General features: G+C 40.6%; 1 long non-coding RNA gene across 1 annotated transcript; it reads left to right on the top strand.

The window, feature by feature from the left end:
* The first annotated feature begins 37,024 nt into the window (after positions 1 to 37,024).
* LOC143268778 (uncharacterized) lies at positions 37,025 to 61,528 on the top strand. The gene is made up of 3 exons (XR_013044909.1): positions 37,025 to 37,098; positions 37,450 to 37,543; positions 61,399 to 61,528. It is a non-coding gene; the product is annotated as an uncharacterized LOC143268778 (long non-coding RNA).
* The last annotated feature ends 10,561 nt before the right edge of the window (positions 61,529 to 72,089 follow it).

The following is a 72,089-nucleotide window of genomic DNA, read 5'->3' as shown; positions in this document are numbered from 1 at the left end:
GGCCTGGTGCTTGGTTGTGGATCTTTGCATCTGCTCCCATCAGTTACTGGATGAAGGCTCTCTTGGCCTAATCGGAGCTGGTGGAGTCCAAAAGGGGATTTATTAAGGTAGCTTATAGGTTGTAGTCCAAGCAGTCCAACAATGGCTGTCTGCTGACAGAATGGCCAAGAATCTGATAAGGGTTCAGTCCGTGAGACTGGATGTCTCGGGAGCCCCAATCAAGCGTGGGAGCCCCAGGGAGGTCTTAGAGGACTATTAGTTTTCATTCCACATAGGAATCCTGAAGAAGCAGGTTCTAACACCAGTGAAGAAATGGCTTAAAATAGATGAAATTGCTAGCAAGAGCTAGGTCAAGCAGGTAAAAAGCAAAAGTTTACTTCTTTCATATCCTTTTATATGGGCTGCCAACCAGAAGGTGTGGCCAGATTTAGGATGAGTCTTCTGGCCTCAACTAATCCATCCAAGAAAAATCCCTCACAGATATGCCCAATTGCTGGAGAGTCAGTTAATTCCAGATGCAGTTGAGTTGGCAATCAAGATTAGCCATCACATTACATAGGTACATATTTTACCTAACTAGTACAAGAACTGCTGGAAGTATCCCCATCCCAGATCTTAGATTGTGTAAGAAAACTATAACAATAAAAACAGTGTGGTATTAGCATAGAAACAATCATGTTGATCAATGAAATAAAATCAAAGCACTGGACATCATTCCACATTCCACACATCTACAGACTCCTATTTTTTTTTTTTTTAACAAAGTGGTCAAAAATACACACAGGAGAAAAGACAGAATCTTCAACAAATGGTGATTAGCTGCATATAAAAGAATAAAAATAGATCTATGTCACCCTGTACAAAACTCACTTCCAAGTGGATCAAGGACCTCAACATAAGACTATCCTGAATCTGATAGAATGGAAAGTAAAAAATAGACTGGACTCATTGGCTTGGGAATGGACTTTGAACAGGATGCCAATAGTGCAAGCATTATAACCAACAATTAATAAATGGGACCTTAGCTGGGTGGCGGTGTCACATGCCTTTAATCCCAGCTCTTGGGAGGCAGAGCCAGGCAGATCTCTGTGAGTTCGAGGCCAGCCTGGTTTACAGAGTGAGATCCAGACAGGCACCAAGACTACACAGAGAAGCCCTGTCTTGAAAAAAACTAACTAACTAACTAACTAACTAACTAGGACCTCATGAAGCTAAGAAGCTCTGGACAGTGAAAGAACCCATCATTGGAGCAATGTTATAGCCTCTAGAATGGGAAAAAAATCTCTATTAACTATACATCTGAGAGAGGGAGAATATAGAGAACTAAAAAAAACCCCGACCATTAAGAAAACAGATTACCCATTTTTAAAAACAGGGTATGGAACTAAACAGAGTTATCCACAGATATAATGCAAATGGCTTAGAAACACTTCACAAAATGTTCAGCTTCTTTAGCCACCAGGGAAATGAAAATTCAAACTAAGCTTTCATCTTGTACCTGTCAGAATGACCAAGATCAATTAGACAAATGACAGCACATGCTGGCAAGGATGTGGGGAATGAGGAACATTAATTCATTGCTGGTGGGACTGCAAGTTTGTACAGTCACTATGGAAATTAGTATGCAGGTTCCTCAAAAAAGATGAAACTAGATTTATCACAAGATCCAGGTATACCACTGTTGAGCATCTGTCCAAAGGATTCTACATCCTATTATAGGGATACTTGCTCATCCGTGTTCTTTGCTGTCAAATTCATAATAGACAGAAATTATAATCAGCCTAGTTGTTCATCAACTGATGAATGGATAATGAAAACGTGGTACATTTATACAATTTAATATTACTTGATTGTTAAAAACAAAATTATGAAATTTGAATATAAATGGGTGGCAGTGGAAACAATCATCTTGATTGAGGTAACCCAACTCAGAAATACAAAAATGTCATGCTTCCTTTAATATGAAGATGTTAATTTTTAAGCTTTAGATATGTCTGTTTCATTTAGGATGTTCACAGAGGTTAGGCAGAGGAATCAGGCATGAGGAGACGATCTTCCAAGGAAGGGGATATAGAATATAGGGCTATAAAGGGATAAGAGGAAACTGGAATAGGAGAAGGAAAAGGGGAGGTGGGGGGATGGCAGGATAAAGGACGGAATATGGGGAAGGATAACTAATTTAAAGATGTGTTGAAAAGGCATGCGGAAACCAACTATTCTAGAAATTTCCTAAAATATACAAAAGGAATTGAGTTACTACACAGTGGAGGAGATAGGTCACCAACTACCAAATGAAATCCCTAGTTCCAGGAATAGGCTATATCTTGTTGAGTCATTGGCCAAAAGGGTCATCTATTGCCCACAAACAGTACAGACTATTACCAATGCTATTGGTTATCCTCCACAATGTGATACTAAGGCCCTATTCCTGTGGGCACCACTTACAGATGTCATTGAACATGGTACCCAACTAGAACCTTCACCCCGCGATTAGTGTTCACAGGGCTGTCGGGTACGATACATGCTCCCAGGGGGAAAAGACATCAGTCTCACCCAGCTACAAAACCTGCAACAGTGACCTGTCTTCCAGATATACTGACACAATAGCGGCGCAAACGTTATGGTGATAACCAACTATGTTTTTATTGGATTTAGGGTCTACTTAGTGAGTTAGAACCCGCACTGTTAATGAGTCCAAGAACCTGAGACAAGATAGGTCATGGGCCCTAAGGGAAAACCTACTAGTATTCTGCTAAATGAACATAGCAATAAAATGACTGCCAGTGACATTTTGCTCTACCCATAGAACACTGCATCGTTTAATCCTCAACAGAGAAACTTCTTGCAGTTGATTGTAATTAACACAGAGACCCACCCACAACTGGATAATGTGCAAATAGTGAGAGGCCTTGGAGCATTTATCCTTAAATGGGATGTCTGTGTCAAAGCTTTCCCTTCAAAGCTCAGGAGTCTATGCAGAAGAGGAGGCAGAAAGATGTTAAAAGCTAAAAGTGTGTGTGTGTGAGGTGACTCCAAGGAAACAGTGTCTTTCAGACACCACAGGGCTGGTCCACATATGTACTTGCAGAGACTGTGGCAGTATGCACAAGACACACACAAATTCAAGCCAGGAAAAATTTCATCATGGAGAAGGGGAAGTGGCACAAAGTCCCATCCCTAACCAAGAAGCTGCTTGCATTTGATACCTGCTGAGAGAGGGAAAATTACTTTTCTCCAGATGTCTTAATACTGCGTATATCACACTACTGGACAAAGCATGTTCTGTTCAGGAGTAGCTGACCAACATAAAACACACTCCATGTTTTTATTATGTACTTTTTGTTATTGTTTGGTGGTTTTTGTGTTTTAGATTTTTCCTTGGTTTTCTCTTTTTGTTTGTTTGTCCTTTAGGCTTTTTATTCCCTTCAGAGAGAGGTTGGGAGGTGGGAAAGCACTGGGAGGTCTTGGGGGATCGCAAAGAATATGATGAAGATATATTGTAAGAAAAAATTTAAAAAATAACTAAAAAGTATCAAAATAAAAAATATAAATAAAAACAAGCCATAAACACACACACACACACACACACACACACACACACACACACACACACACACATCAGCTAAGGTCCTCTGCACCAAACTGTCTAATTAAAGCAAAGTAAATTGTATGTGTGTATGTATACATACATACATACATACATACATATATGTGTGTGCATATATATGTATATACATACACACACACACACACACACAAAACTCACATAAAGCATCCTGAACATCAGAAAATTCACCACTTTGCAATAACTACAGGTGGCAACTGTGCTAGCGGGGCTTCTTTCAGTACTCTAATCCTCAGGTAGGGTCATTAGAGACGTCAGGATGGAAGATGAAAATTGCCTACAGAATTTCTCTCTACTCTGTACCATTGTTTACATAAACACTGGTTTGAACATAAACACTTTCCAGGAATTTTGCAGATGTTGTGAATGAGAAGGACAAGGGTGAAATAACTTTGATAAATATTTAGAGTAAGACAGAGTCCAGTGTAATACAACATATAAAGGATGTCTGATGCAAAGTTGCTTTCTAAACAGGAATTACATCATTAGACCCACGACAAAGTATGATGTGGCCAATAACAGTATCCTTTGGGTCACATTTCCTTCCTGTGCTGTGTAGGAGTCCATAGATGACACATATAATAGGTAGTACATTCTTTTAGGTCATCTCTATTTTAATCCTGAATTTTTCTACACTTCGTTAGGGTCCACACACTTCCCACTAAAAACAGGTAGCAGGGACATCTGTATGCTGTCTTGTTCATGGATATATTGGATCGGATCATGGTTTGTTCTTCAATTATCCATTTCAACAAACGGTAACTACTGAAGGACCCTCTTCAGCTCTGACTCAATTAACAGTTTTTTTCTTCCTAAAGTAAATGGGCTCTATCCTTTGGAATGTCCTAATTCACCATGGCTCTGGCTATTGATTGGAATGCATTTCCAGAGGGTGCGCATTTGTCGGGCTAACTGGGTACAGAACACTTTCAGAGAAGATGGAGGTAAAAAGAACAATGCGTGCTCATGCTCCTTGTCCTGATTAGCTAACTCTGTTTCACGTATCTCACTGCCCTGGTCTTCATTATCTGCTGTGAAGAAGATTAGCAAAGGCAGAGCTAATGGACCTGGCTACACAACAGATTCTGTTAGCCGACTAGAACTCACTGAAATACTTCAACATACAAATTAAGTCGAAGGGTGTTTTGAGAACAAAGTGTGAGCGATGAATAGTGTTTCCTTTGGGTCTGACAATACACACAAGGTTGGTAACACCAGGTCCTTTTCCTCTAATGGAGAGAACACATTCCATTATTCAGAGAGAGGAAACCAGCCCACGCACAGCAAAAGTAATGAGCTCACTGTCCTGAGCCCAGTTATTAAGCTCCGCTCTATTCCCAAAGAGTGCTATTTTCCTTGGCACAATTAAAAGCCAACTTCTGTAATTAACAGAATCTTAACTACTTGCTACCAGCAGATACCAGTGCCTTGTTAGAAGGATGGTTCCATTTTCCTGAACAAAACCAGGAACTTTGCGGATGAGGTAAAATAATGTTTCAGAATTTGGTTATAGATCTCAAGAACCTTCTGAAGTACGGTTTCTTTCCACAAAATCAAGAACAAAAAGAGGTAACATGGTTCAATGTGAGGGGATTCACAGAGTCTTAGAAACTGGTTCATTGGCCTTTGCAGATAAATATCAAATAGTCCCTAAGGTCAAAGAGATCCTCCCTTGCTCCTCTCCCATGTCTGCCAGAGCTGCCTGTGACATCCTTCCTCACTTCCTGACATGACTCTGAGCACAACTTCTACACTGAGAAAGCCGCATGTGTACTAGCTCCTCCCATCCACAGTGAGCACCAGAGAAGTGTGCTAGGCGTCTGCCTCCATCAAGGCCACAGCACTTTTCCACTCAGGATGAAGCCATTTGCCGTATCCTGCATGTTTTCTTTCTTTCTTCCGTCCTTCCTATCTACCTTCTTTCCTTCCTTTCTTTTCTTTCTTCCTTCCTTTCTTTTCTCCTTTCCTCCCCTCCATCTATTTTTACTTTTTCTTTATTCCTCTCTCTCTTTCATTCGTTTTTGAGTCCATGCTTTTTATATTTAGCACTCACTCAGCCTGAAAACCACACAGTCCATCCCTTCTTCCTGATGAATTTCCATTGACATAAAGAATCCAGTTAGTTGTCCCATCTATCAGCAGCCTATCCTGGCATCTGTCCTCTCTCTGGATCACTTAGGTGCTCCTGCTCTGTCCATCATCTCCCCTGTACTCTCGCTTTGCTCACTAAATTTCACCATGCTCTGTGTTACCTGTTCAGAGTGCACACTAGTGATCTTATGCATTGTTAGGATTTAAGAGGGAACATGTACAAAAATCTCAACAAAATGAAGTAAAATATTGAAAAGAACCAAGGAGAGTGCATGACTTATGGTGATATTCAGTTTGTATCTTTTTTGCCTTTTTATAACTACATATGGAAATACATAAACTATTTCAACATTAGCATATGAGTTTCTTTTATATTATATAAAACATGTTATAATTTATATTATGAATAGAGGATTGATATAAATGTACTTATATTAAATCACATGTTGAATAGAACTACAAAGGAAGGTTTGAAGGGAGCATGTTGTATTGATCAACAGACAGTGTGCACCTACATTCCAACTTCTGTGCTAAGTGCCAGGGGTGCCATGCGTGGTAGATCTTGGCTTCTCTGGGTTTGCAGGGAGCTCACAGTCTAGTGATCTTCAGAAGCATCACTTCTTCCATCAGCAGCTCCTCATGAAACCCATCCAGGGGCCTCTAGAAAAAAGTAAGTGTCTGTGTCTCCCTCACAGGTGTTATTCTGACTTTTCTTTAAAATCAGGGGGGAAAAGGCAGTATTTTATTAAGTGGTAAATGCCAAGGTTTTATGTGCAATGGCTTTAGGCTGAATTTAGTGACTCTTAAGGCACATTTTCCTCACCATATGCAGCGACACTGATTTCATCCTTTTGCAGGATTGGAGACTTTGTCTCTTTGGCAGTTATGCAGGAGAAGGTGAACTTTCCTTTTGAGTATTATTAATCTTAGACTTCTGGAAGATCATGTGAGGGAGAGGGTCACACTAAGCAGTCATTGTGGGGGTGGGAGCTCCCAGCTGTGGACTCAAGGAGCATGGGGACCACAGGAATTTGATCTTGAATTCCAGCTACCTACCAGCTGCTTAGATATGCAACCACCACTCATCCCAGGATGCTGTCTCAAGAGCTCACTGGTTTCCAACTGTAGCATTATTTAGGACACTCTCCAAAGGCAAAAGAAAAGTTAGCTTTGGGAGCCAATTCTCTCCTGGATTTGCTCTTTTAGTGTAACAGGCTTCTGAGTCACTTCATAATGCCTTGAAAAAAAATTATGCCCTCCATGAAATTAAACATGTATGTTTAAATATTACTATAATATGCAGATATAAATTTAGAGACACAGAAGAAAACAAGCAAGCTCAAGACCTTTCATGGATGTGACTAGCGTTTGGTTTGATTTTTTTTTTTATCATCTTTAAGGAAACTTGATTGATGCTGGGGAATATTTTGGCTGTGACAGCTGGGACAGAGAAGCTTCAGGCACTGAGTAGTTGGAGCCAGACATGCTGCTGAGCATCCACTAAACTAAAAGAAGCCCTTCAGCAGACAAGTATCAGGCCCCAAATAGCACTGACATAGATATTAAGAAATATGGATTAGGCCTGAGATAGTAAAATAAGGGATGTGAGAGTTTTGTTTTCCATCATTACCTGGTACCTATTTTAATATTTTGTCATCTCCTCACAATCATATCCTAAACACAATGCTTGATTTAAATAAAGTTTCTGTCCTCACAGATCTTATGGCGTGCATTCAGTCCCACTGTAGATATTGATAGAGTGAGAAATAACTACATTGTAGCACAGGAGACAAAATGAAGCTATCATTAGCTGACAAGTAAGTGATCTGGACACTTTTTCCCAAGAGTTAAGAGATGGACTGGGTCATAGAAGAACTTGGTATTTTCTCTAAGATCACAGGCTCTGTTGAGTTAAAACTGATCTCTGCACAGCTTTGGGTCCCTGGAGCTTAGCACAGGGGCAGCGTGTAGCAGCTACTCAGTGTGCTCACTGATTTATTGTATGAATCCAGCACGGATTTGGATAGAGATGCCAGATACTTTCTTTGAGATTGGGAGGAACAACAGGAGTCGACATGGGAATAAAGAAATAGGGCTACTATACTCTAAGCCCCATGTGGTCAGGGGTCAGTGTTAAAATATGAGGTTAAGGTTGGGGTTGTCAGGGAAATGGAAGTTGGTGCTGGATCAGGAAATGTGGATTTGCCTTATAGATACTGGGAGCACAGGCAGTGATTCCACCTCTTTCCTTCCTTGCTTGTTTGAATCTGGAGGGTGTCAATGATTGCCCTGTTTGGGGGGCAGATGACAAATGAAATCATAAGTGTGCATCTGTGTGTGTGGGAGGGGGAAGTATTGTATGTGCTGAGCCCTCCCCTTATTACTAGCTTGATTCCTTGGTCCTCTGCTTGAACTGCTACTTTCTTTGTTATTGTGGACAGTGCTCCCTGCTCTATATGAGGTGGTAACTCCTGACTCACGGGTAGAGGAGAACTGCCCACCCAGCATGTGCTCAGTCACTTCCTGCAGGATGTCTCCAGTATTCCTGGCAGTCTGAAGGAAATTCCCACACAATATGGCTGCCACTGGAAAATGAGGCTTTGCTGCCTCATTAACTGGGATACTGCCTACCTCAGTGTTAACAGCAGCCTTAATAGGGCTACTGGTTTCTTCCTGGAAAGTGATAGGGCAAGGGGCAGAGAAGAGGGTTGGATGAATAGTCACTGCCCTCCCTGGTCCCCCTCTTCCCCATGGTTTGGACTCTGTAAATGGGAAGAACAAGTAGCCCCAGAACGAACATCCTAAGTACCCTTCCGGGTCCAAGGCCTCCCTACGAAGTTCCTAGAGCAGGTAAAGAAGATAGTTTGTCCTGCTCAGCACAGAGATTTGTTTCCAGGTCTGAGAAGCTCTGGAGATCATTTTGCAAGCCTCTCCCCTATTCTCCTTTGGTAACTGGGCCTTGTAGTGCAGTAAAAAGAAGACTCCACAGGTACCCAGGATGCCAGGAGATGACTAGGGGGATTCTAAATCTGTATAACTGCTTTCTCCAAATGCCTGGCTTTCACCTGGCAGCAAGGACACCTGGATACCCAGGCAGCAAGCAGCCAGGAAAGGGCACGGAGTGGAAAGACTTTGATGAACTGCTTTCATTAACAGTAACATTAATGTTGAGGATGCTCAAAAGTATTACTATTATGCTTAATACATGATATTAATTCAGTAGTATCTTGCCCCATATTCTCTTTCAATGACTCTTACTGTTGTGATTAGGCTTTAAATCAAATCTGTTTAAGGGTGAACATTGCATGATTGGCGTTCTATTTTATAATGGAGGAAATAGAGCTGTCAGTGGGGCTCATTTGTGACTTGAAAAAAAAATCACTGAGTTTTCCATTATGAGTTTGCATTGTCTGAACTCTGCAGGACACTTACCTACCACATAAAATTTCCAAGGTTGAACACACTTTTTAAGCACAAAACTGGTGATTTCATAGGCCCAGTTGAAAATGAGCAGTAAAGGAGTTTATTTCGTCTGCCATTTTAAAAGGATGGTAGTCATGGGTATTATTGCATTTAGCTAATATAGGCATACTTATCTCTGTCTCCATCATAGACTAGGTTTGTTTTTTAACTCTGGAAGGGAACTCATCTACTTTGAAGTCTTATTGTGGTCAGTATTTGTCTTCTTAACCTCTTGGGCACCCACACCAAGAGTCTTAGTCTCAAAGCAATTCCTAAGGCAGACAGGGAGGAAACTGATACATTTAGACTCTGCACATGTGGGCTCTACAATGAATTCAGGTTCCAGGAGCCTGAAGTTCATGTTCTAAGGATGAGCCCTGGACACCCCAGGCCAATCAGCCTGCCCACACATGTCTCAGCCCATACAGCTAGCTTCTGAGCCATGCATTCTGGCCTTATACTGTTTGGTTGCTGGAAGTTCTGTTGCTTTCTTCCCCAAATGCAGCTGTCACATGAGCTGCCTTTTCACTGCTTTATCCTCCAGGAGACTGGATTTGTTCCCCCAAAGCTCAGCCATAGTCTGGTGCCATGTTTTACAATAGATGGGCCATCCTAACTCTTGGTATTTTCTTCTCTATCCTTGAGCATTTCATCAAATATTACTAACCTTGATCACATATGAGTTTGATGTGCTTTTTGGAAAATGACCTTTTAATCTAGAGATCTTTCCCCCTTCTTAGCTTTTCCCCCAAAGCCCAGTATGACTTACAGCATAGTGTGTCTTTTGCTGGTAGACCATCCTGGCCACTCAGGTAGGATGATGACCACTGGAAGCGGGACTTTGGATCCTCATTCCACTTATCGTTTGGGAAGGAATCCCATGCTGTGGTTAGTGATTAAGAAATGAGAACAAATCAGGGATGGAAGAAAGCCAGACATCATCCTAGCACCCAAGTGAAAACATGCAATGTATGTAGTGGGGACCACAGAATGGAGCGATGGAGGGGAAGGACAGCTGTTTGCTTCTGGGTATCACTAGGGACAATCCCACGGCAAGCCTGGTTGCGGCTATAGAGGAAGAAGCTACGAACTCTGTCCTGCATCAACAGCCTTCACCTGAAGTTCATAGAGAAGACATGGGAGATTTGCAGTCAGCAAGCAGGCTCCTACAGACTGAGATATTTACAGTTAGGACTTGCCATGTGCTTAAAACTGTGTTCTACAGAAGAATGATTTCTTTTTTGCCTTTGAGATCCTGTGAATGATGGTTTTGGTACTCATTCCTCATTTTTTTTTATTTGCTATATATATTGCAAGGTAAACAATAACATCATTTTGCATCAGGCCACCATGAGGGGAAAAGAAGAACACACTTGGCACTGTAAATATAAGCAATAAATACTGTTTTTTTAGCTCTCTCAGGTGACTCTGAGCAGGGACACAGGGTCATCTGACTTAGGGAACATCTGACCCTAAGCTACACCCTGGTTTGTTCACCAACAAGCTGTGTGGTCAGATGGATGACCCAAGGTTGATTCTATGGTGCTCATTAGTGAATGTGGGGCACATCTGACAGCCTGGGTCCTGTTTAGCATTCATCATAGAGCCACTGTGCTTTGTACCCATTATCATACATGTTTAGATATCATTCTCTTTAGGGATAGGCACATGCATTCTATTAGAAAAACATGTTTCACTTTGAAATTTTCAAGTCTCTCGAACATAGCAAATATTAAAATATAATAATCTCTGGGTACTCTCACACCAAATTAACAAGAACTAATGCTTTCCATTATTTGTTTCAGATTTTTGTTTTGTTTTATTTTATTCCCATGACACAGGGTCTCATGTAGCTCAGGCTGGCCTCAAACTTACTAGGTAGTCCAAGATGACCTTCAAGTCCGGTTTCCCTCTCTCAAGCACTGTGAGTACAGATGTACACCAAAGCACCTCACTTCAGGTTTTTAAAAAGCTGAGACATTTGAATTTTCCTATCTCTTCCCTTAGATGAACATTCTTCCTTGCAGCTGCCAGGATCTCACTGTGAGCAAATATCTACAGATGTCTCTGTGAAGTATATGCTACCTCCCATATTCTTTGATATTAATAAATCATATCAAACTATTTATAATGGCCTGTGGCTTGCCTCCTCTCTTATAGTTCTAATTTTGATGTGTATCCACACTGACATTTCAGTGCCCATGTTGTAATTCTCATTGGTTCATTTTAACTATCTCAGAGGAATTCCATAGTTTGGGGAATCCTAGAATTTACTTAGTGATTTATGCTTGGCTATTTCTGTGTAAGTGATTTGCATTTTTAATTGTAACAAATGTGTCCAGGAACATTTGGTGCATGTCTTCTTGTGCACCTGTGCTAGGCTCCTTCCATCCTTTCTAGAGGTGGAATCTTTAGGATTAAGTGGGAATGTCTTCAGATTCACAGTACACTGACAAATTGTTCTGCAGATCACTAGTGGATATTCCCAGGAAGACATTCCAACTTCCCATCTTCCCGAATTTGTATCAAACTTCTTAAAACACTTGGAAATTGCTCCAGATATGGTAGGCGTGGAACACCCTTCCAGATGTAGTGCATGTTTAACTGCCCCTTCTTATATTTTTGTCACTAGGCATTTTCTCTTGGAGAGGATAAGTTTTGTCTGTGTCAGCGTCCAGCAGGAGACAGATGGTATGACACTCAAGTGTGAATAATTTTAGTATGTGTGTGTGTGTGTGTGTGTGTGTGTGTGTGTGTGTGTGTGGCTTTTTTGCCATGTTGAAAGCACGTCATTCTTTTTATGCATAAAGATCATGTTTTCTGTTCTAGCTTGCTATGAAGGTTTGTAGTCTTCATTTGTTGAAGGGGAGGAGGTTGGTTCAGAACTGCAGTTGTTGCTGTTTTTTCCCTGTGGGGTGTGTGTGTGTGTGTGTGTGTGTGTGTGTGTGTTTGTATACTTCTGTGTGCTTGCAACTACACATGCATAAGTATGCACATATTCAGTGGTCAATGTCAAGTGTCTTGTTCTAGCACTTTCCAAGTAATTTACTAAAACAAGGTCTCTCACTAGGCCTGGACCTCACCAGCTCAGCTAGACTTAGCTAACCAGTGAGCTGCCTGTTTCTGCTCTCCCCAAGTTGGAATATAAGCCCATGCCACCATGCCCAGACAGCTTTTACCCAGGTGCTAGAAAAGTGCACCCAGGTCCATCATGCTCACACATCAAACATTTTGTTGACCGAGTTGTCTACCCGTCTGAGGCCTGTGTTCTCTTTTGTTTGCTTGGTCCTTTGGTCCTGGCTGTGTGACTGCAAGGGAGTCTGGGGCAGCAGTCACACTTGGTTTGAATTTCTCTCTCTCAAAAGGCTTCCATTTTAACTTCCAAGAGAAAAGCTCCAGTTTGACTACTCTCACTTGGAAAAATACTGCAGCTCTTTAGATGGGAACAATGTAGGTAGTTGATTTGATACAGAATATGACTTTTGATTCATTTGGTTCATTTAAGATAATGTACCTTGAAATCCACTTCTTTCCCTTCCTCCCCTTGGTTTCAAGTTCAGAGAACTGCTTCTCTCTCTCTCTCTCTCTCTCTCTCTCTCTCTCTCTCTCTCTCTCTCATCTCTCTGTCTCTCTCTCTTTCTCTCTCTCACTCACTCTCGCTCTTCTCTAGTGATAGAACCTAAGGTCTAGGCCTTGCCCATGCTAGTCAAGTGCTCTACCCCTGAGTTCCATCCCCAGAACCATCTGTTAACATTCGCCACTTTCTTCCATTGTGTTCTTAGATAATTTATGTAACTTTATGAGTTCAGTGCCTTTCTTATCTGTGAGGGAGTAATAATACATGAACATATATAATATATTACATATGCTATATACCACATAATACAAGTGTTCATCTATGCATAGATATGGACACATAGACATGTAATTAATGAACATGACCAACCTAGGTACAGATCATGATCAATGAATGTCAACTCTTGGTTCTTGCTAAGATGGGAGAACCTGTTATACATTAGAGTAAGAAACAAGAGATAAGTGAAACTCAGGTCTTAGGGAGACATTCAGTCTAGGATGTATAACAATACGCTCTGATTTCAATTACAAAACCCTTATAGATAAAACGGGGGCCTGAAGGAAGAAAGTTGGGAGAAGCTGACAAAAGTCTTGAAAAGAAGATGTCTATGAAATGGAAAATGACTAGGTATCTCTCTCCCAGGGAGACTGGGAGGGAGATCTCCAGGCAGAGAGCACTGTGAGCCAAGTGAGAAGAGTTCAATGGTCCATCAGACTTAGAAGCCAGCTAGGTTCATAGGATACAAGCAGGAAGAAGGATGGAGGAGAAAATGTGAGATCAGATCTAGAAGGGGAGAGCATAGGCCTCTCAACGCTGGTATACTGAGAATGGTTTTTGAATGAAGTCCACGGGACACAAAAAGCTACTGAAGGCTTCAGAGCAGTAGAGTAGTGTGGTTTCTGCATTTTAAGAAAAGCTATTCTGGCCTTCTTTAGCAGGTTGGATGGGTGGGTGTTCATGGGTTTTTAAGAATGTGAACTCTGGGGCTGGAGCAATGGCTTGATGCTTAAGAGTACTGGCTACTCTTCCAGAGGACCCGGGTTCAATTCCCAGCACCCACACTGTGGCTCCCAGTATCTGTAACTCTAGTTCCAGGGGATCTAATTCAATCTTCTGGCCTCCTCAGGCATAAGACATGCATGTAGTGCTGCAGACAGACATGCAAAGAAAGCGCACGCGTGCGCGCACACACAGACACACACACACACACACACACACACACACAGACACACACACATACACACGCACGCACTCACCAAGTGCCCTGTCTGAAAAAATGGTTGGAATACTTATTTCTCACTTCTTAGTTTTGTGGACTTCCCTGGTTTATTTAACCCTTCTAAGCCTCAATGTTCCTCTCTGAAAAATGGGTCTGGTTATGCACTTTCTCCCATGGGGTTCTCAGGGCATTAAATGTGATCATTCACACAAAGCCCAGTATACGACAAGCAAAATTACAAATGAAAACTCGGAGAACTTTCTGAGTTTGAAAGTGTTGGTACCCATCCAGCTCATGCCAGAAAAGAGCTCACTGTTTCAAATTGCTTTGGTCGCCTGGGTCAGCGGCAATGCTAACAAAGCCTGGCTGGATGACTGAATTACTTCTGCTAAAGAGAGCACAAGGAAAATGCGTTGGAAGACAGAAATAAACAATACCAAATCAATAAAGAGTTGGCGACCTTCTTGTATGATGAAAGAGAATATGCATGACAAAGATTTCAGAATACTTCCAATACAGATACCAACCAGGCATAATGTTAGTGGAAGGACATAGTTAAGGGATTGAACGCAGTTCATCCATCATAGAATGACTCAATGGTGGACATCCTGTAATTTATTTTTATGACTTCCATTCAACGGAAATGTTCCATGCTGGATAAAATGCTCCATCTTGAATGGGTAAATGCACACTCGTGTATGGACTCCCTGTGAGTTCTCACCTGGGCCTCGCTGTACAGGGGGAATCCCACAGAGAAGGCCAGAAAGCAAAAGGAAGAAAATGGTGTCAAAATGAAGACTCTTGTTCCAGGGACTTCTCTAGTGTTTGGTTTCCACCAAATCCAACAGACGTGGATGAGGTTCACAAATCCCTAGGCAACATATTAACCCAAGAGGTAAGTTGGACACCCTTTCTGAGGAATCGGACAGTAAAGTGAGTGATATTTGCTCTCATGGTTCTGGTGAGAAGAGTGGCTGGTCCTGGGCATGCCCTGCAGCTCCGTGGCTTCTGTACATCCTGGGCTGGCTGCTCTCCTGCCTCAGGGAGAACTTGAGGGACAGGACCACACATGTGCATCTGTCTGGCAAGTGGCATCTCTTTCATCCTGGTCCTCAGATTGGACAGTTTGTCAGCTGGAGTGGACTGCTGGTAGAGTGTGCTTTTCTGGCACCTTGAACAAGGGTTGCTTTTGTTTTCTAAAATTAAATAAATGAAAGAAAAATGTGGTTGCATAAGAAGAAAGACCTCTGGGTGGATTGGCCGCATTACAGTGGACAAGTCATTTCGTCCCTTTAGGTTTAGGTGGTCACGCCAAGGAAGTGATCAGATGAGGACACCATTAACCCCCTTTCCTGTTCCAATACTTTGGCTTTCTAAGACTGTTATTTGTCAGTGCTCATGGATGCTTAATAAGAAGTCAAATTCAACATTCACTTTCTCAGATGGCCTGCTTCACACGCATAAAAGGAAGTAAGGAACAGAAAAGTGAAGTCTAGCAACTCCACTGAAATGCCACCTTTAACTTGTAGAGGAGTGTGATCAGACAATGCAAAGAAAATATAGTCTATGTAAAGATTGCCGAGACCATGGATTCCCACTGAATAGGAGGTGGGGGGCCACTCTGCCTGGAAGGTTAAGTCTGGCCCATTGCCTGTTCGGGAACTGGAGTTTTATTGGAACACAGCCCCACTCACTCATTTACATTTTGTCTATAGCAACAGAACTGAATGGTTGCAGTGAGACTGTGTGGCCCTGAGAGCATAAAATATTTACAGAAAGTTTGCCAACCTCTGCCGTATAAACTCAAAATGGGTTCCCTTAATTAGCATTCATCTGGCTCCATTCTCCTTGCGAGTCTGGGAAGAGTTTGGAAGCATCTTGCTCCTTGCAGGCTCAGGAGAGATGTGGGGTTGACCCTAGTTTTCAATGAATGCAGCGACTCGGTCTGCATCCTGATTTACACTGTCTTGTTGGTAGCTGTGGAATTTTAAATGACTTGGCCTAAAAGACCCCTCTTTTCTGGCATGGCAGCAGGGGTGAGCATTTGCTTTAGAGAGGTTTGGAGACCCTGAACCTTCTTCTGTAGAGGCTGCCAGCTCTGAAGCCACTGATGGAAGCACCACGAGTACTGCCATGAGCCAGGCACGATCATTTCCTCACTATATCGATTTCCCCAAAAACACAGATCTCAGCTCATGAGGTCTCTGCTTAAGATGCCCAGTGACCCCTTCCTGTGGACAGAGAAAAACCTACGCTTGTGAACACAGTAACTAGTTTCTGAGTCTCTTTCTTCTCTTCTTTCCAGTCTTCAATTTTATTTCGTTCTTACTTTCATGGACTTGCTTACCGACTTGAAAACGCATCCTCTCTGGTTGACCCTAAATTCTGTGAGAACCAGCTCACAGTGAAGTTCGTATTCATACCCACCTCTTAGCTTTTCCTCCAATGACAGTATTAAAGATGTCATACACAGGTAGGTCCAATTCATACCTACCCTGCCAATTTTCGCAACTGCCGTTGCCGGCAGGATCGTAGTGGACAATGTCTTCAACCAACATTCATGGAGCAAGTGAATTAATCAGTAAATGATGCTTTTTAATAAAATACGATGTATAAAAAAATAAAAAAATTACAACAAAAGTTGTATTCAGATTAAAGGATACTGATGTTTGTTTTGTCTACAAAAGAGAGGCTCTATTTCTAGATTCAGCATGATGGGACCCCGAGGAAGCTACTAAGCCTTTCCCCAACCCGGTTTCTATATGTAATTTTAAAATTAAAGAAACCAGTTTCCAAGATAATTATATTCACTTCAGCTTTGATGTTCTTGTTTGTTTCTGATTTTTGGTCTTATTTTGATGTCTCTATGAAGCACACAAGCTAGGTACTTCAAAGGACTTCATCCTTCGTAGGAAAATGTGGATGGAAAACATGGGCTTGGAGGAAAGAGGTGGAAAGAAGGTGGTTCTTAATTAGATCTTTACAGATGTCACAGGCAAAATGTTGGAAAAATATGCTGGCTTGTGGGTATTTTTGAGACAAAAGAGCTAGAATTCTGAGCAAGCATGAGAGCTGTGGGAAAACACTATTTTCCTCACCAAGCCATCTTCTCTTTGAAGTGCATGAGACCTTCCTCTCCAACATATGTACAACCTCAGAGTTCACGACGTGATGGGTGTACTTAAACACCTGTGCTTTAAGGGACTCCCCCAAACCCCTCAGAACCATCTCTCTTCCTTTCTCCCTCTCCTCTTCCTTTATTTATTCTTTATTGAGGTGATACCTATAGCCTAAAATATTCTTTTGTCAGTGACCCATCACAGATCCAAGTAATATGCATCTAATTTGGTGCAAGTTCAAAGTTTATTAGCGCAAATGAATTATTATGTCCTTGACTTACTAGAAAGGCTTTTTAGCTGCCTGGAAAGTTACTTATGATTCCATACACGTTCGAGACCCCCCCAAAATCCAGAGATCTATCTATGCTGTCTTTCCCTGTCTGTTTATGTTCAAGGCCTGAGGTCACTGCCCTCAGGGGACTGTGGGGAGGAGGCATTTTGCTTCCATGCCTGTGAAGTTCTGACAGATTTTATTTCAGAAGCAGTCAGGGCTCTGAAGGAGACTCTTGGCATGCAGCCGCATGAGTTCAGATTCCATATTGCCTTTGTGCTTAGTATTCAAGGGAAAGACTTGTCACAGTTCAAATTTTTTATCAAAGAAATTTCAGTAGCATTTCCTGCTTAGAGACTGTAGCCAGATCCGGAGAGGAGCTGCCTCCCTTGCCCTTCAATGAAACTCCCCCATCAGGAGAGGTTTGAATAGATGGGGAGTTAAAAGCTTTACTTCCTAGAGCAATTGTGGGCTTCTAGAGAAATGGCTAGAAATCATGTTTCCTTTGATGTTTCTAGTTCTCCCTATTAATTGATGTCATCCATTAATGTGACATTCAGGCTCATAGTTTCACACTCTGTCCCATTCAGTCCTATGGCTTTTGACAAATAGGCAGCATCATCCATAGGCCATCACAGTATCATTCAGAGGAGTCTCATTACCGATGACTCCCCTAAGATCTCTCTCTCTCTCTCTCTCTCTCTCTCTCTCTCTCTCTCTCTCTCTCTCTCTCTCTCTCTCTCTCTCTGCCTCAGGAGCCTGGCAACCCCTGGGCATTTTAGTGGTTTTGCAGAGTTCCTTTTCTCAAATGATGTATAATTGGAAACATACAGTTGATAGCCTACAATGGGACTTTTTCGTTTAGTAGGATGTGTTTAAGTTTTCTCTAGGTTTAGTATGGCTTAATAGCTCATTTCTTTTGATACCTGAATAATATCCCATTACATGGATGTAATAGCTAACCTAGTAGATGGGTAGAGATACTTTGTTATTATCTTAATCTATAGTTCTATAATCTTGACGATACTGAGTATTTTTTCATGTACTTATTTGTTATCTGTATTATTATTACTATTATTATTATTATTATTAGTAATAGCAATGCATTAGCTTTCTATCCCTGTAACATTTGAATATATTTAAAATATTTAAAATAACTTAAAAGGAGGGAAGTTTTTGACTCAGCTCACTGTTTCAGGCGGCTCTCTTGGCCCTGTGCTTTGGGCCTTTGCTGTCATAGTGAGTGCATCATGGTGGAAGAGCTGTTGTACTCATAGCACTTAGAAGGCAAAGACAAGGCAAAGGGGGCAGGAAGGGATGCAGTCCTAATGTCCCTTTCAAGGCACACCCCCGATGACAACTTTTCCCATTAGTCCCCACTATTAAAGGTTTCACCACCTCCCAGTACTGCCAGAGTTAGGGGAAGCCATTAATACTTGTACCTTTCAAGAACACTCCAGATCTAGACAAGAACAGGAGATCCTTTCAAACAAATTTTTGATTGAATTGTCTAATTTTTGCCTGTTTTTAAACAGGGCTATTTGTTTACTTATTGCTGGGGGTTAATAGTCCTTTGTATATTTTGGGTCAGTTGGTTTTAAAGAACTCCCTGTTACAGACAGAGTCATAGGGATTACAGAATGTCCTAAAGGTACCTTGCTTCATTGGGCTCATCAGCTAGTTGGGAATCAAGTGATCAGTTACCATAAATGTGCCTGTGCTAGTGTGTAGGATACAATATTGGTACCCCTTGAGATCTGTTCTAGGTAGCATGGAGTAGCATGGGACTCTTATTTTGTTATGTTTGTGAGTTTATAATGTTTGCTCCTATTGGCAATCCAGGAGTTGCATTCTTCATTATTAAGGAGGTACACTCCTTGTAAAGCCACTTGTTTTTATTTTATTGTCTTTTAGTGTGTGTGGGGGGGGAACCCCTTTGGTAAAAGAAAATAAGACTAGCGATGTTCATTTTGCTGATCTTCCCTGGGATGGGGTTGATGTGAAATATCTTCCAGGCTATGGGTGATTTTAGTGAAGTTAGGAGGTAGGAAATCCTGAGACAGGGAGACGTTTCCTGCTTCCACACTTACCAGGGAGATTAGGTAACTAGTGGAAACTAGATGGTGCCCATCACGCTATGCTCCATAGAACGATGAACAGTCATTGACTGCGCTTGCTTAGTACTTCTCAGTTCACAGCGTTACCTCGTTCATCTTCACAGTAGCTCCTGGAGGGAGCAATGGCTGTTGTGCTGTGGACTGTGCAGTCTTAGTAAGGCCACTGATCTCAACTTAGGCTGAGGGGTTTGATATTCAGCTCCATATTGCAGAGTGGAGATGTCCACATCAGGGTCTGGGCTTCTCCAGCAGGATCTCTACCTTCAAGTGATACTGTGTCAAATAGAGAGTGTCTGCCCCCCACCCCAAGTCAGGTCCAGATGGTGCTTCACAATCACCGCTGCTAAACCTCGCTGCTTGTTTAGTTTGTCAGTCATATTTATTCATTCTACTGTTTTTTTGATAAAAGAAATTTATTTTCTTTTATCTAATTTTAATATATTTAATGAGAGAAATGTTCATGGTATAGTGAAATCAAATACATAAATAAATGGATAAAATAGAATGACTAGAATGAATTTAATTTCATATATAGACATATGATGTATGTAAAAAAACGATAGGAAGATTATGAAACAAAACATTAGCGTATATGTAGGTGATGAGATATAGATGATGGTTTTTTTGTTTTGTTTTTTGGTTTTGCAAGACAGGGTTTCTCTGTGTAGCTTTGGTGCCTTTCCTGGAACTCACTCTGTAGTCCAGGCTGGCCTCGAACTCACAGAAATCTGCCTGCCTCTGCCTCCTGAATGCTGGGATTAAAGGCATGCACCACCACCACCCGGTTTAGATGATGGTTTTAAATGATAATTTTTATACATTTTATTCTACTTTCTTTATTTTTTACATAAATACGTGTTACTTTGTATTAGGATAAAGAAAGTAATAGTAAATGTCATTAAGAGGGTTATGACAAACTTCTTGTTTATTGTCTCCAAATTCTCTTAGGCTTCAGCTCACCTGGAAGTATTTTCATCATCCCTTCTCCAGGATATGAGGCTGCCATGAGCACATGTCGTGGGGCATTTAGAGCAGAGACACATTAGTCAGGACCCCTCAAGTCCCGCCCCCACACTTCCACGGAGTAACACCGCAACCAGCGTGCTATGCAGGATGGTACTCAGTGCTCCAGAAGCAGCACATACGTAGAGGAGCAAAATCTCCTGTTCCTGTCTGGGCAGCAGGAGCAGGCCATAGCTGGAGGGTCAGGGCTGAGCAGAGTTAGAAAGAAACGTAAGTGCAAGGCAGGAAAAAGATTTTGAAGAAAAGACGCTGTTTGGCTTGTGTTTTGGAAAGGTCTTCATCACATGAGGGATTCCCAGTAGAGCTGGTTATAATTCCCTTTGGATAGGATGCAGTAGGCCAATGAAAAAGAGATAATCAGTTTACAGAAACAGTGATTATATATGTGTGTACATATATTTCCATGAGCGTATATATTTTATATATATATATATAAAACATACATCTCTCTCTATATATATATAATATATGTATGTATGTATAACAACAATGAACTGAAACTGCAGAATATATATATATGCTGCAGTTTCTTAAAGGCATTACTGCAGGTTATCTGAGCCTAAGTATTTTAATTTGAAGCTATTATGACATCTTATCATTGGAGATTTATTATTGTGTGTTGGAATTTTGGATATCCAAAGTTCTTCTTGAATCTATTATACAAACTCTTTGTTTTTCTTTTGATGAATGCTTCTCTGGTACAGCAAAATAAAATTTCCTCTAAGTTTTACATGTTAATTATTCTTTAGTCATCTAGGGAAGTTATTGTTTCGTAATTTCATCTGCTTGTGTTTTAAAATCATACCACCTTTCAGAGCTACTTGCTCCATAGATATATATGACTAATGTATATATTTGGGGGGTATGGGGGAGTGAGGGAGAGGAGAAAGTAAGTGTAAGGTAAGTAAGCAGATTTCTAATTCCAAGTAATGAGTATTTAGTGGCATGCTTTTATCTTTCTTGGTGGAAGAACTCACAGGCTTTGTATCAGGTCTCTCTAAATTGCACTAAGATTCACAGGAGGTCTCCAATCCTGAGACAGCTCTTCCAGGCTCTGGATGGCCGGTGAGGGGCCACCCAGTTGCCAACCGTGCTGAAGCACCCTGAGGCTTGATCAGATGTACACATTGCCCCTTATTTCAGTTATCCTTAGAGTCTGAGAGTCAGGGCTCCTCCCGTTGTCTGGAGCTCTGTGACCCTTTGTCTAATTACTAGCCGCATGAGTTTTAAGAACTTTTATTGAAGGAAAGCATGACTCACGGTGTTTACTGCTCTGTGTCCTGCTGGGGTTCTGTCGCCTGACTGTCCTAGTTTGCCTGAGAGTAGCTGGATTCTAATGCTTTTTCTGTCCCTCATCCATAAATAGAAACTATGTTTATTTTTGCCATAGAATATACATAAATTTCAGTTCTAGGAAAAGAGGAAGAACATTCTAATAGCCAGAAGACAGGTTCAGAATTGAACCCATGTTTGAGGATTTGTTTCAATTTGTTAGAGCCCTCCTTTCCCCAACAAATGAAAGCATCTATTGATTCCCGGGGAGGAGGAAAGGAGAAATACTAACATTTTCACTGACTTCCATTCCAGTCCCCTGAATAGAAGCCACAGATAGCACACAGGCAAATGGAAACTATTGTTTGCTTTTTCTTCTAGAGAAATTCTAGAGTAGAGCCACTGAGCAGAAGTGCGTAGCTGTATCTTGAAGTCACTGCTGGAAAGTATGTGGGTTCCAAGACAAATGAGTGGATGCAGCCCTGTGGTGATCACTGGCACACTGACCTTGCATTTGTGGCTGCATCTCTGTTCAGCCCTGTCTTCCACATGCTTGAATTGCTGGTACAGCTTGCTGCATTTTGGGCAACATTCATAGTTTCTCCTTGGAAGACTTGGTGGAGGTAGCTGGCATTTTTATAACCATAAATTCAAATCTTATTTCTTCAAGGAAGATTTTTTTTCATCCTTTGAGCAAAAAAACTTAATTGTAATTGTTGAAAGGCGTTGCTAGAAGGGACCCAGATCTTACAGATTCATTTTGTAATGCAAAGAAGACTTATGCTATCCTTGTGTGAATTTATCTAGTTCCTTTCCAAGAGTGCTATATTTTGCAAAGAGCAATGTTTGGGGAGAGATAAAGTTGAATGCTTAAAAAAAGATGCTCTTCCTACAATCTCCAAAAAGTAACCTTTTATTTCACAAGCCATTTGGAACTCACTGCAGACTGTCTACAAAGAATCTGGGTTACATTTTTGGGGTTTGGAGGGTTCTTTATCCCCCAAGTAGAGAAGAAGTGATCTCAGAGTGATTCTTCCACCCAGGCCAACAAGGAATGATTTATTAGCCTGTTGTTGGCAGCTTGGAGGCCCAGGTTTGTGTATTTTGTGTTGTTTTCTCACCCCATGAGAGCTAGTTCTGGTCCCTGTGTGTGTGTTTGAAGTCTGCACAGGAAGCTGGGCTTAGAAGAGCCTCATTTCTAGATGGATTCCAAGGCTCCGGGAGCAAGGGCCAAGCTCTGGGCCAAGAACAATGTGGAATGTTAGCCATCGTGTGGAAACTTGGGCAGGAGAGAAGGACATTGAGCTGGGTCTGCGGCAAGGAAGCCGGTGGCTTGGTGGCTGGGAGGGGTCTGGGAAAGGACACTGTGACAGGGCTATCATCTAGGATTTCCTTAGCTAGCTGTATTTGTCTGACCTCCAAGGTGCCTGGCCACGGTCCAGTGTGGTAAGAACATGGCTGTGAGAACCTGGACCACAGTCACTATGGAAAATGCAGTTGCCTCATTGTGGAAAGATTTTACAATCTGCAATTTGCTATATGCCAGCCATCCTTCCACTGACAGCCTTGAAAAAAATGTAAAAATAAATTTGGAGTTTATGCATAATAAAAACTTTATGTGCCATAGGAATTGTTCCACTGGGACTGCCCTCGGATCCTTGCCTGAACCACATCTTCTGGAGGGCTTGTGTTTGGTGATGTGTTGATTTAATTTTCCAATTCATGCCAAATTAAATAAATACCCACATTTTTGATCTGGTAACATCGAGGGAATGGCCAAAAGGGATTTGTGATCAAAGGTTGCACTCCTCCAGGGACTAACAGTCGAGTGATGTACATTAACATATTTCAGCCTCAGACCAGTTGGCCCAAACCAGCCAGGCATATGCCTGATGTGGACACATGCAGTGAAACATTAAACAAACAGTTCTAATTATGCCCATCTAGTCATGCATTGGCCTCCAGTGCATATACTTTCATTTGAAGTGGGTCAGCGGAACTTGGAATGTTCCATCTGCAACATTCTGGTTTGTTAGAATCATGCTGACCAAAATTAATTGAGTCTGGTTCACTCAGTAAGAAACCAGATCACTTTAATATTTATACAACTTTTAACCTCTTCTGGACAAACCACACCAAAACAATTCAAACCAAATGGGATGTGTACAGTGCTGGAAAAACAACCTCTTCGTATTGATGGATGTGTAGGCCCAAACTTTGTCAATCATGTCTTTTGCAGAGAGTTAGGAGTTGTGCTGTTTTGTTTGGGTGGGTGTTGTTTGTTGTTTTGTTGGTTGCGATAACATCATGTTTACTTTCTGTTAGCATCTAGACCTTTGATGCAGGGTTAGATAATTTCACTAGCATAATTGCCATCTCCCATATAATCAACTTGCAGGTATCTTCCCATCTTTGACACTGCTGGCATCGTGTTTGTGTAAGCTGACATACACCCTTGCTATGATGGATTGTAGAAGCATCTTCAGCTCTCATACCACTAGGGCATCACTGCTAAGTGAGCTGGCAATACAAGCCAGGCTTTTAACAAAGGCAGAAGGTACCACATTTCAAGCAGAAGTCTGCTGCTGCTGCTGCTGCTGCTGCTGCTGCCTTACAAGTGGGGACCAGGTCTTTGGGTGCTGCATATCGGGGGAAAACTATCAAGTGCAGTAAGAGTGATCTTTGCATTTCAAAGTTGAAGAATTTCAGTCCTAAACAGAATTATCTCTTCCCATTAACTCTAGCAGGAAATGGAGACACTGGAAAATTCAAAAATGTATCAAGTCAGGTCACGGGGTGTGTACTTACATCATGGATCCTAACTCAACGCCCTCGCTTGTATCTTAACTTCTAAAAGTCACAAATAATAACAATTCTAGTTTAACTGTTTCTCTCCCTTGTGTAAGGTATTTCATTAAAGATGTCCAATGCCCATAGTAGTATGCAGACAGAAAACCACGGCCTGATTTGTTTGCAATGTACATGCTTTCATGGCTAAGGATATCTTAATGCCTTTACTTAATTCACCCAATTATATAGTGGGAAGGTTCATTTACCTGGTTAGAGACCAAACTCTGCTCTTTGGACATTTCTGTACTTTCAGAGTTTATAGAGCCAACATTTCCCTTTTTCTGGTAAGAGGAAATATCTCTTATTGTAAATCTTTGTCCACATACATCTATACACACACACACACACACACACACACACACACACACACACACACACACACACACACACAACACACACACACATACACAGCAATTGCATGTATCCAAAGTTTCCAGTTAACTTTGTCATAAGTACCATTTTATATTCCTGTTCCTAAGAAATTCCAGCATTACAACCTAGATTCCTGGGGTGCCTGAAGCTGAGAGAGTACAGTGTGGGAAACAGATACTGAGCTCCACAGGAAGACCAAAACATAAATATTATTTCCATGGGAGCCATCTATTTAGCCTGGGACTGAAATGGTTTCACAAGACTCCCAAATAAATGGATTTGAAATCAGCACTCAAATACGTGGCAACAAACACAAATATCTTCTTTGGCAATTACCCCAGGAAGATGTGGGTCCAGCTTCTGCTACTGCCGCATCCTGTAAAATCACATTCCCTTACTTACATGATCAGTTTGTGTAGGCCTATCTGTGCTATCCTGTGGTACAGGTTTATATGTACAGTGTAACAGTATATCCTGTACCACAGGCTATCCCAGAAACTTCCGATCACTTACAAAGATTTAGAAAACAATATATCCATTTCTATGCCCTATCATCAAACTTAAGCAGTCAGCAATAACTTGGATGGATCTTGACAAAGGACATTTTAGAGTATATACAAGTTGTGTCACTGGACTTTCCCATTCTCTAGTTGCCCCAGGGAAGAGCCCTGAACCCCAGTTGGTTATCCAGCATAAAATGGTCAGTCCTGGCATCATGTATACACAAGTAACATTTATGGACTGAGCAGGTTGTATTTATGTGGTTAGGATTATATGTGTTATAATATCCATATGTACATATGCACATGTACATGTATATATGTAATAACAAAGGAAAAGGGGCCATGAATTTGAAAGAGGGCAAAGGGATACACAGAAGAGGTTGGAAGAAGGAAAGGGGAGGGTGATGAATTTATAATTTCAAAACTATTAAAAATATTATTATAATAAAAAAGAAGCTGTGTCACTCACGTGTCCTCAGTCTAAGATTCAATTTAATAACACAATGTACATGGGGTGGATTCTTGAGGAAACTGGATGGGAGTGGGTGACTTCATAGTGTGAGACAGGAGGTGACCCACGTAGGGAGAAGAGTCATGTATTCATTTTTATACATTTCAACTAAGTGTTGCTGATCGCCTGCCCGGTTTTGATAGGCTAACCAGGCAAATGTCTACTAGCACATTCTAGCCTTTGGGAAATTGAGAATTTGGTAAATGAAAAGCAGCCCGGCCCCAGCTAACAGTTGACTTCCTCCTTACAGGAACAGAATACATCGAATTGAAAACTACAGATCTGGTTTTGGTCCGATGGGAAATGCAAAAGCAGAATGTCAAAACCAAAAGCAAAGCAATGACCACAAAGTATGGCCTGTACCACAGTGACCTGCAAGTGGCCCCCGAGAACCCTCCAGCCCAGCAGGTAAGAGGGAAGTTGCAATGGCCCCAAGCACCTCAGGAGAAGGGTAGATAGGTTATGGAAGTGCTGCTGGGTGCAGCCTTGACATGAGCAGCCTGAGTGGACTAGACTCAAGTGCCTCAAATACCAACGACCAGGGGAAACTTAAGTCTTGGTTGTTGCCACACACAGAGTTAAGAAGCGAAGACGAAGGTTTGGTTTTGCTTTGATTTTTTTTTCCTTCCAACCCACTAAAGAGTATTCTTCTGACACATCCACTAAAGTTGAAATGCTTATTTGTTATGTGTGTTTTAAGTAAGCAAATCCGATTCTTTTTTTTTTTTTTTTTGAGTATTCACCAAATGACGTTTCCTGTCTGTTGAATAAATGAAGGATGTATAATGCCAACAACAAACACTGCTCAGGAAGCAGGCTTTTCTTGTGGGGTCAGATGGATAGTGAGATGCACAGGAAAAAATAATAGAGGAAAGGAGGAAGAAAGCACTGGGAAGTTTAGGTGTGATGGGCAAGTAAATAAAGTCCCAGCAGCATGACATAGAGGTCAAAACCATGAATTTGGTGCCCTAGGTGCCTGGGTTCAAGTTCTGTCCCTACCACGTATTATCTGTGTCTTAACCAAACCAGTGTGTGTGTATGTGTGTGTGTGTGTGTGTGTGTGTGTGTATGTGTATGTGTGTGAGTGTGTGTGTGTGTGTGTGTGTGCGTGCATGTGCATATGTGTGGATGTGCATACACATGCATGTATATGTATATGTGGTAAGAGTAGGAAGTGTTGAACCTGTGGCTTCACATGAACCTATGGCTTCACATACCTAGGCTATCACCTAACTTCTGATCTATTTTTCCTAGCCATAATTATTATTATTATTTTACTATTATTATTATTATTATTATTATTTTACTATTATTATTGTTATTATTGTTATTATTATTATTTATTTTGAGACAGGTTCTCACTATGTTGCCCAGGCTAGCTTTGAACTTGTTTTGTAGCCCAGGCTGATTGTGAACTTTCACTCTTCCTTCTTCAGTCTTCCTGGGTAGCTGAGCGTGTAGGCCTGAACCACCAGGCCAGCCGACAAGTGACTCCGGTGTGCTTCGGCTTTCTCATCTACAGACAAGCCATAAAACATTTCCTGGCCTATAGTAGGTTTCCTGAAAGGATTCTTTGAGCTCCAGAGGAGGGTACCTGTCATCTAGCCAGAGCTTAGTGCGTGCTGTCTATTAGTGTACTTTCTCTCCACAATTCCTGCTGCAAACCTTCCTCTCATTGCCAAGGTCAGACTGGTCCCTTGCATGATTATAATGACAAGTCTGCACATAAAATTTTATCATGCCTTCCTTAAAAGGCCCTGGTTAACTGATCAGATAAGGTCTGTGGCCTTGAGTTTCTTCCATCCTTAATTTTCATGTCAAGATAAATTCCAGGGAGGGAGGGAGAGAGGAAAGAAGGGAGAGAGAGAGAGAGAGAACCAGATTTTCTGAAATTTAGGAAGCAAAACTAGGGCAGAAATAGAAACCCCAAGTATGGACATATTCAAACCAGAATTACATAGGAGCTTAGCAAGAAAGAATATTATGTCCTATTGTGGTTTATCCACAAGTTAAAGTGCTGGCCCAACCAACCCAGATGATTCTAAGCGTCTTCTCAGCTCATAAGTTCCTGGGTTTTAGAGAAGTCCAGAGGCAGACAGCTTCAGTTCCTGAGGTACTGATCTGCTTTCTGTGTCAGGGAGATGCTGGAGCAGGATTATGTTGTGTTCTAGAGGATGCCACAGTGACCAGTTGCCATAGTTCCTGAGGTGTGACTCTATTCTATGTCCAGCAAAGACTTTTCATTACATAAAGATCTTGATCCATCTTTTGCTTACTTATCTTTTTTTTTCCACTTTGGTGGTTAGGAGAATATCTATAAACCAAACAGGCCTAAGATGAGTTGATCAAATGACTCCGTGGAAACATCCAGACTCAGCTGCTGGCTGACCTCTTCCCTGCCTCTCTTCCATCTCCACCTGGGACTTTGGGAAGGTGGCAGTAGAGTGTTTCAGGATGTCTTTGCTGGTAATCCCTGTGTCTTAATTTCTTTTCTTGCTGCTGTGATGAAATATTCTGATAAAGCAACTTGAGGGTGGAAGCGTATATTTGGATTACAGTTCTAGGTTACAGTCCATTGTGGTAGGGAAGTCACAGACTAGGAACTTGAAAGAGCTGGTCATCTTACACCCATAGTCAAGAGCAGACAGAAGTGAATGAATGCATGCCTGGTAGTACCCAGATCACCTTCCCCACTTTATGTACTCCAGGTTCTCCTGCCAGAGGAATGGCGACAATTAAGATGTATCTTTCACCGGGCGGTGGTGGTGTACGCCTTTAATCCCAGTGGAGGCACAGGCAGGTGGATCTCTGTGAGTTCAAGGCCAGCCTGGTCTAGAGATCGAGATCCAGGACAGGCACCAAAACTACACAGAGAAACCCTGTCTTGAAAAAAACAAAACAAACAAATAAACAAAAAAAGATGTATCTTTCTACACCAACTACTGGGATCAAGATAATCCTCCATGCCCAGAATTCTGTCTCCCATATGATTCTACATTGTGCCAAGTTGACATTCAACACTAACCATCATATCCTCTAAGAAGAACTGGCCTGACATCTTGTTATTGTTCACAATGTGTTGCCCTGCCCCAGCACTTAAATATATGTGCATATTTCCAAATTGCCCCGCCACAGTGCTCCTTACAGCAGAGAGAGATCAGTGAATTCTCTGGACATTTCAAAAGGATGGATCCACGGTGAGATGCTCAATGCAAGCAAACCTCAAAACCAAAAAAAAAAAAAAAAAGCAAAAGTAAAGCATCTTAGAAAAGTATTGTAAAAATGTATGCACAATTTGTAGTCTACTTCAAATCACACACACACACACACACACACACACACACACACACACACACACACACATGCACCTGTACACACATCCTACAGTGTATGAGGGCTGAGAGATGATGGCTCACTGGTTCAGAGCCCTTGCTGCCCTTGCAGAGAATCTGGATTTGCTTCCCATCCCTCACATGGGGGCTCACAACCACCTGCAATGCCAATTCCAGGGTATTTGATACCCTCTTCTAACTTTTGTGGCCATTAGGCATGCATGTAGGCAATCTCATGCACATAAAATAAATAGGTCTAAAAAAATTAAAGTATAAGTAGCATGAATAATCTCCCTCTTGAATCTTGGAGGGAAATTTTGTCTTGAGACAATGAATGATTTTCACCATAGAGCTCCCCGTGGCTTCTTTGGGACATCTCGAAATATCCCCATTGAATAGACTGTGCATCAATGTCTGGTATGTAGACACTCACAGTGTCAGTTCTTGCCTCAAGTGTTATTAGCTTTATAAGTGTATTTTTTTTTGACAGCTGTGCTTAGAGATGGGTCTACTGAAGACCTGTACCTTTTCATCAACTGGGAAGACCAAGTTTTGATCCATTTTTTACCTGAGATGCTGTTTAGCTACTATTGTTTGTGACTTCCTTGATACGATATAAATTCTATAGTGGAAGCCTAGGGCTGTTGGCTATTGATTTCTTTCTTTGGTTTCTTCATTTATTCACTCACTCCGTTTACTTATTCAGTCAAGAAAAACCAAAGTCTCTGTCTCATAAGACCACGTGATAGGCTTCATCAGAAATAAAAATATAGAACCAAGTTCTCATTACTTGAGCATGCATCCCACAAATTCTTGTAGATAGCAAGGTTACAGAGGAAAACAAGTCAGCCTTACAGAAAGGTGGAAAAATCAACATTTGTAAAGTGAATCCATTACAGTGCACACCTGTAATCTAGCACTCAGGAAGCCAAGGCAGGAGGCTTGTGAATTGAGTCCACTGTTGTGGAATATTAGTTGAAGATGTGTTACATTCATTTATGCTGTGGAATATTTGTTTAGTGATGCAAAAGTGTGTTGTTTTCTTTTATGTTGCATTTGTTTAACTCTGTGGAGCTGCACTACTTTGCCTGTCTAAAACACCTGATTGGTCTAAGAAAGAGTTGAACAGCCAATAGAAAGGCAGGAGAAAGGATAGGTGGGGCTGGAAGGCAGAGAGAATAAATAGGAGGAATCTGGGAAGAGAAGATAAAGGAGTGAGAAAAGGAGGAGAGGAGGACATCATGGGCCAGCCACCCAGCTACACAACAAGCTATGGAGTAAGAAGTAAAGGTAGGAATATAGAATTGAGAAAGATAAAAGAGCAGAGGCAAAAGGTAGATGGGATAATTTAAGTCAAGAAAAGCTGTCTAGAAACAAGCCAAGCTGAGGCTGGGCATTCATAAGTAAGAATAAGCCTCCATGTGATTATATGGGAGCTGGGCAGCGGGCCCCCCAAAAACTAAGAGTAAAGAGTTTAAGAAACAAACAAACAAACAAACAAAAAAACCCAGCCCACCATGAGTTAAATAGTGAAGTTCTGTCTCACAAACAAACAAACAAACAAACAAACAACCTCCCACGTCTGATCCACTTTAACATTTCTCTTTGCATTTTAAGAACTGATTGATACTCTAAGTAGCTAAAGGTATATTAGGAAAGCAAGACTAGAAAACAGACTCTAAACTGACGTTTTACAGCCTTGATGAAAGTGGTGTTGGAGATCCATTCAATCAGATGAGAAGCAAGTGGGCTGTACACAGTAAAAGGCTGAAGATGATTGCTGACAAAAGTGGTGATTGCTGGAATTTCTCAGGAGAAAGCAACCCTCTGGGCAAAGCTTGCAAACCCAGAAGTGCCCCGTGGAAACAATCTTCTCTGAGGATCTGGAGGGGTCCACTGTGAAGTCAACTAATTGTATTGTGCTGCGATACAATCTTGCTCAATATGCTATGCACAGAACTCCAGGGATTTTGTAAATTCATTGTCCCATGGTTTAGCATAGAGATGGAATAATAAAGAATAGGAAATGTAAGATAAGGAATTTTTTTAAAAATTATTTTTAGCTTTTACTTTCAGAGCTATTTGAAGTCCAAGTTTTCATTTCTCACTGCTGTTTCCTATGTCAAATTTGGTTTCTATTAAAATAGACTTAGTTTAAGCTGTCTTTTTCTATTTTTCTGGTATTAATTAACTTTGCATGATGAGAGGGTCTATATACTCATAGGTCACATACATAAAATACTTCAAATGAGGCTATATTTAAAAGAACTTTGATGCTTGCAAACACATGTGTAGACCTTGTCTCATTTAATTTCTACACTCCATGGCTAATTTGTTTTCTCCATGTTGAGGTAGATAATATTTAAAATGTAGTAATTTGCCTTTTAAATTTTTTTAAATGTTGAAATAATATAGACATTTCATGTTCCCCAGACATTCTGATCTACGGACTGGTCGACTATGGGAAGCAAACCTTTTATCTCTAATGAAACATTGGGACTTGTCTATAGGGTCGATTTCTTAGGGCACACTGTGGACTTACAGGGCCTCTGCCTCAGGTTCGGTTGCACAGCTCAGGCCGGAGCACATGGCTGGAGTCTCTTTGTCTTTCTTTCTCCTGGTGGGTAGTCAGCTCTCTCTCTGGATTCCCATCTCAGACTGCCACCATACTAGGTACCTGTTCTGCCTTTCTCTTTTCCTCCAGTAAGCCACAAGACATGTGGCAAAGTATAGGTTTATAGAAATGGGTTAATTTTAGATGTAAAAGCTAGCTAGCAAGAAGCCTGAGCCATTAGACCCTATAGTTTAAAAATAATATAAGCCTCTGTGTGTTTATTTGGGTCTGAGTAGCTGTGGACCATGGGGCTGCAGGAGCTGGGTGGGAACAGAGGAAAACTTACAGCTATAGCATAGTATAGCTAAGATTTAGCCAAACCTGTCCTTTTTGTGTGATCAATTGATCTGTATTCTGAACCACAGAATTATGACACTGAACACACAGTTAAAACAATCTGAAGTCACAGATCTGTGGATCATGTTGCTGAATAGTGTAGCCCTGATTTTTACACATAAGGGACCAGCCCCTTCCCAACCCCAGAGCCAGGAAGCAGCTAGGCTGATGCTGAGATATTGGATCTCACTCTGTGTCAGTGTTCTCAGAACTACTGGGACCCCTTCAAGTTCTTCAAGAAGCCCCTGCAGACTACAGAGCAGCAGCTGGCCTATGGTTCTAAGGACTAGAGAGCAGAACACACACAAGCTTCCTTGAAACGCATATAATGTAAAAGATTTTAGAAGACTGGGCTAGTGCTATGTCCTAGGGAAGTTAGATACAAGGTCCTAGGGATAGGTATCAGAAGATGGGCATGGTTTGGAAGGGGATGCTATTTCCAGGAAAGGGAGCAGGTAAGAGAGAGCCCTGAAAGCCAGGCTAAGCTGACCTTTATTTGTTAAGCTTGGCACAAGTAGGGAGCACGTTTGTAAGACAGTGAAAGCAACCTGATGTCTCTACATAATAGGAATGGTTGTAAGAGGCAAAGTGTGCACAGAAACCAGTGAGAATGGAGTAAAAATAAAGAGTCTGAGAGCCAGAGGGGTCTCAGGGGTCCTCTAGGTCAGTGTTTTTTTCCAGTGTATAAATTCTCCTTTCCTCGGTTGGGTAAATGATAAAGACCAAAAAAATGGAACGCCCAAATAAGGCTGGTGGAGTGAACGGTAAGAAAGCAAGGCTGCATATGGTACCAGGCAGTGTCTTTGCCAAGGTGAGGAGGGCCAGCTAAAGTCACGAGTCCGATCCTGTCTATCCTGACTTCTTGGTCTTTTAGTTATTTCCTTTAGATTATAATGTAATAACATCATTTCTCCTTCCCTTTCTTCTCTCCCAACTCTCTCATACACCATTGTTTGTGTATATACATATATATTGCTAAATACCTAAATACTACCAGCTCAGTCTATACAACGTTACTTGAATGTGTGCTTTTGAGCTGACCATTTGGTATTAGATAACTAATTGATGTGCTCTTCCCCGGAGAAAACTATTTCTCTCACTCTCAGTGTTTCTTTATGGAGGGTTGAGGCCTCATGGGCTCTCCCTGTCCACCTTAGCATTTATATTGGTGTCGTCCTTGTTCAGCTCACATTTAGGTAGTCACATTCATGAGACTTTATAGGTGTACCTCTTGACAGCCCTAGGATACACAATGTCCCAGCAAACTCCCTGTTCCTCTGGCTTTTCCATGATTTCTGACTCTTTTTCTGCAATGACCCCAGAGCCTTAGGTGTGGCTCCTCTTCCATGAGGCCTTGGAATCAGGAGTTGTATTGTAGATGTGTCAGTTGGGACTAGACTCCACAACTCTGCTTGCAATTGGCTGTGGTTTTCTGTAATGGTCTCTGCCTGTTGCAAAGAGAGGTCTCCTTGATGAGGACCACGCTTACCTGTGGGTGTAAGGACACATATTTAGAATGTAGTTAGGGATTGTGCTGACTTCTTATCCTGCTGCCCTTCTAGACCCTTTGGTGGTTCTCTAGAATTTCCTTTCCTATTCCTATCATTGAGTCAAATCAGTTCCTTGAGGATGGGTTTCCTTGGCACCTCCACAGGTGTCCTGAATCTACCTTGAACTACTCACTGATCAAGTGTATCCTGGATTTAAGAATCTCATTTGTTAAATATTTTCAGTTCAGTTGGACTCAGGCTTCTCTCAATCATTGTGCATTTGGATTCAGGGCATGGGCTACTAGAGATCCGTAGCTGACACTTCTAGAAATGGGTGGGACAGTGTACTGGCTTATAAAATGCTCAGGATATTCTGCAGTTGTATTCAAGGAATTACAGGGGCTTCTATCTACACCAACTTCTGTCACCTGACTTCAATTACCTTTCATAACCTTTCTTTCTCTTTCCTTTTATTTTATTTTACAATACCATTCAGTTCTACATAATAGCCACAGATTCCCTTGTTCTCCCCCCTCCTGCCCCCCTCCCCTTCCCCCAGTCCACCCCCCTTTCCCACCTCCTCCAGGGCAAAACCTCCCCCCGAGGACTGAGATCAACCTGGTAGATTCAGTCCAGGCAGGTCCAGTCCCCTCCTCCCAGACTGAGCCAAGCGTCCCTGCATAAGCCCCAGGTTTCAAACAGCCAACTCATGCAATGAGCCCAGGACCTGGTACCATTGCCTAGATGCCTCCCAAACTGATCAAGCCAATCAACTGTCTCACCTATTCAGAAGGCCTGATCCAGTTGGGGCCCCTCAGCCTTTGGTTCATAGTTCATCTTTCTTTCTTTCTTTCTTTCTTTCTTTCTTTCTTTCTTTCTTTCTTTCTTTCTTTCTTTCTTTCTTTCTTTCTTTCTTTCTTTCTTTCTTTCTTTCTTTCTTCCTCCTCCTTTTTTAAAATCAGAGCCATTATAGAAAAGATACATTAGATATTTGTTTTTGTTAATCTCTGTCTTTACTTCAAAAATTTATCACTACATTTCTAGACTTCTTTCTAATATAATATATAGTAATATATATATATATGAGAATACACACACACACACACACACACATATATATATATATATACATATATATATATGTATATATATATATATATATATAGAGAGAGAGAGAGAGAGAGAGAGAGAGAATGCTTGCACTGCCTTTGAATCCAGCAAAATTTCTCAATAAAAACTTTTTTTTTCTCCAGTGTTATCCCCCCCCCCCACCGCCTCCTTGGAGAGGTAGCTGTTAGAGGCAGACAGGCTGGGCAGAGGCTGTTTCTATTGCCTTTGACATTGCCCTTCCATTTGAACAGTTATGCAAGCAGGAGGCAGGGGGAATACATGCGTTTTCCATTCTTGAGGCCCTTTGATCACTTTTGCTCTTACGTAACTCCCCAACAGCTGGAGCTGTAAACTTGAAAATTGGCAGGACCATAGTTCATATTGCGAAAGGAAACTCAACCCAAATTTGAGAGAAACAGCTAGATATTTTTAGTGATTCCAGTATCTGGAGTCATAATCAATTAATGAGTGTGGGGTGGTGGGGTAGCAGTCAAATCATCTTGACTGGTACTGTTGTACCAGGGTCAGGCTTGGGAGAATAGGTACTTTCTTCTCTCTCTGTCTTTTTTTTTTCTAACACCAAACTCCAGCTTACAGCAACCCTTCCGTCCACAGAGGACCAGAGGAACACTCACTGTAACATTTGGGGCCACCAGGAGTAAATCCACATCAACTGCTGATCTGTACTCTGATTGCCTCGTGGTCCTGTCTTCCTTGGAGGATCCATCTTTTTCTCAACATCGTTTGTTGTTCCTTTGTCTTCTCTGCTTTCTTCTCAAACATATCCCTCTCCTTCCTGGCTCTTGGCTCTTCTGCTCTCTTGCTACCACTTCTACTTTTTCCCTTTTGTTCTCTCCTCCTTTTCTTTTTAGTTTTGGACTTGTTTCTTTTTTGTTTGATTGTCTTAGCTTCTGAGTCTCGCTACATAGACCAAGCTGGCTTCAAACTTGTGACTCGTCTGTCCCAGTCTCTTGAATCCTTGGATTGAAAGCTCGAAGGTCCAAATCTGGCTTTGGATATGAACATTTGTCCATTGAAATAGAAATGAGTCTGTTTATTGCTCACAGTACTGCATCATAATGAAAAAAGAGAAAACTCAAACCCCATCCCTCAAAGCTGTAATCACTCCTACATACAGTCAGTGTAGAAGCAGGTTTATGAGGAAATGATTAAACTTGCAAGTTGCTCAAATAAAGTTAAAGAAAGACAAAATTGTGTTTTCCACAGTGAAGCAATCTGAGGGCATCACTGATACAGGCTAGTCATTCAAACATTCAGGGTTCTACGCTCATAGGAAAGTCGGGCAATTCATTTCCTTCTGTTAACCTTTCTTTCCCATCAAAGAACTGGGATGTAGCCTTAAAAGGGACTCTGATTCTCTATCTCCAGGAGTGGCAGGCCATTGGTAGAAGGGATAGCTTGATGATGTAACCAACTGCTTTCAGCTTGGATCTGAAGCCCAGTTCCCCACTGGAGGGAACTCATGCCTCATTCTGTAAACCTGGTGAAGAGCCCATATGCCTTAGGTAAGGCAACTACTTTTATTGTTTCAGTACCTGGTCATGTTGTCAAAATGCCTTCCAAAGACTCATTTTTACACTCATAATTTAGTGTTATGCCCAACCTTCATCAGATAAGCTTTTGGCTGTAGCAGGGGCAGTTCATGCAGAAAGCCATTAACTGGCCAGCATGTTGAAAATAAGTGATAGTAGAGTGTTCTCCTCTAAATGGAGCAGCTGTATTGTCCCCTTCAAGGCCATGTCTTAGTTACTGTTTTATTGTTATAAAGAGACATTATGACCAAGGCAACTCTTATAAAAGAAGGCATTTAACTGGAAACTTGTTTACACTTGCAGAGATTTAGCCGATTATCATCAGGGCAAGGAGTATGCCAGCATGCAGGAAGGTGCTGGAGTAGTAGTTGAGAGCTTTACACCTTGAACTGTAGGCAGAGAGAGAGAGAGAGAGAGAGAGAGAGAGAGAGAGAGAGAGAGAGAGAGAGAACGAGAACACTTAGGCCTGGTGTGGGCTTTTGAAACTTCAAAGCCCACCCACCCCCAGTGACAACACATTTCCTCCAACAAGGATATACCTCCTAATCCTTCTAATCCTTTCAAAAAATTCCGTTCCAGGGTGTCTAAGCATTCGAACACCGAATGGCAACTACCTATTGAATGGTAACAAGTCTATGGTGACCACAACAGGTAATGTCATGGAAAAGGGAACAGAAAGAATACAAGAGTGTGAGGATGAGAAGATGTGTAGCAAAAAAGATACCTTCTGGGCATGGCAAAACCACTGTACTCATGATCTCACTGCAGCTGTGGTTATCTTCATGTAGTATGGGGTTTTAAACTTGTACTTTTTGAGAGATGTTGATGTAATGGAAAGGAGCAAATTAAGGGACTTATTTGTGTCAAAATTATATACACATATATGCCCATGAATAATTTATTCTCATGGTCATATATTGTTTTTTTTTTTTTTTTTTTTTTTTTTTGTTCTTTAAGCACTGAAGACTTGATGGTGTTGTGTCTCTTTTTTCTTCCCTATAGACATGTTGCTGGATCTGGCCCACTGAATTGGCTCATAGGTCAAGGAAGAAACTCTTTATGAGGTTAAACAGCTAGTGCTCAACTATGATTAGACGTAAGTAGTAAAGATGTGACCATGGTGATCAAGATGAACTTAGTACTTACCATTCGGCACAGATTTCAGAGCTGATGATTGACATTGGTAGCCAATGGTCTAGATGTGAGTGCAAGACATCTGCTAACCATTGTCCCCTAGATTTAGAGTCTCCTGTACACCCTAGTTAGGATTCCACCAGAAATGACTTTCAATGTCAGAAAAATTGCTGGCGTTGTTAGTTTTTTTATGACCAGGCAACTCTTTTTCAACAGAAGGTTCCTTTTCTTCTTTTATTTTTTTGAGCTAAAAGAATGAGTTTTAGCCAAGCATGGTAGCTCATACCTTTAATCCCAGCACTCAGGAGGCAGAGGCAGGTGGATCTCTGTGAGTTCCAGATCAGCCTGGTCTACAGGGCAAGTTTCAGAACAGCTAGGGCTACACAGAGAAACCCTGTCTTAGCCCCCCTCCCCCCAAAGAATGAGTTTGTATGGAAAAATAAATGCCTAGCTCTTCTTACCTACTGGAAAGTTCATGCTCATAGTAATCTGTGCCAATCATGACTTACTTGAAGTAATCTTTCTGTTTGGGAGGTTTTCTTTGTATTACCCTCAGCTGAAAAAATAATCCAGGAAAGGACTTGATGTGAAGTGAGATATTTTAAGTTTTTCCATGCCTTATCTTTATTTTCCTTCGAACCTCCTCCTCCCCAGTGATGATCATGATGATAGTAGCTTAGTTGGCTAGACTGCATGCTTTGTCTTCAGAAATCCTTTCCTCGCATGCTCTTGTCCTCACTTGACAGACATGTAAAATAAGGTGCTGACAAGCTTAGTACTATGCCTGTGATCTTACAGCTAATAAAAGGTGCAGACAGATTTGTACACAGGCATTCTGACCTTGAAACAAGCTTATGACTTGCTGTAATGCTGTCCCACTGTTGAAGATAATAAGAATTGATATTTTGTTACAAAATGTATGGAAGTCATGCTGTGTGTTATAGGCACTGAGGACATTGAAGCAAACATGATCACTGTCAGCATGGAACCTAGACTATGGAAATAGACAGCAACACAATAATTAAAAGGCAATTTATATAATTAGAATTGTTATGCATGATGAGCACCTATAAGATGATACCTATATACTCCCTAACTAAGTGGCATTTAAGGTGACATTATAAATAGTATGAGAGAGTAAAATGATGGCAGGTTTGGCCTAAAGGGTCGAAGGGAGTGAATATTCTCAAAGATGAGATTTCCATTATTTCAACTACATTGAGTCCATTAAAAGCATGGTTTCTGCCAATAATATTTCCTTAGAAGTGTAGATAAAATCTGTACTTGCTTTTATGTGGTCATAACTAGACCCAATTCTACTTAGGGAACCAGCTTCATAGTCATAAGATTTAGAACCAGATGTCTTTTGATGATCAAAGTACATAAGGTAAGAAATGCCAGGGAAGGAAGAGGCACTCCGAGGAAGCCAGAAGGGATTCCTCCAATGTGGAAGGACAAAGTCTTTGAAGATACTGAGCTGCACAAAGGCAAAGGGATGTCATATCAGAACCACTGCTTCCCTCCCTTCCCTGGACTGGCATTACAAGATGTGATGTTTCTATTTCATGGGATCCATAGGAATCCAATTTTGTATGACACATAAAATCAAGTAACTACACTTTGAGGAATAAATAAGTTAGTGAATTGGATAGGGAATGCAGAAACAAGTAAGTGTAAGAATTCATTATAAGAGTAACGTTTCATATTAACAAGGAAAGCACCAACAGGTGATCAGCAATTTGCCAAATTAATAGATTCTTCATTCCTTACAGCAAAATAAGTTTCAGATGGAAGAAGAATTGAAGAAGAAGAATAATTTTATCTTCTAAAATTCTGGAAGGCTACACGGGCAAGTGATTGTATAGTTCTTGGTTGGGAAAGCAAGTGCCAGGACCAGTTTATGTGTTTCTCTAGGCTTGCTTGACTGGCCTGTTCCACAGTCCTTGTATCAACCATGGGCTCCAACGTCCCAGCTGACTTTGTGGACAAGCAGCTTGTTGATGTCTATTCTATCTCTATCCTTCTGTCCCTCCCTCGATTAAATGTCTGTCTACCAAGAAATGTGTGTGAGTGTATGCAAAACCATAGTTAAAATGGGACTCTATAAAAATGTAAAATTTCTTTATAATGTGTGTGTGTGTGTGTGTGTGTGTGTGTGTGTGTGTGTGTGTGCATTCTGGGACTTGTAAAGGGAAGCTCTGAAGCATGATTCTCCCCCAATTAATATCAGTGGTTCCATCTCTTATACACAAGTTCTTAATCTACTCCCAGAGCTCTGAATGCCCACCGTGAAAATGGTAAACATTGTGTCTTAACTTACCCCAACCTCTAACACTTTCAACTAAAACTTAGCATTTTTTGAATGGTGAATGTTGACAACAAAAGACATCAGTATTAGTGTTTATCCATGGTGCTATCTCATGATTATTGCTGATATAATTTACCTTAAGTACTAACTCTAAATTTGTGAGACTTGTAGATGGCCACACCACCCTGAATGCATCCAACTGTGCCTAAATTTATGAGATTCTTGTTAGTCTAATTAGTTGGTGTTTTTTTTAAAGGAAAGAATATTTGGGTCTAGAGAGATGGCTCATCTATTAAAATCACCTGCTGCTTTTTCAGAGAACCCAGTTTTGGTTCCCAGCATCCACAAAGAGGCTCACAACTGTCTGAAACTCCAGGTCCAGAGGACCTAACGCCATCTTCTGGTTTCCATAGTCTCCTGCATTTTGGTGGTTCACATACATACACTTAAATGCACACACATACATAAAATAAAATAATAAATGCTTTTATAGGAATATTTGTCTCACATTTATATTAAAATATTTTGTGTAAATAAATATATGATAAATATAAAATATATTATAGTATATTTTAATACAATTGGATTCTTCTATACTCATTTCTGCTGTGTATGTTTTACAATTTATCTGGAAGTTTGTCTGTGGGTTCAAGGCTTCTATATTATAAAAAGCATTGAGAACACTGTCCAAAGGTTCTGCATGCAGGAAAGACAACTGTAAGAAAAACACACTACATGTACCTCATCCTCAAAGCTCCAGTCTCGCTTGGTGATTGTAGAAGGTTTTGATCAGCACGTACAACCCAGATCTTTTCCCCTTCTAGTCTTAAGGAGGCGAAGGAGATGCCAGGTATGGACTCCTCCATGATTGGCAGTCTTCCTTGAGATTGGCAAGTCCTCATCTCATTACCGCTCCTCATCAGTGGGTGCAGGTATGGCTGAGTGTGTGTACGTATGCGTGTGTGTGTGTGTGTGTGTGTGTGTGTGTGTGTGTGTGTGTATTTAAGTCAGAGGGAAACTTGTGGCAGTTGGTTTACTTCTCCCTCGAAGTAGGTCCTGAGGATTTACCACAGGTTGTCAGACTTGGAGGCAAGCACCCTTATACTATGAACAACCTTTCTGTCTCATGATGTGAGTACTTGATACTTTGATTTTCTTCTGTTAACAGAGTATGCAAGTTTGCCTAATTTTATGAGGCTTTAGAGGGCTCATTTATTCCATCAGGACCAGTACTTAGTCATGAGCCCAGTACACTAAAAATATTTCAAGTCTGTAAGAGAATTAGGCAGAATAGCTAATACATAGGGACAACTGTTAGCCTTACTAAAAGTCAAGACAATAAAAATGAAAGCCAGGTTTTGGGGAGGCCTATGAATTTGATAAGGTTTAAAAATAGTATCAAATTCTGTTTGATAGGGATGCAGGAGGTTAGGCAATCACGTCTGATTGTTTTTATTGATATTTATTAAATATGTTATTTATGGATATCCTCTGCCCTGATCATTTCACATCTAAGAACTTACCTTAAAATGTTCATCACTAATCTCAGTGGATATATGCACTAGATATGTTCATTATTCCTGCATTTACAGTAGAATAAGATCTGTAAGCAGTGTATACTATTTATATGTAATGGCTGCAAGGTAGTTGACCAAGATAATCTGTGTTATTTTTCCCTATGTATTATCAGCCATTCCAAGAAAATGATCAAGGAGTAGATACACCTCTTCACTTTCAGGAAGCTACATGTACATCAGGAAATGGAAATGGTACTCGAGAACTGTCCTCCCTGGAAAGTGAGTTCATACAGATAGTCAAGCCAGTGAGGAGACAGTGGAGGTACAAGCAGCGGACCAGGGGAGACCCCCAGACAGAAGACAGGGCTCTGTGAGACCCAGCTTCTGTCCTGTACACTGCTGTTGGATGGAAAGGAATGGAGGCATGGAGTGATGCTCAGTCTGAGACTCCATGACACCAACCTTGACCTACTAGTGAGCACCCTGGTTACCGGAATTCAGTCAAGCTGAATGGATTTGCATCTCCAAAGTATGTAGATTAGATTAAAGACCAGAGGCATTTCTCTGAATATATAATAATTCATCGAGGGAGAGGAGTAGTGGAGGAGATGAGATCTTCAATTTTGTTTGTTCTTGAATTTCTGCTTAGTCTGGCAGACAATGAAGATGAGGACTTAATTTGGTTTAAGTAAGTACCCAAATGTGAAGACTGTGAACATGTGAACGTGTGTCAAACCTGGTACCATATGTTTCCTACTAACTAAACCTCTTCTTCGACAGCTTTGCTGTGAGAGGTGAGAAGACTGTCTGCCCTGCTCAACAGCTGGGACTAGAAAGACAGGTGACCAAAGGTGAACTGGGGTGACGCTGTGCAAATTTGAAGGAAATGGGAGTCTGCAGGGTGGTTCTTCAGAAGGAGACCCAATGTTCAAAGAACAGATTAAAACACACTGTGGACAGAGAAAACAGGAAATTCAAAAAACCCGTTTGTCTACTTTTCTCTCATGAGGCAGAAATTGGGGCACAGCCTGTTCCAACCCAGTCCTTAGGTAGGACGCTCAGGCTGCCAAGCATTCTGATTGGGTGCCGCAGTGGGGCCTTGGAACTGCAAACAGCTTCAGGATTTAAAGCCAATGGATCCAGAAGGGTTGTCAGACAGCATCAATTTAAACAAGTGGAGAGCCAAGGCGTACTTCAAGTCGAGAGCAGACACACAATTCTCTGGTGTAGGGACCCAGGACCACAAGGCACAAAACCTGTGTGGCTTCTTCGGTTGTGAAACTAGTTTCTCAAACAGGAGTCTGTGTGAATGCAAGTGATTTATTCTTGTTCATTAAGATGGCTCATATGCTTCCAAGTCTAGAACTGGATGTCACAGAACAGGGAAATAGAGTCCCACCCTGAAGAGTAACTTTAGGTTGGGGAGGAAGCCATCCATGGGTGTATGAAGTTCTGAGCAAATGTGTATTGTTGACATTGTTGACTGGGCATAGCCATGTCAAGAATTCCAAAACCACAGACCCATAGGGAAGTGTCAAAGCCTTCCCCAGCCTAGGCTCAGACGGATGGCAAAGCCTGTGGTCTGAGGGGATATGTTGATACTGTGTGCAGAAAATGTTCACTGTAGTTTTCTCTCTCCTGATATTTGAACAGCCTGAAGATGTTTCTTACTGTGATTAGCTAAACCTATGTCCTTGATGCAGCTACATACCGTAAACCCTGCCTTCTTGTCTACCTGCATTCAATAACCCTACATCTCTGCTCAACTGTATAGAATAAATACCTTGAGCTTCCAGGGTTCTGCTGTCTCTTCGCCAGAAAGTCCAGTCCATGTGACCTATTTCTGGGTGTCTATGTGTTTGCCTTTTCTTCACTCTCTTGCACCCCCAAGTCAGGTCCACATCCTCAGAGCTGTGCAAGGGCCTGGCAGTAACCAACACTGTGCCTTAATTTCTTGGTTGGGGAAAAGGGGGGCAGGGTCAGTGATTATGTTTTTGCCTGCCTCCTCTTCCAACCTCTGCTGAACTCTAAGTCCCACACAAAGGTATTCAGAGTGTCAAAGTGGAACTTCATGGACTTTGGGTGCCATGGTAACCACTGTGCATGTCTTGTTAGAGTTTTCTTCATGTTTCCTGAGCATCTAATGCCTACCCAATGAGGAGGAACCTAACAATTAGTGAGGTTAGGTAATTTTTGTAATATATCAAAGGTAGTAGATATCCTAGCTGATGAATCCACACACCTGACTTCTCATCAAACCTGTTAGTCACTAAAGTATGCCCCATGTTAGGTCTCTTGAAGATGCTTCAGTGAAGTGTTACTCTAATTATTCTTTATCAGTAAAATCCCAGAAGTTAGATATTGGGGCAAGAGCCTGAAAGATCAGAGAAGCAGAGAGGCCACCAGTCCCCTCTACCTGCTCCATTCCTTCCTCAAGACCAAGAGCCAGCTCCCTTTCTGCTCCACCTTACTACTTCCTGTCCTATCTGTCCTCAGTCTTCCAAAACCTCTGTGGTTAATTTTGGCTAACTCTACCCTCTGACTCCAAACAAGCTTTATTTGTCAGAACACAGTAAAAAAAAAAAATCATACAACACTTCAGGCTTGTGGGGTTTGGGTGTTTATATATTTTAATGCATCCTCCAACACAGTCCATTGCTTCCTGGGTAATATATAGACCCAGAGTAAATTGGTGTAATATTAATCTATGCCCCTGACTTTGCCATCCGAGGACTTCTGAGAAGCTGTAAGTGTGCTCAAGTCTTAAGCACCTAATTGTTTATGTTGACATCAAGGTTTAGAAGCCCAGAGGGCCCCAGGTAGCCACCTCATCTCCAAGCAGTCCACAGTTAGGCCATTTGATGTGTCCTCTGTGAACTCCATTGGCAAAACTGCTCCTGGAAGGTTTTGTTAGAAAGTGACAGAAATGCTGTCGTTTGTTCCATGACTCGTTTCCCATGAGCATCTTTGTCTCTTTTACCCCAAGTGAAAGCTCGGTAGGATAACATTAAACCCTTACTCTGGCTATAACTTTTCTCAGACATGTATGGTTTAATATGAATCAAAGAACTGTGAACTCCTTTTCCCTTCCACAAAACATTCTTAGTGTTCTGATGACGTCGGTTCCATAGTATTCCATGATCAGCTTTACTGACCCCATGAGTCATCTGATGGGATGGAATTGGTAGAGGAATAGTTAACACAGATAAATAGTCTATTCAAGATGTTCAGTAATTTTCCTTAACTTAACAAAACACCCAACATTTCTTTTAAAACTTCATTTCATTGATTTATTTATTGGGTGTGTGTGATTACATATGTATTACATATTACATATGTGCGATGGCATGTGTTATGGAGGTCAGAGAACAACTTTCAGGAATCAGTTCTTTCCTGTGGTTCTTGGGAATTGAACTCAGGTCATCAGGATTGACAGCAAGCATCCTTACCTACTGAGCCATTTCACCAGCCTATTCCTAAACCTTCCCCCTTCCTTCCTTCCTTCCTTCCTTCCTTCCTTCCTTCCTTCCTTCCTTCCTTCCTTCCTTCCTTCCTTCCTTCCTTCCTCCCTCCCTCCCTCCCTCCCTCCCTCCCTCCCTCCCTCCTTCCCTCCCTCCCTCCCTCCTTCCCTCCCTTCCTTGTTTCTTTCTTTTTCTTTTTTGACACAGTTTCTCTCTACATATCCCTTGCCATCTTGGAATTCACTATGGAAAGCAGACTGGCCTCAGAGATCCACCTGCCTCTGCCTCCCACGTGCTGGAATTAAAGGCATGTGCCACTGCTCCCAGCTCCCTATCCTTAACTCTTTTAATTAAAACTTTATTTGGCCTATACAAAGGCAAAAAGCAAAAATATTTCAGACATGAGTTATTGCCTACTAAGAGGATATCTAGGTCACAGATAAGACAGACACTTATTCTGAAAAAAATCTCCATGATCATTTCTTGTGTTTCTTCAAGTCTGCACATGTATTTGAACTTTGAGTCCAGAAGATTCTATAGCAATCATATGGAAAATCTATGTTAGGTCTTTAGCAGGAAGGAGGCATGTCATGATGTGTGCTGCCAATTGTGTCATACCTCAGGCATATTGTGTGACATCTGTACCTTAAGTTTATCAACTCTGTGGCCTACTTGGCAGTAAATAATGTGGCCTTTGCTGACGTACTCAGAAGTGAACAGGACAAACCATAGGCATCTGGCACCCAACTGTTTGCTTTGTAGTTCAATTATGCCAACAGCTTTTAAAAAAATATGTGCCACTGGCAGACTGGGGCAGAGGACTCTTTGGCTTTACCACTCCAAAAATATTCCCAGTGATGATAATAACTGATTCTAGATCTATCATGCTCATTGGTACTACATGTTCTTTGAGTAATTTTTTTTTTTTTTTTTTTTTTTGGTTTTTCGAGACAGGGTTTCTCTGTGTAGCTTTGCGCCTTTCCTGGAGCTCACTTGGTAGCCCAGGCTGACCTCGAACTCACAGAGATCCGCCTGGCTCTGCCTCCCGAGTGCTGGGATTAAAGGCGTTCTTTGAGTAATTTACATGTTCTAATTTAGTTAATTCTCATGTCAACTTTACTAGTACTTATTTTAATTTTCTGAGAAATAAGCCCTTCTTGGGTCAAATGACCAGTGAATGATAGAAATGAGAATCAAAGTCATCTATATGACCCCAAAGACCACTTTAAAAAAATCCACTGCATTCTAGAATCTTCTGTGGTGAACTCACTCATGTGGACCATTGCTTCCAATCTCTGTAAACTTTCTTCTCTAGGCTGTACCTAACAGAAAAAAGAAATTACAGCATTTAGAAGCAGTTGAGTTATAGTCCCCCACACATTTTCATTTGTTATATTTGAACCACTTAAAAAAAAAAAAAAAAGAAATAGGCTCTAACTGGGCTGAAAAGGTTTATATTGCATGAGAAGGATTTCAGAGCTCCAGGACAGGGACTGAAAGGCTCATCACATGTCATGTTCCAGAGGCGTGCCTGCTAATCTGGGCATGTTGGAGCCTGAACATCATAGTGCAAGGTGCTATCACTTTCCTAAAAGGAATCTTCACTCATGTCCATTTCTGTAAGTGCTACAAGGCTCTGTCCAGCCAACTGTGCAGGCTTCCAGCCCCCAGAGACCAAGGCAACTCCTCCTAAGTGGACAGGGTGAGAGAAGGCCAAGGACATGATTAGACACTGGAAGTCTGTGTGAGAGCTGAGATTGCCACATAATTATGAATGGAATCTGCACAATGTGGACTTCCTCACGTTCCTTCCTGGTAGCATTTGGTGACATCTGACCGAGCAGAGGTCTTCAATAAATGTTTATGCTTGTAATAAAGACTTGCATAACATCATGCCACATATGGAATGTTCCCACAATAAAAAGAGACATAATATAAATAATATATTGGATATAGTGTCTGGTATGAGAGATTTATAACTTATATTTTATAAATTATTTATAACTTATTTATAGAAATTTATAACTTATTTATAGCAATAGCTTGTAAAATGTTAAGACTAGCAAGAATATCAGAGGTTTAGATACCTTCAGCCCTTCAGCCCCCTCATTTTTATGCCAATAAAATAGGTTTTAAGAATATAATGACTTCCCCAAAGGACACACACACACACACACACACACACACACACACACACACACACTTGTTTAATATGAACATGATATAAGCTTAGATCTTAAAAAGTATATTGGCCAGAGAGGTGCTTGTTTGTAGTAAGTTCTTTTTTTTTTTTTTTTTTTTTTTTTTTTTTTTTTTTTTTTTTTTTTTCCAAATGGGTAGTCCACTGGCTCAGGTCTTCTACAGGTCTGAGGATATATCTATCAGGAAAAGTGCACTATGTGAACCTATGGCCACCCTCTACAGAAAGGCCATTTCTACTATGTGTGGAAGAAAGAAGTTATTAATGAGCATCAATTTCATCATTCTTGATGCTGTTCTTAAGAATGCTTTTTGACAGCATAAGAGTGTATTCAAATACTTTTGAGGTAATACCCTTATTTGTAAAACACTTTTGGCATGTCTTCTCAAGAAAACATACATGCAAATTTTATAATAGACTACTCTGGCATTTACATATGAGCAATGCATGAAATAGAAAATATGCTAACATAAAAATAAAATATTTGAGCACATGGGTTCTTAGATACTTTTCTATTGCTGTGAAGAGGCACAATAACCATGGCAACTCATAACAAACATTAACCGGGGCTTGCTTACAGTTTCAGAGGGGAATCCATGACTGTGATTTCTCCTCTGTTCTCATGAAGCATTTACATTCAATGTGTGTTTCCAGTCTCCTCATTGGATGCTAAAGTTACCTGTTACATGTTCTTGCTTCAACCTCCCTTCCTCACCTCCCTCCTTCAATTCTTTCTATATGCACAATGTACACACACACACACACACACACACACACACACACACACACACACGTGTGCATGCACACACGACACAACTGTCCTATGAATGAATGAGACTCCCCTCCTCCCAGGACCTGCGCTGGTTTTACACTTTATCATCCCTGTCCTTCTCAGCATCCTCAGTGAGCACAAAGCCTAAGCTCAGGTTCCGCTGCACTTGACCCTTCATTGTAACTAGACAGAGCCTGGGGGGACACAGTGGAATGCATGCCAGCCTGGCAATCAGGTGACTTGGCCGTTGATGCCAGCCCTTCTATCAACTAACGATTCAACTCAATAAATCATGCTCCCTTGCATTAGGATTTTCTTCTGTTTTTCAATACTAGGGCTGGAGCTTAACATTTTTACATTTTCTTCCCATTCCCAACACTGAGGTGTTTGTTTGTTTCTCTTTCCCCAGAGTAGAGGTCATTTTTTTCTCTTTATAGTAATGTCATGTATTTGACACATGACTCATAAAAAATGGCCTCATTATTATCTAAAATGATCTTGTGGTTCTCAGTTTCTAGCAAGGATGTGTACAGTCAGTGCTGCAGGGTTGCTAGGAGAAAAGGTACATTGAACAAATGAGGAGAGACAGGATACCTGTGTCCAGAGCTGGTAGCCAGCCTGCCTGCCCGGCCTTGGGCCAGCTCCTGCCCACACCACTCACTTATTGATTTCACCTCTGGGGCCTCAGCCTCTTTATTATGCAGCCAGTCATTTGGGGGTAATAATTACTCACATTGCAGTTCCCCTCAAACAGAACGATTTTCTAGTTTCCCAAAGCTTTGCTCACCCATGTGTCTCCCACTGGACGTGCCTCTCAGCCACCAGAAGCTGCGCAATCATGACGGCTCTGTGTCACCTGAGGAGGTCATGGGACCTGCCTGGGAGATACCAGCACTGTTCCAGCCAGTGTTTTTGGGGAAGTTCCAAAGTGACAGGACATTCAAGGAAGCAATCGAGAACCAGGCACGGCTCCAGGGGGAAGGGACAGGGACAAAACACAGCTGCTCATTTAGTCCTTGGGCAGTAAAGACTGAAACACGCTGTTCCTGTTCCAGCGGCTAAAAGGAAGGTGACAAGAAACCTGAGAACAGGGAACTTAATTAGCATCCGAGCTTCCCGGGACACATAGGATGTTCTCAGCGCTTATTACACAGCTTAACACTGGCAGCCCCGGTCTTCCATGCTTCCTTGTGTCTGACCAAGAGATGACGCGGAAAAGCGGGGTCCTTGTTCTGCCAGAAAACTCACACTTGCTTCTGGGTTCACCCAGTGGAAGATGAAAGCACCGAGCTTGAATATTAAACACAAAACGTCTCCAAGAACGTACAGTGCGTTGTCCTGGGACTTGCCGTATTTTATGTAAAATGTGTCCGTCTCACAAATAAGCTCCTATCGTCCACTGAGTCCTGGAATCAGTGTGAACATTCCTCGCCCCCTCTCCCCGCTCTGCGCCCCTCATAGGTGAGGCTGTCTCCTAAGTACTAGGGAAAGCAAGATCAAATAATCGTAGTTACGTTACGGCTTTGAGGGTTTTTACACTGAAATCAGGAAGATGAAAAGATAGATCATTCTGATGTGCTGAGAAACAGAGCTCCTCCTATGGCCCAGCTACTTATTTCCCCCAAAGCACCTAGGCCAGTTTGAATGGATTTTATTTGTGCTGCCAACTCTGCTCTGTTTCTCCCATTAAATTAGCAACTCTCCACAGGCAGGGATCCTGTCCAGGACTTCTATTCTTACATACCTCACACCTAGTCCAGTGACGGGCAGGAGATAGTGAGTAGTACGTAGTATATGGTAAGTGGATGAAGAAATGTCTTGTGAAATCCATTTGCTGACTAAAGAAAACTGCCAACTATGAGTATTGGAATGGATAGTGATAACTAGAAAAATTTTGAAAACTAGAGTCACTGTGAACTAAAATCTGGAATTCAAAGTTATAGGAAGAGTCATATTACTCAATTATATGGAGTGATAGAGGGTCTATCATAGATGATATTATGTGCATTTTCTGGATAATAACTGCTTCATTTCTTTTCTTCCTCAAGATAAAAGTGTGAACCAGAATCATCCAATAGATAAGAGGGGCAAACCATAACACGACTGAATATTTTGCGGTAAGCCTGGCACCTGTTTCCCTGACCAGCTGGCCAGACATTTCAGGGCAGTGGGCTGAGCATTCTAAGAGAGAAGGAAGGCGCTATAACTTTTTGCTTTGCTCTGGAAAGCCTCAAGGGAATGGTACCCATTCATAGTAGCACATGGATTGTTTTTGGAAGCCTTTCTGCCTCCTGTCCCATCCATGGAGTTAAAGTTGCTAAGTGGGAACCTAATAATGAGCAGGCTATTCTGCTGGAGGGATGCCGAGCCTCCGTGGCCTGTGCTCACGGCCCCTCTGTGAGCAGGTGCAATCGCCTAGAAAGCTTTGTGGTTCAGGGTGTGACGGGTGAAGACAAGTCGGGCTGCCAACAACTGTGTCCTTTGGTATCTCTTCTGATTACCACCTACGGAAAGCAAGACAGAGCAGAGCTTCTCACCCACCCCAAGTGCGGACAGCTTGTAATGGGGAAGCATGACTAACCACTGGGCACAACTGCTGAGGCCAGCATTCAAGGAGGAAGTTCATGCTCTTCCCTAACAGTTTCTCGGGGCAGAGGGAGGCTGGGAATGCAGTAACTCAAGAAGCATGGGGAGCACATTGGTACTCACAACTGAGGTCTGACGTTTCAGTTTTGACCCTGGCACAGCTGGCAAGTGCCAAGGTAGGAAAGAAGGTAAAAGATGGAAAATCATGACCAGGAACTCAAGCCAGAGATCAGGATTTATACTTCTGGTTGGCCAAAGAATTAGAATAAACACGGATGCTCATAGTAAGCTTAGGTATGTTGTAATATAACTACAAGATAAAAGTAAAACAGGACACTTAAAAAGTCAGGAAATAGTCTTCTAATAAAACAACAAAATTATTATCAGACCTCAAGAGAACCAATACAAACCATAGTTGTATAATGCTGCTTAAGGGATGGAAGACAGTAATTGCCATTCTGAACTCTTTGTGGAGATAAAGAAATGCCCAAAATGGGGGTAAATATGGTATAGAGTTGGAGGATAAAGAAATACTATTTTATTTACATATAGTATGATTATATATGCAAAGAATCTGAAATAATCAACAAAAATTATTAAAACTAGTAAATGATTGCAACAGAGTTCTAGGATATATAATAATGTAAAAAAATCACTTCCCTATAGCACAGCAATAAATGAGAGGAATTATTAATCAGCAAAGATACATATTAGCGTTTACACTCTTCTCTCCAAGTTAAATACTCAATTACAAGTTTAACAAAATGCGTATAAAATTCTAATGAAAGAAATGAAGAACTAGATAAATGGAAAGGTATTACATGTCCATGGATAGCAAGACTCAGCAATGTAGAGTCTCAATCAGCAAGTTATTTTGTGGATATCAACAAACTAATTATGAAATCTATATGAGGGGGAAAAAGACCTAAGGATGCCAACTCAGTATTGAAGAGCAAAGTTCGAAGAATCATTCTACTCAACTTTAAGACAGAGTAGAAAGCTATAGCAATTGAAATGGTATTGGCAAGAGAACAAATAGACCAATGGGATGGAATAAAGAACACAGAAACAGACACATAATACAGTCGATTGATCTTTGGCAAATCAACAAAAGCAATAAACTTGGGAAGGGAGATTTGTCGATACAAGTTGGTGGAAAAACTGAATGTCCACATGCAAAATGACTAGCCAGCTAATCCACTTTATGTTTTGAATGTGAAATGCCTCCATGGTCTTCTGTGTTTCAGCACTTGGTCCTCAGCTGGTGGAACTGTTTGGAAGGCTGTGGAACCTTTAGGAGATGGAACTTTGCTGGAGGAAGTGGGTCATGGAGGGCAGGTCTTGGGATATTATAGCCCAGGCTCACTCCATGTTCACTAGCCACTTCCTGACTGTGGATACAATACGGGCAGCTGCCCCATATTCCTGCCACCACATCTGCTCTACTATAACGTATTATGTATCCCCTCCTACTATAAGCCAGAACAAACCCTGCCTCTCTGTGAGGTACATTTTGTCAGATAGTTTCTCACAGCAACGAGAAAGATAATTAATTTAGAAAATTTGTAGCAAAAAAGTGGGGCCATGATGTGACCATGTAGTTCTTATGCTCTCAGAACTGATATTCAGGGAGGTGATGGAAGAGCTTGGAACTTTGGGATAGAAAAGCCCTACAGTGCTGTAAGCAGAGCTCAATGGATGATTCTGGTGGGCACTTATAAGGGGTAAGAGAGATGAAGACTGTCGTTTCCCAGTTCATGAGGTTTCAGAGAGGAACAAGGACTCTATTAGGAGCTGGGTTAGGAATCACTTGTGTGTGTGTGTGTGTGTGTGTGTGTGTGTGTGTGTGTGTGTGTGTGTAGCAAAGTCTATCTTCCTTTGGTCATTGTCCTGAGAACTTGCACTGAGGTTGAATTTCAAAGTAACGGGCTAATGTATTTGGTGGAGGAAATGTCAAGGCAGGACAGCAGGCAGGCATGGGACTGCTCTCACTCACACCCACAGTTAACAAAGAACAAGCAAGGTAGTTAGATGTAGAGCAAGCGCAACTTGACAAAGGAAGAAGCACAGGTGAGTTTGAACTTGCGGAACAGGCACTAGAAACTTGAGTATAAAAAGAGCAACCCGATTTAGAAACACCCTACTCTGCTTGGAACAATAGGGAAGGTGCTTTGTGGACCAGAACTTGCCTATCAAAGGCTCTAACTAATGAAAATGCAGCAGAAAGAATTCCTTGATCAAAAATAACTTCCTAGGAATCCGATCTTTGTAGATTGAGCCAGCATAGTATACAGAGACCATGACTGATATGGTCTAAGGTGAACGTTTTTTTTTTTTTTTTTCTGACCTGGCCACAGAACGTGATAGCACTCTCCACATGGTACTAGCTTTGCAGGCATGGGAGATGTATGATAGAGGAGGTCATGGAAATTTGCTCCTTAGTTCCAGAAAATAATGTGTGGTAGCGTCAAATCCCTCAAAGACCACCATGAGAAGCTGTGAAGGTGCGATCCAAGTTGCTATAGAGACTCAAGGCCAGAAACATGAGATATTCATTGAATATTGTGGGCATGGAGTGGAGCAGAGTCAAGAGTATATATATGTAAATATATATATATGTATGTATGTATATATGTGTATACATATACACAGCAGGTAGCAGAACCCAAGCCAGTTTTAGCCCAGATAATTCCATCATGACATCATGAGTCCCAAATGCTGGACACGGAGCTGCAGGAAGTAGGTCTTTTTCCCCCTGTTGAATTTTGGTCTTTTAGATCCTTTTCTTGTTGTTTGTCCATTAACCCATTTTCAAATGATAGTGTTTACTCTGTGCCATTATATACTGGAACTATGTAAGGTTTTTTTTTTAAATGTTATAGGGGCTCATAGAAGATTCTAACACACAAAATAACCAAAATCCTAAAACAATAAAGATTTCTATAAAAACATTGGCATAACTGATTTTAAAGGAAAAATAAAACTATAAAACAGTTGCAAATGAAATCCTTAATACCTCTGGTCATTTGAAAAATGTAAACATTAGTTTAAAATTGTCTGAATATGGCTTAAGCAGATTGTCAAGTGACTTTAGCAGAAAGATCTATCAAACATTTATATAAAAGGTAATTCTAATTTTCCCCTTTCATTACCGGGACTTGGTGCCAGAACCTTGCGCATGGGAGAGAAGCAATCTGCTAAGAGAATCTGCATAATTCATTGTACTTTCTTCTGAGTGTGCTTACATGACTCAGTTTTTACTTGTATATGATGAGTGATTATAATAAATGGTACCAATTTCAAGCCTCAATCTTTGATCCTTCCCTTGTGGTTTGCAACACAATCTTTCCTGCCCCTAGTAACATGACAGATAGATGTAGGAAAGAGTCAAGGCCTCAGAAAACAGCACAAAAGTAAACATATGGATTGTTGCCAGAAGACAAAGAAAATCAGATTAGGCTTTGCTGGAGCCGAGAAACTTTTTATTAAAACGAACTGATATGTTTTCAAGTTTCAATGTTGCAGAAGTTAGCATTATTTATTCTAGCTTGCACAACACCCAAATCCCACAAATATAAGAGCAGAAAACTAGATGCCAATCTCACCAAAGACCATAAATGTAAAAAGCAGCAATAAAAATAATACATTATTTCAGGCCTTACTTCACATACTAGCTCAACTGTACTGAGTTTATATAGACATTTAAGTATAGTTATCTAACCCTACATGGTGTGTTCAAAATATATTGTGACACTTTTGATGGTGAGTACACAAAAAAGGACCGAAAACTTAGAAGTAAAAGAGTGAATGAAACCTCAATAAAACTCCTGAATATAAGATACAAGCAAATTATACATTTCTTCTTCAACAGACTAGTTAGTGAATATAATTAAAATATATATCAACATAACCAATGATGACTATCATTACACACTAATGATAATATATTAATATAACATTTGGTAGGTATTATTGTTATGCAAAATTACTTCTATCCTTGTTTATTGAAATGATGTGCTTACTTTCTCACACCACCCATGTGGAGCATGGCCATATGATTCTACCAGTTTTCCGTGAGTTTCCAACAATCTTCTAATTCTCCAGTTCCAGGAACATAGCATACCTCAGGTAGGAATTTCTCCTTTAACTTGGATCCCGAAATAACGAAACACACAGAAAAAGCTAAACTTAGCCCCAAGTAGAGCCGAAGCTAACCTCAAAACCCAGAATGAGAAATAAATGTTCCTGTTGCAAATCATGGAACTACCAGGGTGTGTTAGCATTTTTGCCACAACTGCCGATTAACACATGACTTTGTAAAGCAAAACATAAAAGTCTTTCAAGGACATAGCATTAGAGTCATGAAATTTATTCTAGATTCATTGAGAGACATTATTTCATTTTGCTTGGGTTACATCCATGCCAATTACTGTATCTGGGATAAAAAAAAAACAAAAACAAAAACAAATGGGTTGGGTAAGGGATTCCCTCAGCACTGGGAGTGGGCTGCATTTGGTAATGTTGATGTTGCTTGATTGCCTCCTATTCAGCACCACAGAAGTAGAAGAAAACTGCCAAAAGACAGGAGAAAATATGTGAGATTAGAAATCATGCAGTGTAGCGATAACCCCAAGCACTACAATCAGTTATATAATTCCATTTTTTGTTAATTTATTTGTGCCTCTAATAATTCAAAATATTCATAACTCAAATTATTCATTTTTATAATCTGTTTGCCTGTCATTTTCTGGGATGTCATTAACTTTTCTTGATTTCTGTTTCAGCATTTGGTTCGGTTTCACATAGAAGGACATATTTATAAAGGGAATGGGTCAGAAGTCCTGCTTCCCCAGTCACCCTAGAAGTTTGACTGTGGCATTCTTTTTTTTTTTTTTCCTGAGACAGTGTTTCTCTGTGTAGCTTTGCACCTTTCCTGGATCTCACTCTGTAGACCAGGCTGGCCTCGAACTCACAGAGATCCACCTGCCTCTGCCTCCCGAGTGCTGGATTAAAGGCGTGCGCCACCACTGCCCGGCTTGACTATGGCATTCTACAGAGTTAACCAAGGCCTCCCTATCTGCAATCTGGAAGAGTTGTTGAAACCGATGACTTCCAACATTCACAAAGAGACTAGGAAAAGACTTCTTGCTCATTTAATAAGTCCTAGTGAGAACACTCTAGGTTTCCTAGAGGGTTTGAACATGGTTTGCATATTTTGAACTTCCTTCTGATGCCAAGAGAGAATGAGGGTTTTCTCATCAGCTTGGCATGTGGGCAAGAATGGGGAAAGGGGAAAGGGCTTTGAAGTCATAAGCAACTCTTATCTTACCTTTCATGCCCCGCCTCGGTGACAGTTCTATCTCCACCCCCAAATGCAACTGCTACCTTGTCTCTTTCAGAAACCATTTCCTGGCCAGCCTTTACAGTTGTTTGCCATCAAGCAAGTTCGCATCCCTAGGTATCATAATATTTTAAGCATGTCTGTTAGAAAATGTTGACATTGTCTTTTTGAAAATGTGTTTTAAAATCTATACCTTATGCTATTCTCTGCTTCCTTTTTTTTCTTCATGCTTTCCTTTGAGAAACTAGGATGTTGGACACATAAAGTTTTCCACACTCACAATTTTGAGGATTGTCTGTGCATGGTTCCACGTAACAGGTTTTTCTTCTATATTTCCTGCAAATCAGTAACAGACCCCGAGACTTGCTCAGACTCAGTGCCTGTTTCTTTGGCAACACTCAAAGGTACTTTAAAGGCGTGATGCTGGTATGTTGAAGGTGTGATGATGATATGTTAAAGGTATGATGATGGTATGTTGAAGGTGTGATGCTGGTATGTCAAAGCTGTGATGTGGGAGTCAGTAAACAGCACAGAGCTTCACTGATGCCAGAAGTGGTGGTATGATGAACAAAAAATCAAACTTCTTTACTACTGCCCCAAGGCCTCAGTTACCTCTTGGTCTCTTTGCCATCTCTTGCACTGAAATTGAGGTTATAGAGGTCTTTAATTTCTTTCTCAGCCCATTTATCATATGTATATAGGGGGTTACTTATTTTTTTCACTTATTCTTATATCCTGCCACATTCCTGAAGGTGTTTATAAGCTGTAGGAGTTCCCTGGTATAATTTTTGGGGTCATTTATGTATACTATCATATCATCTACAAATAGGGAAAGTTTGACTTCTTCCTTTCCAGTTTGTATCCCCTTGATATCCTTTTGCTGTCTTATTGCTCTAGTTAGAACTTTGAGTACTATAGTACTATATTGAATAGATATGGAGAGAGTGGACAGCCTTGTCTTGTTCCTGATTTTAGTGGAATCACTTTGAGTTTCACACCATTTAGTTTGATGTTGGCTGTTATGGATATCCTGATGTTTCTCATTCTCTACTGTATCAGCCATTGTATTTTAGAGTTCTTGATAGAGTTTGTTGCAAGGTCAGCCAGAAAATACTGATTTTACTACATAGTTGCTCTCTGTTTATGTGGATATTCAAAGCCATCACACAGAGCTGGATGACTTTTAGATCTGCCCCCAAATACTGCTTTGCTTTAATTTTTTAAGATTTACTTTTATTTTATATGTAAAAATATTTTGCCAACATGTATGTTTGTGTACCACATGCATGCCTGGTGCTCAGAGAAGCAGAAGAGGCCACTGGTTCCTCTGAAAGCAGAGCTACAAATGATGGTAAGCTTTCATGTGGGTGCTGGGAATCAAACCTGGGTTCTCTGCAAGAGTAACAAGTTCCCTTAACCCCTGAGCCAACTTTCTAGCTTTAAGATACTGGTTTTCATGACCTGAAAAAGCCTAAAACCATCTGTTATTGGAAAATACATCTCTGTGTCCTGTTGTCCTACTATATTTATTGAATAACTAATGTTTTTCTCAGTGAGTGCTGATAGGAAAAAGATGGGATAGATAACAATTTGCAGAGACCTTCAGGATTTATCACAAGCACACTCTCTTTAGTTGTGGTCAGGGAAGCAATTTTGTCTTATTTTGCTTTTAATAACTTGTCAAAGTGAGGACAAAGTAACAGGAAACACACCTGGTTGGGTGATGATGAGCCATTTACAATCCTCCACATGCTTAGAAAACACAAGACACACTGATTATGTGATTGTGTTAGAAGAGGCTCGGAGACCTTGAAACCTCATACAATTTCTTTTTTATTTCATTTCCTTTGTCTTTGCTTGCTTGTCTTTTAGATAAAAGACAATGAAGCCACAAAATACAAACATAAACAACTAAACCCTCAATAAGATATAATTTAGCAGTCTTCCCAACTTGGCAGGCCAAATGAAAGGCTTTCAAATAAACAGATTTTGCCAAAAATATTGCTTTTGCTTGTCAATAGCATCCCATGGGTCAGGGTCAAGGGGTATGGAAAAAATAAGAACTGAGATTCTCAGAGCATCCTATAATCCACAGTATCATTTGCCAGTGTTTGCTTTCAGACACAAGGAATGCTGAATGATGAGTTTTCTATTCCTGCTACAACAAAGCACCATGAACTGGGTCGCTCAGTGTAACACAGCTATTCTCTGCTGGTTCTTGAAGCTAGACATCCAAAGCCAAGGTGTCAGTGGGGTAAGTTCCTTCTGGAGACCCTAAGGAAGACTACTCTACGCCTTGTTCCTAGCTTGGATGGTTGCCAGCAGTACTTGACATCTTATTGTTTAGCAGCAGCAGCACCCCAACTTCTGACTCACTTTCCCTGGGTCCTCCTTCCTCTTCTCTTTCAAAGACACCAGGCATTGAACTGAAGATCCAACTATATCGCCATGACCTCAACTCATTCCATCTGTAGTGAACGTTTTCCCAAATAGATCGAAATATGGGGTTCCAGGTGGCCATGAACTTTGGGGACACTAGTGAGCACACTATAATCTTGAACTACAATGAAAATTGTAATCTTTGCAGAAGTCCATCAGTGGTGGCTACTTAGAAAAATATCATAACAAACTGAGCAGTGCGTAATCTTATAATTGGATTGTAAGCCTAGCCTTTAACAGCTGAGCTACCCTCCAGTCCAATAGTACATAATCTTTTTAGTATTCTGCCCTTGCTTTAGTTTACTTTCAGTTCTTGCATTTGAGGGTTTCATTGGTTTAGCCTCCTTTCTATATATTTCTATTCCCCTCAATGAACAATAACAACAATAAAATCTTTTAATCAGATTCTGAAAAATACAGTAATGAGTATTTAGAGACTCCTGTTCTCATAACTCGACCATTTAACACTATTTTGCTGCCTTCCAACTTAGAGGGAACAACTGCCAGTGGTAACATCTCTTATGGCACCAAGAAAAATGTTGAAGTTGGCAAATCCCAAGCACTGAAGGAAAAAAAAAATCAATGTTGCCCATTTGGGAAATGAATTTTATGTAAAAATATTCTCACCCAGGAATGTTTCAGGGGATTCTGTATTGGTGTCTTCCTCTTATAGAAGATTTCATTGTTATTAGAAATTCATTCATTCATATTTCTTTTCCCAAAGCCAAAGATGCTGGAAACTATTATTTTAATTTATTGTTCCTCTTCATGCTACCTGACAGCACACTCAAGAAACACTGACAAAAATACATCTGAGAACTGGTCATCCAACCTCTTCAATGAAATTGCTACCCGTCGTAATTCCACTTTACTTTCAACTCCTCCACTCATGGCTGTTTTCTTTTCTGGATTGCTGGAGCTCACTTTTAAACACTGGCAGGAAGCATCCAGGAAGTCGGAAGACCCAACACTTTGGAAAAGTAGGAGAGTCTGCTTGTATGTGCACAAGAGTAAGTCCAAGAGACAGGGAGAGCCTTCGGGTGTTGATCTGAGAGCCTTCACAGATTGCGTTAAATACTCAGCTCTTCTCAGATTTTCCAGTTTTCCAGACTTTGGTATGCTCACAAATCTTTAAGGGTGTATGCTTCTGTTTGAGCCAGAATTGGGCTCAGTTGAATATAAGGGAATAAATGGTACTTTCAATACAACAGAATCTTGTGTCCCTGCAGGGAGGGAGCCCAGGGCTGGCATATTGCCAATATGATAGACCTCAGTTCTTCCTTCTAAAAACATGTTCTACATTCCCCGCAACTGCCTTACCCTCTTCAGCGCATCTTCTCAGACAGCAGTGTGAAAGAAGAACATGTCTTCTTTCTTAAAGGTCACTTTCTGAGGGCACCACTCAGCATAAACTCTCCCTTCATTGGTGGAAGTTGGTACCATGGTCACATCCTGTGCCTTGGACATATATAGTCCCAGCTGAGTAGGAACATAAGCAGTTAAGAACGTGCATGATAAAATAGAAAGTGCTTAATTAAACTTGACTTTCAGATCTCTATTTTCTCATAAGTGTACAACACATGGGACCCAGGCATAATAGATGTTTTCATGACTTCTGAAAAATTCAAATCAAAGTAGATATCCTACTTATGTTTGGGAAATGATTCCTTTTTCTATGGGTCAAATTTAACTTACCCATTTTGCATTTTTATTTGATGAATCTAGTACTCTTAGAAATCAGGGTTTTACTACTAAAGGAAGAGGCAAATAGTTTTACTTTTCAACACCCCACTTAGAGTCTTAGTGAGCTAGTGTCTACATTGTGTTGACCTGTGGGCGTGTCTATCAGGGATTGTCTTTATTGATGTGGGAAGACCAAGCCTACTGTGGTTGGCACAGTAGGTGGTGAACTGGATAAAAATGGAGAACTTGAGCTGAGCACAAGCAAGTGGACATTGATGCATTTATTTCTCCTTGCTCTTGACGGTAGATGTGATACGGCTAGGCTGCTTCTGGCTCTTGCCATTGTGACTTCTCCACAATGATAGACTGTAACCTGGATGTAAGAGAAACTAACCTTTTTACCCCTATGCTACTTTTTGTCAGCATGAATCATCATAGCATCCAAAATGAACCTGGCACATTGGAGTAAGTCAATACTGGTTTCTGGTACAGCTGTTTGAACAGAGCCAAAGCAACTCATTTCTACCCAGTTGCATGAGAAAGCTAATGAACACTGAGCTCTAGGGGTTGTATCTCAGAAGTAAAACACTTTCCTAGGGAGCATTAGGCCTTGGATTTGAGGCAAATATGAAAACTGAGAATAGCAACACCTTCTGAGATCACCTCTGCTGAAGAATCTGTACTAATGAATCTACAAATAAAGTCTACATTTTGGAGCATTGCAGGAAGTAGTTAACCTCTCAAATCAATAAAGCTATATATTACTTTGCAGTTTTCTGCATACAGACTGGGTAGACCCACCCTTTGTAAAACTGTTTTACAATGCTGTGGGGAGAAAGACACAAATTTTTACATCGTAGTTTTTTCCTTGAAATTGACACAAAATGTGACCATGTTTCTTTTAGAATGATCTCTCTTTAACCTGCCACCAATTTTTCATGTCATTCCATGTTTGCCAACTGTTTAACTCTTCAATTTCCTTCAGGGTATGAGGGGAGCCCCTAGGAACACTGTTTTTATTTTTGCCACAGACAAAGATTCTCAACATGGAAGCTCCTTAATGGCAGATCACAAAGTCACCTCAGCGAGGCTAGCCTTCACCCCTGAATGGGCCGTCTGACCTTCAGGGTGGTCTGGCTCATAGCAGAGGAAGAACACTCTACTTTGGTATTTACATTTAATTTGATAGAAAGCAGTGAAACATATTTCAAATAGAGAGCTCAAATATCTACATGTATGCATCAGCCCATCCTGGTGACTTCTGGCAGCCACAGATGCACGGAAACACACCTTGCTAATCAGACTTAGTTTTTGAATCCCACCCTTTTTGTCCACAGGATATTTGTTCCTCTGACTTCAGCAAGAGATTTTATGGCAAATTTACAAATGATAACTTTTTTTTTCAAAAAAAAATGCGGAGCAAAATAGAATGAGTGGTGTGTTTGGGATTGTTGCTTTTCTTATCTCTTTGGATTCTGAAACTACTGAATGATTCATATTTCATTTCCAGGCTCTGATACGATTCCTCTGGTTGCCTCAGAATCATGATAAGAAAAGAAAATCTGCGGAGTACAAAGTGAGAAGCAACATATTTGTGGCTCAAGCTGGGCGAGTGGAAAGGAGCAGAACCACTCAGTGGATCAAATGGGATCCTGCAAAGTAAGGCTTAGTGACTGAATGATGGCCAAGTTTATATTAAAAGCCTATTTCCATTTACAAAATGATTCTCTTTGTATGGTTCAAGGATTAATGTGCTGGGCATCTTCCCAGCTTCAAGTATTTATTTAAAAAGGCTTTCCATGTCAAGGAAATCCAGGTTCTGGGGTGATAAATTTAATGAGGAGATGTATGACTGAAGTTCTGCCTAATTTCAGGTGTTGAACATCCTCCAACCATTTTTACTGGAATAGGAGAGATTCATCAAATGCCATGACTCAATTCCATTTGTGTTATTGCCTCCAATCAAATGAAAATGCCCTGGATGCTGAGGAAGGTGTAGCTACCTCACAGTACTAACACTCAGCATATGGCCACACAAGGCTAAACTTGAGGATGAAAGTAGAGGAAATCAGACAGTTGCCCGGAAACTTCCCAGTATTGGCAACAAATTTGAATGAGAGCTTGAATTTTTTCACTTTTCATCTGCTCTGTGTATAACCACACAGAGAGAGCTGAGATTGTCTTGGTGGGAGCCGTGTCTTGGCAACAGCCAGCGTGTTAAGCTCTCTGAGACCATGGCTGGCAATGCTGTGGATGCCGCTATTACTATGAATGTACTGCTAGACATTCCTGCTCAGGTGCTCCTGAGAATGCTCCCCTGCCTTTGCTGGCAGCCATTGAGTTGCAGTACGAGGCTTGATCTTTGATCATCTCCAACACTCTGTTCTTAGAGTCAAGCCTGCTGGAGCGTTGGCACTCTATCCCTGGTAAACAACAAGAAGAAGGTGTCTAATAATACAGAGAGGAAATTTAACTACAACAGTTCTTACACTTAGAAAAAGTGGTGCAAATCTAAGCCAAGAAAGCATTTTTTAAAATTCGTCTCTCTCTCTCTCTCTCTCTCTCTCTCTCTCTCTCTCTCTCTCTCTCTCTCTCTCTCTCTCATATATATATATATATATAAAATTTCAAGTAAATGCAATCGGTGTTCCTTCACAAATCTCTTGACCTCAACCTCAAGTGCCAGTGGAGAAGAATTTTCATAGAGGTGCACAAAACAGTAAACAGCTAAGTAATGGATCAATGCAAGAGGAATTTCTTCAGAGTTTCGTGTTGAAGAAACTGAGGAAGGACCCACAGTGCTTTACCATTTCTCCCTCTCTCTTTCTGCATCCTGTACGTGTCCCAGCAACCAGGCCCTTTTCTCTGTTTCCTTCACCCCCAACTTCCAATTTCACACCGCTCTTCTTTACGAGATGTTTTTTCCTTCATCTGCTCCTGTGTAGGCTTCTGTTAATTTTTTGTTATATACTTATACCCAGCTTCTCTTTAAGTGAGAATTATCTGTTTCCATCAGTGAAGACGTAAAGAAAGGAAGTGGGACTATAATTTGCAGCTGTATTTATTTCCAGATTAATTAATTTTGTTTCAGAAGAGTAGTGCATTTAGTCAGTTACTTAAGAAGAATCAGACTTGGATGCGTCAAGAGAATGAGGTCCAATAATGTGTGTAGTATTCATAAGCAAGTACTTTCTTGTTTGTTTTGGTTGTGTGCATACATGTTCATGTGCATGTGTGGGGGCATGCATATACGGAGATGAGAGGTGGACATGGGTGTCTTCCTCAGTCTCTTTCCACTTTTTTTTTTTTTTTTTTTTGAATAAGGTCTCTTACTGAACCTGGAGCTTGCTGATTTAGGTAGGTGGCTGGCCAGTGAGCCCTTGGGATCCACCTTTCTGCCCTTTCCCTTCTCCAGTGTACAAGTTCGGATGTATGCCATGGGCACTGGAGGTCCACACTCCGGTTCTCATGTTTGCATGCAAGCATATCACCAACTTAGCCGTCTCCCCAGTCCGAACACAATTGCTTTCAAAGCCATTTCAGTGGTTTTGCAGTAAGACTCGGTCTTAGAGCCACATGACTTGTCTGCCCTAGCACAGTAGTGAGGCATATAATAAGATCATAAACATTTTACACTACGGACTTGGCAGACCTGGGAAAAGGCATTTGAAGGGACCTGACATCCTTGAACATTAACTATTTTCAAGAGAAAGCTAGTCTTGTCCTTGTTTAAAAGACAGCACTTTCTCATGGAGGGTGGGCTCACAGTCTAGATTTGGGCCAACTCTGAGTACCCAATTCCACATGTGTTCTCTGGTAGCAGCCCATGCTGAACACTCATTTCTAGAACACCCATTCCAAGAAGTTTTACATCACTTAGGGACATTTGTCTGACATATTACCTTCTGAGTTTTTTTTTCTAGGTCTGATTAAATTGTCTTACAAATCATTTCAATTTTGTGTAGTGGGAGCACTCTTATTCAGTAGTATGATTCCTAGGAACCAATTGATTCTTGTGCATTTTTTTGAAAATTTGATTAATTCCAGAACAACAAAACAATGAATAAGAATAAACACATGAAAATTCAAACATGATGGTTTCTGGCTAGACTTTCAGATATAGTTGACTGCACGAGAACAATTCCAAAGCTGTAAAAATATGAGTTTAGTTAAAATAATAGGTCAAATATTTTCTCTCCCTGTCCATTATGATGTCTCTTGTCCTCCCTGTCCTTGCATGGCTGTCATGTCTCAGTGGAAATGGTTTTCATGTAATATTTATTTCCTTTCAAGTTACAAGTGTCTTCTACTAGGCATTTATGGTGTTCTGCTCCATAATACTGAAGCCTTACACATTGCTCCAGTTGTACTGCCCTAGAGGCTTTAGTTAGATTAGCATAGCCCTCAGGGGTTACAACCCACCAATGCTTCCATGGTCTCTGCTCCAGTCAGATGCCCTTAGCTTCCTCTCCTGGGCTTATCTATCCTGTAAAATCACTGGCTATTCATTAACACCTTCATATCTCTAAGAGAAGCCTTCTTCCACTACCACATGGTATGGATGAGTAGAGTCCCCTTGCTTTCCTCTTTATTCTGTAGCTGATCAGATGCCCCAGCAGAATAACTGCAAGATGCCTGCGGCAGAATAATAGGTCAAGTAGGTGATCATTTGCCCCAGCAGAATAACTGCCAGATGCCTGCGGCGGAAGTACTCCACAATGTATTTTTGCATAGATTTTCCCTCTTTAGGTTCATTTTCGCATTGTGTTCTCCTGTTGTACAGAATCATTTTTCTAAATAAGTTATACACGTACAAATTCTGTTTCAGGAAGACAAAGGCTAAACTCTTTTGAGACTCATCTCCTGTCAACACTTCTTTGTTCCCTCACATCATGGTTTGTTAGAGAGAAACTTGGAACTATATTATTTTGACAGGTAGACTTACCCACTAAATTCTGAACAGCACAAAAAGTGAACATAATAATTTTATAGAGATTTTTATGTTGAAACAATGTACTGCATATATTGAGTTAAATACTAGTTAAAATAATTTAAGCCGGTGGTGGCGGCGCACGCCTTTAATCCCTGCACTTGGGAGGCAGAGGGACTACAGAGTGCGTTCCAGGAAAGGCATAAAGCTACATGGAGAAATCCTGTCTCAACATACCAAAATAAATAAATAAATAAATAAATAAATAAATAAATAAATAAATAAATAAATAAATGTAAAAAATGATTTAAACTTCCTTTTACATTTTAGGTATGGTTACAGCTCACATTATATCCTCATTGGCTTAGAGACGGACGTTAGTTTCCATGTGCTGAGTTCATTCTAGGCTAACTGAAACAACAGTAATGTGTAAACACTGAGACGACTAAGTGAAATGTGAAAACTGTCTGCATGTTTGATATAAGAAATCACCGTTAATTTTGTGGACTATAATTATCTTAGGGTTATAGTTTTTAAAGATTCATATCTTATACACTGATATAATAAAGAATGAAATAAATGATGTCATGAATTTACATCAAAATGAAGAACAAATGAGTAGGCATATAAACTAGTTTCCAGTAGGTTTTACTTTGTAGCTGGTAATAAATGATAATGATACTCATGAGTTTATTATTATATTTTCTATTGTTTTGGATATATTTTGAGTTTTCTGAAATAAGAATGATTTATCATGACAAGTAAACTTTTTCCAGTATCTAGTGTTGACAGGCTGTATGAGAGATACAGAGATGGCAGAAAGATATATAGATGATAGATAGGTGATATATATGTGTGTCTGTCTATCTATCTATCTATCTATCTATCTATCTATCTATCTATCTATCTATCTATCTATCTATCATCTACCTATCTGTCTGTCTATCTATTTATCATCAATTTTAGATAGATTGATGATAGATAGATAGATAGATAGATAGATAGATAGTGGGTGGATGATAATTTTTATTTCCCAAGATTCAAATCCTCCTTAGCCATTGATCAAAAAGGGTGGTACTCGATGTAATTTTACTGCAGTGTCTTTGCCTGGAGGAGACAGCATGATGAAGGCAAATGGAAACTTGAATGTCCAATTTCAAAGTGATTTTTGGATCCATTCAAAGAAAGGTATTCAAGGAGCTCTTTTTATACCATAAATATATCATTGTTTTATATATGATATGTTAATATTAACTTAGTACTTATTATATATAAACAAATCTGATAAATATGAATCATATTGATATACTTATTATTATTTCACTCACGTTTATAAATATACATAGAATATTAAGGTCTATTTACAATAAATATAAGTACATAGATATATACTTGTAAAGAAAGGTTTGAAATATTATGCCTGGTGCTCTAATCTTCCCTCATGATAGTTTTCATTACAGTGCTCCTAAAATGCACACATTCATTTTCTTTTTCATTGCACAGCTTTAGAATGTGTTTTATACTGCAAGCTTCTCAGAGATTAACATCCACCTTTCCTTAAGGGGCTTAATAGCCTCTTCTGCATGCAGATCTTGTACAGACAACCACAATTTCCATGCATGTATGAGGGCAGTGGTTCTATCATATCCCAGAGGAGACACTGTTTGCTCAGGGCTTCCTCAATTTCTGGCTTTTACACATTCCCCTCCCTCCTCTAAGATTATTCCTGAGCAGTTCGGGTGTGTGCATGAGTGTGCATGTGTGTGCATGCATGCACTCATACTACATGTTCCATTTGTTGACATGCATCTATTGTTTGAGACCTGTCTCAGAATAGGATGTATCAGTGATGGATGCTAGCACAGAGTATTCTCCATCTGGCTCTGACCCTAATGGATAAAGTGCTTGGGACCTCAGTGTGCCCCAGGCTGCGAGTCATGACTGCACTAGCTTTCTCTGCACTGAGGTCTTATTGCACAAATCATTCTTGGGCTGTGCTATGCATATTAAATCTGTTCAAAGTAGTTGGCTTCATATAAAATAAATAATCCATGTCTTAAAAGCTCTAATTGAGAACGCTGTGTCCTTACCTTGCTTTCTTTGGAACTTCTTAAGATAATCAGTATTTTCTGTTTTAAGAACCTGTTGGAATGAATATTCCCCAAGGGATTGAAATCCCAGCATCCAGTACACAGAGTGCTTGGCATGTAGGCATACCCAGCAAATGCTTATCAATCAGGAATGTCCCAGGTACTTGTTTAATGGACTTTTGCTCTCAAGTCTTATATAATAGAACGATTTTGTATCTTCACTTTGTTCTGTTAATATTGGTTTATAAACTAATTGTATTCAAATCTTTTTCTCATATTTAACTCAGAATCTCATGCTTTGAGATGCACACTTTAAGTAAACAAAGTGTCTCAGAAAATGCTAGAGGTTTGAAATTGTGCCATTTGGAAGTCTAGTATTTCATACTAAAACTCAGGGACTTGGAAATGGACCTAGAAAGTGCCCTGGATTCAAATTTATATGGGATTTACTTACAAAGAGAAAAGAGTGGCTATTGCCTTTGCAGAGTGATAAAATAACTAATCTTGATGGAATGCTTCATTTTATAAGAGAATTGGAATACCACAATTATCTGATGGCAAATTCCAGTTATAATGTCAGAGAAAAATCAAAGCTAGAATTTCTTATGTAGTGTAAACATCATCTTACCCTCATTGTAGTTGACTGTACTATTCCATGGTACAGTTTACATGCTTTTCTTCTTTTCATAATCTTATTGCCCCAAAGGAACTTGAATGTTTTTGCACACACTAACAGTGGCCATACATTTCCATTTTGAGTGAATCTTATACTTCCCCAAATTGGTTGTAATGTTCATGGGGAAGCTAAAATGTCTCTATTTTTTTTGTAACCTATCTCCTGCCTCCAGTGGGGCTTTAGCAAGCACTATTTAGAGATTGTCTGACAGTAGCGAATGTAATTTAAGATACTGATGCTTGGAGAAACTTATGTGGTCTAGCAATGGAGGACAAAGGTAAAATTTCTAATCTATCAGCCAATCTATTCCTACAGTGTAATCAGGAAACAAAATTTTGATAAACAGTTGTGTGAGTCTATTGGTTCCCTAATGCTTTAGGGAAAATGTCTGGCTTCCAGAGTGCTTGGAAAATAGATTCATGCTGGATTTTGTTCTCTTTGGGAAAAAAAACGAGAGGGTAAATAGTCATAATTTCTCACCCACAGTAGAGAAAACAGATACATGAGAAATGAGTTGATGAATTAACACATCAATTAATGTTACCTGCTTGTGAGCAAGGGTCAGGTTGACCTCAGTGTGTCTAAAATGGCCACTGAAATTGTGTTTATCTGTTTTTTTTTTCTGGTTCTTGAAACTTTCACCAAAGGAGAGAGCAATAGCGTGACTTTGCACATTGTGTTGTTGACAAGTCTAATGTTGAGTTTCACCATTGCTAAACACTAACTGAGGCCCTCTTCAGGCACTCCTGCGCTGCACAAGCACACATGCAGGCAATCACTCATACACATTAAATTAAAAAAAAAACTCTCAAAAATGGTAGACAACATGTGTTGGTAAAGAGATGAGAAGTGGAGCCACTGCGCATGACCAGGAAAAATGTAAAATGTGTAGCTTCCATAAAAAATAGTTCCTCAAAACGTTAAACATAGAAATACCAAATTATCCACCAATTCTGATCTTAAATATATGATAATTTTATATAATAATATAATATATAATAATACTTATTTATAGCAGTGACTCAAAAGGATACATCAATCTTTGTGGCAGCCTTATTCAAAGTAGCTGGAAGGTTGGAGAAATTCAAATATTTTTGACAATTGACTACACAAAACGTGATATACATATATAATGGACTATAATGCAGTCTTAAGAAAGGATGAAGTTCTGATACATGGTCCAACACACATGAGCATGGACAGCAATGAGTTTGGCAGATTATAAACAACAGAAATTTGTTTCTAACATTTCTGGAGGCTTGTAATGTCATCCATCAAATTATTGTGTGGAAAGGCCACATCAGGATGTGAGAAGGTAGTGCCTTCTCACCGTGCCCTTATGAGGTAAGATGGGGGTAAGTAGCTCTAGGTCTTTCTTAAAGCCACTAATTTCTTTCCTATGGTGATCCATGTCACCCTCTGCCTCTGTGACTTCATAACCTTCCAGGGCCCCATTTCCTAATACTGTAACTGAGAGGATGAGGACTTCAACATGTGAATTGTAATGTGACATGGTAATGACATTGAGAAAAAATAGTCTATGAGTTTCAATCATCTCTATCTTTATAGTATTGGCTACTGAACATAAAAAATAGGACCAGAACAGAGAACATTAACCTATATAAAGACTGTTCTTCTTAAATGGAGGTGTGTCCTCATAGTATAATTATCACTAAGAGCACTGTCACCAGCATGTGTATAGGGAGCCAAAGAATGTTTACAAGAAATGCAAGGCATTCCCTGAGGTGGGGTATTTGTTTTGTCTTGACTTTACTCACTCAGGGATTTATAATTTTCAAACTTGCTTTAGATGCATTTTTCTGTACTGTAGATATCTTAGGGAGAAGAGTTCTAATCTAATCTGATCAGGCAAGTTAGATCAAGGCATATGGTCTCTTTACTTCAAGTTTCGGCAAGGTAGATGGTGACAGACATCAGATAATTATAGGCAAAAATATGGTTTTGTGGGGAGAGCAATTGGCCAGTACTGAAAAGACCTGAGTACCTCTTCTGGCTCAGTGATAATCAAATGAGAGACTTGGAACAGGTTATTTTCCCTCAGGCCTCAGTCTCTTTGCAAGGAACTGGGTGGTGGTGGGAGGATTTGAGTCAATAAGTCCCTAAAGTCCCCTCTAATATAAATATCCGTCACTTGATGATCCTGGTGCCCAGTGCCTGAGTACTCTTGGGATAGTCCCTGGATAGTTGCCACCTTCCCTGGGAACAGTGGTCATTTTGGCTAGGCATGCCTCCTGCCATCCATCCTGGTTTGGGAAGTTGTAGGGAATTCCTTTTCAGGCCTATCTCAGTCTTGCTGTGCTCAGAGCCAGCACCATTAATTTCTGTTTCAGATAGGTGATGGAAAGTTTATGAGCCATATATGGAACCATAGAGGCCTATTGGAGCATTCAGGTCAGATATGTGTCCTTCTGAATGTCCCCTAATAAAAATATTTTGAGACACCACTGCTGGGGATGCTGTGAATGTATTGCTCTGATGGATTGATAAATGAAATGCTGATTGGCTGGTAGCCAGGCAGGAAGTATAGTATAGGCAGGATAAGCAGAGAAGAAAATTCTGGGAAGAGGAAGGTGGAGTTAGGAGTCGCCAGACAGAGATAGAGAAAACATGATGTGAAAGTCCTGGTAAGCCACAAGCTATGTGGCAACTTATAGATGAATAGAAATGGGTTAATTTAAGATATAAGAACTGGATAGCAAGAAGCCTGAGCCATTAGGCTTAAATAATATAAGCCATTAGCTTAAATAATATAAGCATCTATGTGTTTACTTGGGTCTGGGTGGCTGTGGGCCTGGGCGGGACTGGAGATAACTCCAGCAACACATCACAAAGGAGTATTATATGAAAATAATAATTTAAATTATAATAATATAAAATTCCAAAATTTTGTATTTTGCTGATTTTCACGTTATTTTCCCTTGTATCTTCATGAAAAGCCAGGTATGTGTGTGTGTGTGTGTGTGTGTGTGTGTGTGTGTGTGTGTATGTATGATTTTTAAAATGCCAAAACAAGGTAACTCAATGTCTTTAGAAGTTGCATTTCCCATTAAAGTTTTTGCTAATGTTATAAGGCAAAGGACATGGAAGTTGGACATTACCAAGGTCCCATGTTTTCCCTCACTGAACTCTCCCCCTCTGCCATTTGTCTTAGTGGCATTTAACAGTCAGATACAATTGAGACAGGAGGCTAGGGTAGAAAAGTTCAGAAGGCCTTACACAAAAGCTGTGGAATTAGCATAGGAGAACAGGAGGAAGGCAGGGAATGCTCAGGCCAAGGGAATCTAGAACTGTCTAGAAATACTGCAGCAGCTACAGAGGCATCCCAGAGTGTCTTGGGGTAACTTTGCTGTATTATACCCTGGGTCAAGATGCTAAAGAGATAAGTGATGTAGTTGTATATAGTATTGCATTTGAAAGAGCTTGTGCAAGAAAAGTCACAGTATGCAATTCACCCCAATGCCTGTGCTATGAGACACAGAAGCTCCTATCCTTTGTATAGAAAGCATCTGCCATTAGAGCTGTTAAACTTTCTCCTTGCTCTGGTCTGCTTTCTCCCTTGGAGTCTATCTCTTTCTAACAAGCTGTTTCTATTTATGCTGCTATTGACATGTCTCTGTTCAAGTTGTAGCTCATCCAGGATGCAGAAGCTAGAGCCCTTCCAGAGGAGGATCCTGAATCCTGAAGGCCACCTATATTATAGTAGTTTCAAAAATCCAAATTCTTCTTCTCCTTAAAAGACTGATATGCTAAAGCTTTAATAAAGATCTTCCTTGGAAAGTATACCAAATAAAACATAGATAAGTTGAAAATCAGCTCTAGTGTTCCATGTAATTCTTATTGAATACAGAATCTACATTTGAATCCTAATCAAAATAATTAGCAGATCAAACTAATTAGAAAAATGGAGTCTTTTGGACTTAGATTTGTGAATGGTTCCTCTCCTTACCTCTAAAGATTCTGTTAAAATGAAAACTACATCAACTGAGAAGCATCCATTTGGAGTAGATGGTGATTAACAGAGACTCCCAACTGGCCAAGGTGTAGAGAATACAACACTGTTGAACACTCAGCTCTAAATGGATCTCAAAGCTTAGAGATCATTGCAGAGGAGAGGGAGGAAAGAGTGTGGGAGCCAGAAATGACAAATGACTGTAAGGAAACCATGTGTTCTGGACACAGCGGGGCAGCTTGTACGTATGAAGTAACAGCAGTTGCCACAGCATACACACAGTCTGTGTAAACCCAAGCTAGACTAGTCTCAGGATGGAGATGGAAATTAGGCACACAATCTCATTCCTATTGTCAATAGTGAGCTGCTGGAAGAGGGGGGTACAGTTTTCCTTGAGTGTAGCCTTTGGTAGGTTGAACACGCTCCAGTGGAAGGTGACACATTCGAGAATATTTGAACATTACAATTTGGCCTTGCTGGAAAGAAAGGATACAAAGTTGGGTGGATAGGAAAGTAGAGGGTCGTTCCAGGAAGA

This window comes from Peromyscus maniculatus, chromosome 15, assembly GCF_049852395.1.
Source record: "Peromyscus maniculatus bairdii isolate BWxNUB_F1_BW_parent chromosome 15, HU_Pman_BW_mat_3.1, whole genome shotgun sequence".
NCBI lineage: Eukaryota > Metazoa > Chordata > Mammalia > Rodentia > Cricetidae > Peromyscus > Peromyscus maniculatus.
Note: the sequence above shows the minus strand (reverse complement) of the source record. Positions and strands in the feature narration are given on the sequence as shown.